We start from the raw sequence: 72,089 nt of genomic DNA, 5'->3' as shown, positions 1-72,089 counted from the left end.
CTCTCGCCCCCCAGTGGTTAAGTTCAGTTAAGTTAAGTTAAGTTTAGTGATAAGATTCTGCTTGTGTGTTCTGGTTTGTTGTCATGCGGCATTAGCTCCCACCACCACCCCAGCACCAGTAGGCTCTGCTATTGGTCTGTTCCCCATGGGGGGGGGTTATTATTATATATCTATCTCCCTGCTCTTAATGGTTTAATGATGGTTGTCTGAATTGTGCTGAGCAGGGAGAAAAAATATAGCAGAGCCTGAACGCCAAGATAAAATATGACATCCACACTTGTATTCTCATTCTATAATATTGTTTCAATATATTCGGTCTATAATATTGGTTCAATCTATTCGTGAGTTATCTGACAGAACTGAGGTTACGTTGAGGAATATCTGGTGGAGACCGTTTCGAGGTCGGCGGATTTGACCCCGGGGCGAGTGTGTTTTGGGGCGAGCGTTCTTGTATTCTTGCAGAGTGGTGAGGGATAGTGTGGGCAGGATGAGGGCCTAGATCTGCTCTTTTTGGCTTCAAATGAGTCCAGTGAGTCCAGTACATCTTCAAATGAGTCCAGTGACTCTGATTCTGGGCTGAGCATGAGTGAACCTTCCTGATCAAGTAGGGCACTCATTTAAGGGAAAACACAAAAAGTTAGAACATGGAGATAAGAGGTTTATGCCCGACAGCGACGATATGTCATAGATGACTGATGTCATAGACTAGCCACATGAAGATCCACATGGAAGCAACGCTGTTATTATACCACCCCCCCCCATCCTCCTTTACACCACGGCACAGAAGGGGTCTCAGGTGTCTAGAAGGGGGTGTTGTTGTGAATTTAAACAGTCTGGTGTGTTTGTAAATGTATGGGTTCATGCCGTGAGTGCATGAGAACTTTCATTTCACTTAAATACATGTGTCCATGTGGAGGATTGATAATTAACAACTAAATTGTCGGATGAAAGGCCGGCTGACACCCCAAAAATAATAACTTAAAGGGCAGTCGTCTGCTACAGTGTGTGTGGGGGGGAACCTAATCGTGCAAACCGCTGGACAGATCACCTAATGTAGGCCTAGTGTTTGTGCACACACTATTATTATTATTAATCTACTTTCTTTTTGTTTTTTCTGTTTTCTTTTTTGTTGTTGTTAGCATATCGTTGCTGTCGGGCAGAAACCTCTTATCTCCATATTCTAACTTTGTGTTTTTTCGTAAATTAACGTCCTACTTGATCACACTATAGCGTCACACAAAAGCATCAATAGTAGAAGATCTACAAGATCAAAACGCGGCGCGAAGCGACACGTTTTGCTCCCTCTACCATACGCCAGACAGCAAACCGCCCGCCTATGCACAGCCACACCAGAACAGGCTCCAAAACACCTCGGACAGAACCTTTCTCCACACTGCTGTCCAGGGTGTGGAACAGCCTACCAGGGACCAAGTGAGGGCCACTTCACTTCTGTCTCTCGGGTTGCAACAACAAGGGGGAACCAATATTAAATTTTTCCTATGGGGGTCCCCAGACCTCACTTTGAGAACCACAGCCCCTAGACCAGTGTTTCTCAAAGTGGGGTTTAGAGACCCCTCAGGGTTCTTTGGGGTGGATGATCCAAATGGACCCTTGCAGGTCTGTAACTCTGAGAGTGTGCTCATGGAACCAAATGGACCCTTACAGGACCATTTGAGAGATTTTGAAAAAGATGAAGCAGACAACCACATACTCTTCCTGATTGTGTCTTTCCAGTCACAACATGGCCTTCCCTGAATCGCCACTCTCAATATACCATTCTGCTATGGACTGGTGCAGAGGGTAACCGGAACACTCTTCCCAAAACACTCTCGCCCCCCAGCGGTTAAGTTCAGTTAAGTTAAGTTAAGTTTAGTGATAAGATTCTGCTTGTGTGTTCTGGTTTGTTGTCATGCGGCATTAGCTCCCACCACCACCCCAGCACCAGTAGGCTCTGCTATTGGTCTGTTCCCCATGGGGGGGGGGTTATTATTATATATCTATCTCCCTGCTCTTAATGGTTTAATGATGGTTGTCTGAATTGTGCTGAGCAGGGAGAAAAAATATAGCAGAGCCTGAACGCCAAGATAAAATATGACATCCACACTTGTATTCTCATTCTATAATATTGTTTCAATATATTCGGTCTATAATATTGGTTCAATCTATTCGTGAGTTATCTGACAGAACTGAGGTTACGTTGAGGAATATCTGGTGGAGACCGTTTCGAGGTCGGCGGATTTGACCCCGGGGCGAGTGTGTTTTGGGGCGAGCGTTCTTGTATTCTTGCAGAGTGGTGAGGGATAGTGTGGGCAGGATGAGGGCCTAGATCTGCTCTTTTTGGCTTTCGGCTCACCAGGCCACATCCGCACTAAATAGAAAAAATAGAAATTGCATTTATAAAATCACAGCCATAAAATGTCGATGTCTTATAGTAATACAGCAATACTTGCTATATACGTGTGTGTGTGTGTGTGTGTGTGTGTGTGTGTGTGTGTGTGTGTGTGTGTGTGTGTGTGTGTGTGTGTGTGTTCCTCACCTACTGACGGGCTGTGACAAGCCCTCTTGAAGTGTTCAGGAAGAGGAGGAAGTTCTTATGAACCTTAAAGACATGAACATTGTTATTCTGTTGTGGACATTCAACAACAAATGGCAGATCTACAAGCTCACAACATGTCGCAACGTGACATGCGATCAGCATTTTTTTCATTAAAGATATTTGGTGTAGAGGTAAAAAGGAGCAGACCCAGCATAGAGCCCTGGGGGACTCCGGTCAACTAAGTACGTTACATGGGGTTTAAGTGTTTCAACATACAAGCTGATGAGACGTCAGTGCAGACAAGACCATGAGAAGATAACAATGAAAGGACTAACCGTCTCACAAGACCAAGAGGAGACATGATCCTCCCTCATGAGGAGACCATAGACAGTAAAAGGTATGGACAACGTTACGCCCATAGACTCTACAGACCCTAAATGAAGCCTATTTAATCCGCCATCTTTCTATATCCTATGCACTCAGAAATGAATGCCATTGGTTGGGACCAGAGCGGGGGGGGGGGGGGGGATGCTATTGGTTGTGTAGCTTGTCAATCAAATTATCACAAGGTAGCCACGCCCCTCCTACAGCATACTGTACTTTATAATCAATTTAAAAACAAATGGGGCCATATTTACCAAAACGCATATCATGGTGATTGAAAGAAGACTTTAAACTAAACACTCTGCCCTGTGCAATTTGTGATTATAAAGCCTAAAAACCAAACAGAAAAAAAATTGTACTCATATGTTCCAATGCCAAAAACACAATTCAATCGTTAATCACAATTATTTGTGTGACAATTAATGGTCAACATAAATGTGTAATGGTGACGGTCCTAGAGGAGACGAGGACACTTTCACATGCCAGGTGTTCTACATCAGGACACTAATGTGAAGCTCTGGAGTATTTACTGTAGCGTTGAAACCTACATTAACCCATTAAAACCGGGAACGCATCTGTGCAACCACTTTAACCATTATTTTATACTTTGACTATTAAAAAAATTGTGAACATTGCGCAAATCTTTGAATATATATATATATATATATATATATATATATATATATATATATATATATATATATATATTTTTTTTTTTTACTCAAGTCTTTGCTTCCGGGGGGTCCCTGGAACAACATATCTTGAGATGGGGGTCCGCGGCCAAATACATATAATTGTGGGGGCCCTTGACATGAAAACGTTTGAGAACCACTGATTATAGCAACTTCAGTTTTTTTTCAAAAAAACTGTTAGGATTTAGGGACCAGTCGAAATTTACATAAGGGGGGGCATGGAGGAAATGTATGTGCCCTGATCTAAAATGCCATGACCCTCCCTTTGACAAAAAAATAAATCAATGACCCTCCCCAAGTGATTACAAAAAAAAGAGTAACCCTCCCCGCCTAGAAGTGTCACGATATATTGTGTCACGATATAGCCTATCGTGGTATTAAAATGTGATGATAGGTATTGTCATGATGTCATACTGTATCGTAATATTTTTTTAATTGTTTTTTTAATACAAAAAAAACACTTTCTTTTTTTTTGCCGGTGAAAGTTAGGAGTTTTTACTGTATGATATGAAATGTAAAGCTTATCATAATCATAGTAATTATTAATCATGTCCTCCATCATATTCAAGGTATTTTGGAGAGAAATGAAACAGACTCCAGTCAGTCACTTTCAGTTTAAAGCACTGCAGAGGGGAGGTGTTGTGTGTCAGCTGATGCTCGTTGACGCTCGTTAATGTGACATGCATCTGCACTCTCAAATAGGCCTACATCTAATCTAAGATTGTATTATACTGTATCTGGTATTATAGATTTTTTTTAGCTGTTGGAAATAACTAGGCTGCACTTGGTTGGTAAAGTCCAGATGACAAAAATATGAGGTTTGTGGAATTTATAGTTATGCAGTCTTATATTATATTATATTTGTTATATTAGTGTCTATCTGTCCTCTGAAACAATGGGTTTATTGTTAGTGAGAACTTCACTTCTCCATTAAGCTTGCACAAATGTATTTATTTGTGTGTACAAAGCACTTTGTAATTGTTTCTAACTTGCTTTATAACGTTATTTATAAGATGATGGCCAATGTTGATGATACATGAGAAAAGAACATTAATAATATATCATATCGATATCATGCCCAACATCATGTATCGTATTGTGAAATTCTTGACACCCCTAACCCTCCCCATCAAATACAACATGACATTTAAAACTGATATGTCCAATGTTTTGCTTTCCACATTGATTAGAACATTGCTGTAGTGTAGTCAGTCTTGCTAAATGCACAGTGTATCTGTAGTAGTGGTAGCAGAGTGGATAGTGTTCTCATCTTACATGTGGGAAACCCATTGAATCCTGGTCAGATTGAAGAAAGTTGAATATTTGGTAACCAGTAGTTTAAAACTTTTGTCACTCTGCCCTTTTAATTATCAACTACAGTGACTACAACTACACTGTTGCCTACATAAAACAAATTAGGCTATCAATTATGGCCTGATGCTTCTGGTTTTACTTGTGGAGCTAGGCATCTATACACAACTGTCCATATAGATCCACATTAATCACATGCACAGAATTACTTCAAATGATTATGAATATCCAGTTATACTATTTATAATGCATCTCTCCAATAACGCCTGTTGAAGTTTTGCTTAATTGTTCAACCACCATCGTTAAGACGCTGAATAGATTTGACTGGGTCGTTCACACTCGCTGTGCGTTGATGGCTTGTTAACGACCGTCATTGATTCTAAATAGACAAGGTGTTACTTGATTTGAATTCTTTGTATCCTTTGAAATGGAGAGGGGTCATTGACCACTGTTCTGCTGTACTAAAAAGGTATATAAAAAACGGACTATTTTATCAATTCAAAATTGCATGACCCTCCCTTGGATTCAAAGTAAAATTAGCTGACCCTCCCTTGGACCAAAATTAGAAAGGCATGACCCTCCCCTATTTTCCTCCATGCCCCCCCTTATGTAAATTTCGACTGGTCCCTTAGAAGACATTATTTTGTAGAATCCCCCAGAAGCAAAGATTTGAGTTACAATGTTCGGTTTAAAAATATATATATTCAAAGAATTGCACAAATTGTCATGATTTTTCCAAAAATAGCAGATCTACAAGATGTGAGCTTCTATATCTGCTATTTTTGAATAACCAAAGTATAAAATGATGGTTTATGTGGTTACATAGATGCGTTCCCGGTTTTAATAGGGTTAAAACACTTGAAATCAGATGCTCTGGTTGTGTCCTCTCTTCACTGATGTTCACATAGGTTTTTGTCACTGCTCACTCCTACAGTTATTCGTAGAGACAACCACGCGTCTCCTCCGATAAGCATGTCATCAAGGCTGCTTCTTTTCACCTGACAGGTGAGTTTCTACTTCTCTAGTAACACACATCTGAACCCATTCAATACGGGAACGCATCTGTGTAATTTTAGATTTGAGCTATAGAACCATTATTTTATACTTTGGCTATTCAAAAATAGCAGATATACAAGCTCATAGCGCGGCACCGAGTGCCGCGCTATGAGCTTGTAGATCTTCTATTTTTTGAAAAAACTTGAAAATGTGTGCAAATCTTTGAATATTTATATTTTTATTTATTTATTTATTTTGTTAAGTGAACATTTGTAACTTTGTAACTCAAGTTAAGATCATTGCCTGTTGCCCCTCACCTTCTGTTATTACTGTACAAAAGCATTATTCAACCTGATCTGTTGTATTGTTCCCCATGATTCTTTTTCACTATATTGTCCATGTCTAACAGAGACAGACTTTACAGTATGACCCGTATTGCCTCCAAGATTAGTGGACTTACCATACCCACACTTTCTGATGTGAACAATAAGGCCATCACACGTTTAGCACTTTCAATGTTAAATGACACTGATCATCCCTTACTTACAACATAGTCACTGCTCATGGCCATCTGGACGGAGATACAGAACTTTGAAATGGGAAAAAAAAGTTTGTTTTTGTAGGAGTTTTGTCCCTTCAGCCATTGCAGCATTAAACAAACTGCCTCGCTGATATAGGATGTTTTTGTGTATACTGGGGACTTCATGTATTGTGTCTTGGTGTTATGTTGTTCTGTGCTATATGGTGATGTGTTTTTCTGTTGGAACAGACTGTGAAGATCAATGTCCCTGAGGGCAAAATAGAGACAATCATTATCATTAACATAGTAGTAGAGCCCGACCGATGCCAGATTTGTGGGTCTGATGCCAATCCCGAATTTGGAGAGTGAGTCCTAAACCACCGATTACCTTTATGTCTTTGACCCAGATTTTCAAGAATCAAGAATCAACATTTTGTTAACTTAGATTTGATTCAAGTTTCTATTACAGAATGTATAAGCAGAAAAATAGATACAAATAAACAAAACTTTTTATTTAACCACTAGTTCTCCCCCAAAATGACTTTTTTTCCTATCGATTAGTCACCCCATGGACTTGAATTCATGGATATTTTTTAGTTTTTGTCACATTCCTAAGACAATAATTGGATGACCAGCAGCGGTTCCGGTAGGAGACACAAAGAGTCTCCTTGTGTCTCCTACCGGAAACCGCTGCCTACCGGTCTGCTGGTCATCAAATTATTGGCTTAGGAATGTGATATAAAATTTAAAAAAAATATCCATGAATTCAAGTCTCCATGGGGTGACTAATCGATAGAATTTGGGGTGAACTATCCCTTTAGGCCCTATTCAAAAATGTAATACGATCTCTGCGGAGTCTGGGGGTTAGGATCCACCGCGGTGCTTCCGGCTTTGTCAAGCTCAAGCGGAGCCTGTCAGCAGGGGAGTGATGGGCGGGAGGAGTAGGTAAGACGAAGGCTCTACGTCCTCCCGGTGGGGGCTCCTCCTCACTGGCAGGTGAGTCAGTATGATACAGCAGCAGTGACAACACACAGTAAGGTGTGGGGAGGAACCAATGAGGACTAAAAGTGGGGAGAAAAAAATAGTTCAAAGCAAAACATTAAATGAAAATGAAAAAAACAAATAGCCGATCTACAAGCTCACAATGCAACGGATCGGGTATTTTTTCTCCTATAATGACATGCCTAGAACAGGGACGACAGGCGTAAAGAGGTTAAACATCAGTACACATTGACTGCATGATATACCGCTGTTGTAAAAAAAAAAGTCAAACTAGAAAAAGTGCTCCTCGGAGCACAAGTCTCCGCCAGGTCAGGTAGATTATTGTGGCCTCCTGGTGGCGCTATAATAGGTCAATGTGAAAAGGGTGCCATTTCTTCCTCTGCCTAGTGGAAATGTGCGTGCAAAATTTCACGGAAATCGCACACTGCGTTCATGATTTGAGGAATTTTGTTCAAAACTGACCTATCCTGCAAACTTTGGAAGCCAATGTTAGCCAAGTAGGATGGAATATGAAAAATCAGACAGATCTGTGTTGATCACATGGCTATGGAGATACTGTGTACCGATTTGCGTGTTTTTTGGACAAAATCTGTAGGAGTAATATAAAAAAATGTGTTTAGCAACAGTCGGCCTCATGGTGGCGCTATGACAGGCTGATCTGAAAAATGTGGGGCAGAGGTTCTGCTGTGGCATCCAGGGAGTGTGTGTGCGCAGTTTCACAGCGACCGGGTCAACGGTGGCAGAGATTAGCTGGTCGCAGACAGAAGGACAGACACACACACGGACGGACAGGGGGCAAAACATACTCTCTCGCCATGCCTTTCGGCCTGGTGGAGACAATAATGGTATGGCTGATCTACCTCGCCTGGAAACCAGACTAATCTGCTATTGCAAAAAAATAAGTTGCCCTCGTCAGATTTGGTCTGGCACGGCTCAGTTGTGATTGGATTTCACTCCCGCCGAAGTAGTGAGGGACCAATCATATGGGCCGGGTTTATCACCAGTGGGACCTGTTGAATTTGCCCCTTGGAAATGCAGGTTCCACACAGAGATTCCAGACTAATATCTACACAGTGATATTAGTCTGGCCATGCCAGGCTATGAGATACCGGCCAAACCCACATATGGGCAGTGGTGGAAAAAGTACTCAAATGTTTTACTTAAGTAAAAGTATCAATACTGCAATGTAGAAGTACTCTGTTACAAGTAAAAGTCCGGAATTCTAAATTTACTTTAGTAAAAGTACAAAAGTATTGGTATCCAAATGTACTTAAAGTACCAAAAGTAAAAGTACAAAAATATTTGAAAATAGCAGATCTACAAGTTCACAACGCGTTGCGATGCGCTCTGAGCTTGTAGATCGGCTATTTTCAAATAGCCTAGGTATAAAATAGGTCAAAAGTGATTAATGTATGTTTTATAATAATTTGAATCTGCAAAGTAACTAGTAACTAAAGTTTTCAAATAATTCTAGTGGAGTAAAAGTAGGCCTACAATATTTACCTCTGAGATGTAGTGGAGTAGAAGTAAAAGTATAGACATTTGGAAATACTCCAGTAAAGTAAAAGTACCTAAAAATTGTGCAGCACTTGAGTAAATGTACTTAGTTACTTTACACCACTGCATATGGGTCTGGCTCTAGAACCTGGATGGATGAAACACAGTGGTTCAGTAATATCTGTTCCCAGCACACTCATCAGAAAAGGTACAGAAGCACATCACAGCAGAACAACTTAAAAAGCAGTAAAACAGCAAAACACTGAAGAATTGAGAGATCTTGACGTATTGAAAATACTCTGGAATGATTCTGTTAAAATAGAACCGTTTAATAATTAACCTTTAAAAGGGAAATGTCATCATCTTCATCAGCCAGAACAAACGAGAGTCTGAACAGGCTGTGAGTACAGTTTACAACATTTAATATTATAGACATTTTATATACATTTCTTTTCAGCCGTTTTTTGTTTTGCTTCTTTGAGACACAATCTTTCAAACCTGTCGTTTGTAAAACAAATAAAAGTACAAAACACCAAACTGATCAGAATGTTGTTGTTTTTTTCTCCTTGTTTTGGAAGACTAGAAAAAATACTTTGATGGTACTAATCGTGGTTCTTGATCGTGGTATTAATCATGCAATTAGACAAACAAAAATGTAGTTTGGTACACCACACATTTTAGCATGTTTGAAAATAAAATGGTTTTACAGAATAAAACAAAGGTTTTATGAATCCGTACGAGCCTTAAAATACGCCCCCTAGCAACACACACTGGCCCGTTACCTGGCAACTGTTGCCACGGTAACTATTTGGTTGTGACTGATGAGACAGGTTTTAATTCTGCAGTGAGACCAGTTTGTGAAACAGTTGGCCCTGTAGTGAGACAGGTTTTAGTCCTAAAGTGAGACAGGTTTTAGTCCTGCAGTGAAACAGTTCTATAGTGAGACAGTTTTTTATGTAGTGAGACAGGTTTTAGTCCCGCAGTGAGACAGTCAGTCCTGGAGCGAGACAGGTTGTAGTCCTGCAATGTGACAGTTAGTCCTGCAGTGAGACAGTTTGTGATTCTGCAGTGAGAAAGTTTGCAGTCCTGCAGTGTGTGAGACAGGTCACAATCCTGCAGTGTGTGAGACAGGTCACAGTCCTGCAGTGTGTGAGACAGGTCACAGTCCTGCAGTGTGTGAGACAGGTCGCAGTCCTGCAGTGTGTGAGACAGGTCACAGTCCTGCAGTGTGTGAGACAGGTCGCAGTCCTGCAGTGTGTGAGACAGGTCACAGTCCTGCAGTGTGTGAGACAGGTCGCAGTCCTGCAGTGTGTGAGACAGGTCACAATCCTGCAGTGCGAGTGAGACAGGTGTAGGCAGATGTGCGGGGGCGGGGCTATAGCAGAGAGGATTCTTAAAAAACACTTTATTTTACACTAATATGTTAAATATGCAAATAATGCTTGAAAAGGATGACAATGATTGGCCAAAACAGTTCATTTTCCGCTACATTGACGACGAGTAGGGGGCGGGACTTTAAAACGCAGGGCCACCCAACCACCCACCCACCCGGAGGATGGAACCGTGGCCGTGGTAACCGCGTCCTCCTCCCCGTCCCATAGGCTGTAGCGTTTCAGGAGCAGCAGTGTTTTTGTGAAGGGTCCTCGTGTTGTCCTCTACGCCAGTGGGTCTCAACGTCCGGCCCGGGGGTCCACCAGCGGTCCAAATGGACCCTTGCGGGTCTGTAACTCTGAGAGTGTACAAATGGAACCAAATGGACCCGTAAGACGGGTCCATTTGGTTCCATTTGCACACTCTCAGAGTTAAATGAAGTTTACAGAATAGATTAGGATACCAATATGGTTTAGTTCAGTGATTCTCAACTTTTTTAAACTTCAAGGACCCTCAGCTGGATATGCATTAGACCCGTGGTTCTCAACGTTTTCAGGATGTGACCCCCCCCCCCACCCTGACAAGCACTTTGAATTGTAGGAGTTGAGGCATTACATTTAGTTTGACTCGGTTCCACAGATAAATAGTAAAAATAGCAGCTCTACAAGCTCACAACGCCTCACAGTAGATATGTATTTCCAAATAGTTTCTCCTCCTCTTTCTTGTATTATTTGACAATTTGGCCCAATGTTTGACCAGTTTCTATAGTATAGTTTGTTGATTACTTTTGATGCAGTAATGGTCTTTTTCTTGACTTTTTCTTTTCTTTTCGAGGTGTTAAAAAGGTCTTAAACGTCCTAACATTGTCACTTTACCGTCATCTGGCGACCCCCCACCCCGGGGGTCCCGAGCCACAGGTTGAGAACCACTGCATTAGACCCCCACGCCACACTTTTTTAATCTCTGGGACCTCCAATCTACACTGTAAGAAATCCTCAGTGTTAATAGAAACCCATTCCTTTTGTACGCTCCCAGAGTTACAGACCCTGTGTTAAAGAGTCCATTAAGGACCCCCTGGTGGTCCCCCGGACCGGACGTTGAGAAACCAGCGCTCTTTTACACGTACACCATGGCGAGGGCGTAGGCCCCCGCGGAGGCGATGTAGGCTTTGGAGGGGTGAAAGGTCATCGTCGTAGTCGTTATTTCCTGAACGCACGTCTTGCTGTCCAGGTTCCACAGGCGCACCGAGCAGTCGTGGCCTGAAGGGGGCGACACAGAACAAAGAAGATACAACCTCTTATAGACACTTATCTCACAGATATTTTTGCTGAGCTCAACAAGCTGAACAGCTCCATGCAAGGAAGATTCAAACGTTTTACAGCTGTACGGATTTATTAAAAAGATGAAAAGGTGGATACAGCGAGTGGAGAGTGGTAATATAAGTAGGTCGGGAGTGGCTTATTGTCGGTAACAACCGATAACACGTGGGAGTCTGTCCCCGGTACAACGCGCTAGACCCCTGGGAGATGGATTGATGAGGCGGAGCGCCACACCTACCATCAGCTCCAAGCCGAGCCGTGCTACCAAGCCGTGCTACTCATACGCTGAGTTGGCGGTGCCCGGGATCGAACCCATGACCTTGTGGTCTGTAGGCGAGAGCTCTACCGACTGAGCTACCCGGACACAAAACCTGGCTATGTTTCCATCAATTGAGGATTATACTGACAGTACTGACATTAAATACATTATCAGTGGCCATTTGAGGAGGCTTGTGTCTCAATTTGAAAAGTACTTTGCTGAGTCTGACCAGTGGCGCTGTGACAGCAAGTGGATCCTGCTCCCATTCAGTGATGCAGCAGCAGAGGGTTCAAGCTTAACTTCCACAGAAGAGGATCAGCTCATTGACATGTCCACAGACTCTGTTAGGAGGCACACGTATGAAACACAGCCCCTTGCAAAGTTCTGGATGAGTTGTAAGGCAGAATTCCCAGAGCTTACAGCAAAAGCAATGAAGTGTCTGTTGTTACCTCCTTTTGCAACAACATACCTCTGTGAGAGTGGGTTTTCCACACTGACTTATCTGAAGAGTAAGTACAGGGCTAGGCTGGAGCCAGAGAATGACATGAGACAGACTGTGTGCAACTCACCATGCCCAGAAATCACACAAACTGTTAGTGTAACTTATAAATGTTATTGATGCTCAATTATTTCACCTTTTGCTTCAGTGATTGGAATAGCCTTGAATGATGTGGATAGAAAAAAAGAAATGGAAAAAAGAAAAAAAAAGTGAAATGTGTCTTCAGTGTTGCACATTTGTCTCACATCACACAATTGTGTGATTGACTGAAAGAGACTTATTTTGAGAGAGGACTTGGGCTGTCCTGCTTGGTCCAGGGAGAAGACACTTTTGTAAATAGTTGATGCATTTAAATGTGTCAGTATATCCAACAAAAATGTTGCTTGCCAAATGATATCCCTGCTCTTTACTGATAATCCATAATACTGATACTAATAATACTGATAAGCTTTCTGTCCAGCTCATGACTGTGATAGTGTGATTAGTGAGTAACAAGTAAGAAAAAAAACCTGTACTTGAGTAAAAGTACAAAAGTATTTGCATTAAAATATACATAAGTGCTGAAAGTAAAAGTACTCATTTAGCAAAATGTCCCATTTCAGAAGTTTCCAGATGTATGAAAATGCTTTGAAAATAGCAGATCTACAAGCTCACAACGCGTCGCTTTGGCTATTTCCAAATAGCCTAAGTATGCATAGGGCTGAAGTGGTTAGTGTATGTTTTGAAATGATAATCAAAATCTACAAAGTAACTTACATTTTCAAATAATTGTAGTGGAGTAAAAACAACAATATTTGCCTCTGATATGTAGTGGAGTAGAAGTAAAAGTATTGAAAATTGGAAATACTCTAGTCTAGTAGAGTAAAAGTACCTCAAACACAGTACACTACTGCTCTCTGCTGTTCTATTCTAGATCCTGTGGTCTGGTAGGACACCTACTGGCTGACAAGTGGTACTGCCTGGAAGGCCAAATTCAACATCTCCCCTGATTTAAGAAGGTTTATTCTTATTAGCTCTGTGGTACAAATTGAGATCTCAGGAGGGACAAAAGTTACAGATTGCACCTTTAACCTGAATCCAACTTATTATTAACAAAGATCATTTATAAACAAAGGGGGGGGGGGGGGGGGGTACGCACTATGAGCTTGTAGATCTGCTATTTTTGAATAGCCCAAAGTATAAAATAACGGTTATAGTTATAATGACACAGATGCGTTCCCGGATTGAACGGGTTAATGAATAGATCTCAGTGCTGATTGGTCACTTACTGCCTGACATCAGATAGATGCCGTTTGGGTCCACAGCCAGACTGGTCACTGCGTCCAAGTGCGCCACCATGGCATGGATCACTTTCCCTGCACGCACGCACGCGCGCGCGCGCGCACACACACACACACACACACACACACACACACACACACACACACACACACACACACACACACACACACACACACACACACACACACACACACACACACACACACACACACACACACACACACACACACACACACACACTCTTATAACCACATTCATTTTCGTAAATGTTCGCATTTCTTTCCGTTCCTTTCTTTCTGTCTTTCTTTCTGTTACGCCAATTGACCCTTTGTCAAGACCCGCCCGTGGTCTCGCCCCTCCGTCACAGCCATTATTAGTTGCTGTTGCTTGGTTGGACAGAAATCGTCTCTTTCCATCCATTACCACGTGTTTTTTTCAGTTGACATGTATTCAATTCTTATTTTAAACGTGGCCTCGGTAAAGAGGAACATCTCGGGTGCGAACACAAACAAAGCTGATTCAGACAATATAGAACATCACCAAACCCAGTACTGTTTTTTTTTAAAATAAAAGTGTTAACTTCCTGCTGATTTTACTATTTGAAGATCCGGATCTACGGATCCAGTCTGGGTTTTCTTCTTAATAAAAATAGCAAAATCAACAGGAAGTTAACATTTATATTAAAAAACACAAACAGTACTGGGTTTGGTGATGTTCTATATTGACTGAATCAACTTTGTTTGTGTTCGTTTACTTGCTAAAAGAGTTTGAGGGCTGTTTTACTGTACAATGTAAGTCAATGAGGAGCATATTTTGAATTATCAATTTCTAATCGATGGAGCAATTATTTTAGATTTCTTGTCCACCTTTGGAGTTTCATCATGACAAGGTAACTACACAACCCAAACCTCTACCAAAGTGGTCTTGCCCTTTAAGCAAACTCAGCATAAACAACCAGAAGGAGGCCGAACGAGGGCAGAACAAGGAGGATGGAGCCTGCTTTTTGGTCGGTCAGGGACCAATCAGAAGGCTGACAAAAGGGTCAATTGACCCTTTGAAACAAGATAGTATGTGATTAATGCAGTCAAAGTCTCACCTGATTTGTTATCAAAGAACTTGATGTGTCTGTCCTCGTGAGCTGTGATGGTGATGGGTAGTGTAGGGTGACTCACCACCCTGTTGATGTGGTTGATACCCGACACAACATGACACACAAAACATGGTTTATACCTGACACAACATGACACACACACAACATGGTTTATACCTGACACAACATGACACACACAACATGGTTTATACCTGACACAACATGACACACACACAACATGGTTTATACCTGACACAACATGACACACACGCAACATGGTTTATACCTGACACAACATGACACACACAACATGGTTTATACCTGACACAACATGACAGACACAACATGGTTTATACCTGACACAACATGACACACACAACATGGTTTATACCTGACACAACATGACACACACAACATGGTTTATACCTGACACAACATGACACACAACATGGTTTATACCTGACACAACATGACACACACAACATGGGTTTACCTGACACAACATGACACACACAACATGGTTTATACCTGACAGTTTAGTATCACTGCAACAGTTACTCACGGTGTAACTACTGTGTGTGTGTGTGTGTGTGTGTGTGTGTGTGTGTGTGTGTGTGTGTGTGTGTGTGTGTGTGTGTGTGTGTGTGTGTGTGTGTGTGTGTGTGTGTGTGTGTGTGTGTGTGTGTGTGTGCGCTTGTATTGCTATACTTGTGAGAGACAAATATTCCCAAGTAATACAGTAGAATTGGAGAAACAGACATTGTGAAGAGGACAATCTTCCCGGTCTTCAGAAGATAAATGTTTGTTTTAGGGGCCGTGTCCACAGAGAACGTCTTTTGGAGCTAAGGAGCTCTTTGAATATCATGTCCACAGCGCTCGCACAGAGCGTTTCAGGGTTAGAGGAGCACACTTGTTGCCGGATTTTTCCAAAATAGCAGATTTACAAGCTCAGAGCGCTATGAGCTTGTATATCTGCTATTTTTGAATAGCCCCAAAAAATGTGTGTGTGTGCGTATACCTTTGTTTTGTGTTTTTTTGGTCTGTGTTAATCTGTGATGTCATCAATAATGTCTCCCTCATCATCCTCGTCTTCATCGCTGTCGTCTGTGTTCTCTAGGAAGTTAAACGTCTCCAACAGGACACACACACACACACACACACACACACACACACACACACACACACACACACACACACACACACACACACACACACACACACACACACACACGAGATACTGCAGGGGGGCCGCCAAATCTTTGTGTGATAGGGACTTTATTTTTTATTTTTTTACATTAACCACTTGAACCCTATATTGATGTCATCAGGGATCTCCATATATGGGCATAAATGGGCCAAGGACTGACAGATACAGATATCTCCATTTATAGGCACAAAAGGGAGCATACCCATATATGGCCCTATTTTGATGACATCAGGGATCTCCATATATGGGCATATGGGGCAAGGACTGACAGATATAGAGATCTCCATATGGGCACAAAAGGCACTCTAGATGTGAGGGCCGAACTTGTACTTAGTTACTTTACACCACTGGTCACATGATATGTACATGAGTCAGAGTCATGTTGTTAAAACACAAGGAGAATAGGCTACATGAGAGCCTTTGTCTCTTATGGCCAATCTATTTCACAAGTAAGTGATACACCAGAGACTTTCTACCAATGATGATTAAACTGGTGAGATCATTTATTTGTTATTTTGGCTGCTCAGTTGTAGATTATGTGGATTATTTATTCTATGATCTATCCTGAGAGTTATTGGATTCAGTTTTGTTGGTTTGGATTAAATTCTTTCTCAGTGAAAAAATAAAAATATAAAAATAATGATCAAATGTCAATTAATCCATTTTTTTCTACAAATGTTAATTATGTTTGCACTGACGCACACCCTCTATTCTACCAACGCCTACATTGTGTTATGGACATAAACTTACTGTATGGCAATATTATTTTGGTACTTTACATTGCAATTTTATTTACATTCAATTATACAGTATATTAAACAGATGGGATATTAGATTGTCCTCTTCCGTGCCTCAGTCTTAGGGAATACATGGAAGGAAAAGGGACAGAGACCCAGGACATCATATTTTAAATCCTGGCCACAGGATATTGCATAAAGCTGCGTGCATTGATAAAGTGTGTTGGGTAAAATACATCTTTATGTGTGAGTTGAGCAGAATGATGATCCCTCTATACGTAATAAAACGGACATGAGTTGTAACTGTACTTGCACCACTTTATTTTTGTTGACACCAAATCTATTCGCCAAAAATCACTGATCTACAAGCTCACAACTAAGTTGCATTTACACCAATCTTTTTTTCCGTCTACAAGCTCACAACACGTCCGTGTTATATGATCTGCTATTTTGGGAAAAATCATGAACATTTTTGCAAATCTTTGAATATGTATATATATTTTAAAGCGAACATTTGTAACTAAAATCTTTGTTTCTGGGGTCCCTGGAGCTAAATATTTTGAGATGGCGATCTGCGGCCAAATACATATACATTTTGGGTGGTCCTTGACAAGTTTGAGAACCACTGATATATATATAGCAACATACTGTACGTTTAAAAAAAAAACTGTTAGGATTTAGAATTTGTAGAATCCCCAGAAGCAAAGATTTGAGTTACACATTTTCGCTTTAAAATATATATATATTCAAAGATTTGCAGCTTGTAGATCTGCTATTTTTGAGTAGCTAAATAAATCAAAAAATGACACAGATGCGTTCCTCCCGGTCTTTCATAAACATTCATAAACAAGTTAACTAGTTATCTAGTAAACATTCCACTAGCATGAAACCCTACATTTACAAACTAGTTCACTGGTTGTCTTGTAGACAGTTGTCTACTAGCTTGAAACCTCTACGTGTTTGTGTGTGTGTGTGTGTGTGTGTGTGTGTGTGTGTGTGTGTGTGTGTGTGTGTGTGTGTGTGTGTGTGTGTGTGTGTGTGTGTGTGTGTGTGTGTGTGTGTGTGTGTGTGTGTGTGTGTGTACCTCTTCAGCTCCTGCTCTTTCCTCTTGGCGTCGTTTCCGTTGATGAGCAGGGCGCCGTTGTGCTGAGAGGACGACAAACCCAACAGAGAACGAACTCTCTGACAACGAACGTCTAGGATAGAGAGACATACTGTAGAAACAGACAGGGACAGAGTGAGAGAGAGAGACATTAACGTCTAGGATAGTGTCTGTGTAGCCTACCTCCTGAAGATACCTGCAGAGAGAAAACACTTTAACCCTGGCGTGCCCATTTTGGGCATGTCATTATAGGCAAAAATGTTCCAACATTTGACAAGAAGACACCATCTTATGATGAAGTATAAAATAGAGCTTAAAGCTGCAATCTGTAAGATTTGTGTTCTGCTAGGGATTCAAACCCACATCCCCTGCATTAGTGCCAAAATGTCTACTGTTGAGCTGTGACTGAAACTCTCTTTGGACTCAATATATCATGCAGTACCTCTTGTCAACCAGTAGGTGTCCTACCAGACCATAGGATCTAAACGTGTCAGTGGAAGAGTAGGGAGACCACACTGCACATGAACCAGTTATATTGTGTTAAACAATTTAGACCAGAAGCCCATTCTAATAACACTTTATAAATCATAAGAGTTTCTGAAAAACGTTACATAATTGTCAACTTTCACTAAAGATATATTTATTTCTCAGCCTCTGCAGCAGATGGAAACATGAAATGTAAAACATCTTTGGCTTTTACTGAAAATTACTTTCATTTGCTCTAATGTTCATTAAAAAATAGATACAAAATCAATACAAAAAAGAAAGAAAGAGACATTTATGGAATTCACAATGATTTGGTTTTATTTCCTTTGATTATAATTTAGATTTTCAATGTATTTTTAATGAACAAAGGGGCAAATGAAAAGTAATTCAGTGATAGCCAAAGGTTTAAGCTCTCAAATGTTTCTTTTAGTTTGTTTGTATATATCTGCTACAGAGGATGATAAATAAATATATATAGCAACAAATGACCCAGACGTGTTCCCAGCATGAGTGTTATAACAACGTACAGTATAGTAATGTTTCATGAGTGGTTTAACAACGTACAGTATAGTAGTTTCATGAGTGGTTTAACAACGTACAGTATAGTAATGTTTCATGAGTGTTATAACAACGTACAGTATAGTAATGTTTCATGAGTGTTATAACAACGTACAGTATAGTAATGTTTCATGAGTGGTATAACAACGTACAGTATAGTAATGTTTCATGAGTGTTATAACAACGTACAGTATAGTAATGTTTCATGAGTGTTATAACAACGTACAGTATAGTAATGTTTCAAACACACACAAGGTTTTGGACTCCAGCTTTAACCCATTCAATCCAGGAACACATCTGTGTAATTTTTTGATTTATTTGGCTATTCAAGAATAGCAGATCTACAAGCTCCCAGCGCGGCACTCTATGAGCTTGTAGATCTGCTATTTTTGAAAAATCTTGAAAATGTATATATTTTTTTAAAGCGAATATTTGTAACTTAAATGTTTGTTTTGTTCCAGGGGGTCCCTGGAACAAAACATGTTGAGATGGGGGTCCCTGGCCAAATACATATCTAAACATGTTTTCTAAATCCTAACAGTATGTTGCTATATCAGTGGTGCTCCACAGCTCATCTAGAAGCTCACAACAAGACAGATTGTGAAACCTTTCCATAATGTTTGAACATTTGTATAATGTTCGCCTATTGACATGCCAAAACATCGGGAGCTACATAGTTGCTGATATCAATATCGTCCTAAAATGTAATATACTGATATATTGCTCATTGTTGTACTTCGCCCAGCAGATATGGAGTTTTTTGTCATTGGTCATGTTTTCAAAATCTCCGTGTGTGGTTGTAATCTGTGGGAAGTATGTGTCTCTGATGTCTTGGTATAATGGACAGACGGTTAGGAAGTGTAGCTCGGTTTCCACTTCATTTTGTGTGCATAGTCTGTCTTCTCACACACACACACACACACACACACACACACACACACACACACACACACACACACACACACACACACACACACACACACACACACACACACACACACACACACACACACACACACACACACACACAGAGGAAAATACAGAGAGACTCCTCATCCTTCTCTTCCTCTGGAGCTGACTGTTGCTTCCCCTTAGAGGTGGTCGGGGCTGATGTGGAGGACGTCTCAACGTGTTCCTGTCAGTGACAAGTATTAACCACTTAAACACTATATACTTAAAGAACTAATATGCAGTGCACTAGTGTATAGAGTATAGCCAATCACCCCCCCCCCCTTTTCTCCCCAATTTTAGTTGTGCCAATTAACCCATTTAGACCCGAGGCCACTTCTACAAATTCCTTCTAAATCAGTACAAGTTCGCAGCGCGGCACAAAGTGACACGCTGTGAACTTGCATATCTGCTATTTTTGAATAGCAAAAATGACAGATGCTTTCCCGGTTTATTAATTCCTCCCACTGCTTACCAATGTTGTTGTATTTGATTTTATTTTATTTTGGTAAAATAAATACAAGTAATCACAATTTAACTTAAACCCAGGATATACACATAAAAGCGTAATGAAACACTTATTTCCAATGTGTTCCTGCGACGTAAAATAAAAAATAAATAGTCCAATCAAATGTACCATACTGGCTCACCTGCTGGCTCACTGGATCTACTAGCTCACTGCTAGAACATCGGCCATTATTGGCAAATGTTCCCCCCAGAATAGCTTGAGGTTCAAGTGGTTAAATGAATGCACCTGGGTGTATGAACCCTGTCTGCAGAAGTATCTGCACTGACTGCAGCCAACTCCCTATACGTTGACCTTCGTTACAAGGAACCTTTTGCGTCGGTTGCGCCAAGGACAGCCTGTCACGTCCCATGTTGACGAAGACATAGAGTATGATAACTGTGTCCCCCTATCGGTATGCAAATAAAACGGTGCCGAGTTGACAGATGTGGGTGTGAGAGTGAGAGTGCTCGCTTGGGTGTTGAGTTGGTGACTCGCTCAGACACACCTGGCGGAGATAAAGTCCACTTCTGACGGAGTGCCTGCCTTGTTGTAACTTGTTTTTTTATTTTTGTTAAAATAAGTGTTAAATAGCTCTGTATTCTAATAGTAATCATTGCTATGGAGTGTTCAGTAACAGGGGTCTCCCCGTCTCTGCTCGTTAGTAAACAGAAAATGCATTTTGAGGTTGGGATACCAATTGTATACATCAGTAGAGAGAAATAGGATAAACAAGTGAAATTGGAGATGAAACAAAAAATAAAAACTTTTAAAAATAAAATAATAATACAATTTAAGCTGATATATGGATAGTCTCTCCTGAGAAAGTATTTTCTGTTTACTAAAGTGCTGGAGAGACGAGGAGACCGCTGTTACTGAACAAACCAAGCATAAAAGGAGAGACTCACCCCTTCCTGTTCTTTCGTTCGGGCGGCACTGCATGCCTCCTTCAACCGGTCGTTCACCTTCATCAGCCTCAGCGATTCTCTGTCCATCGTACGGAACAACTCCCTGCAGTCGAGGCAGCCATGGCAGTTGGTGGCTGGTGGTGAGACCGGTTCTGGCTCGACGGCCTGGATGTCCTCTGGCTCCTTGTCCAAGTCCAGCCTGCTGACCTATAGGGTTTGTCAGGATCACGTCATTTTAGTTGACGATTCATTGTTGTACAAATAATTGCGATTTTTACGATTGTATTGTGTTTTGGGCATTTTTGTGACATAGACCAGTAGTTTTTTTTTAAACTGAACCCTCATTACTCAGAGAGTATTCAGATGGAATCAAATGGACTCTTACAGGTGGTCCATTTGGTTTCATCTGTACACCCTCAGAGTTCACAGACCTGCAAGGGTTCCACTTGGTTCCTAACTATCAATCACTAAGCTGGGGACCCCCTGGAACAGTTTTCTTAAAAATGTTCAAAATGTTGCTATATATCGTTGGTGTCGGGCAGAAACCTCTTATCTCCATATTTTAACTTTTTGTGTTTTTCGTAAATGAATGCCAGACTTGATCATACTACAGCGTCACACAAAAGCATCAGAAGTAGCAGATAAACAAGCTTGAAACGCGGCACGAAGCGCCACGTTTTGAGCTTGTCGATCTGCTACTTTTGAATTTGAATCCTGAAAATGAAGAGTTAGCTGTTTACAGTTAACAGTTAGTTAGTAACATAGCTGCCATATTTGATACGGAACAAAATCAAGCGACGCATGTTGATATGAGCCTTTGATTAGACAGCGGTCAGTTATTGAGTTCAGCGGTCATTATTCAGAAATAACACACAGCTGAATTCAATGATTGACCAATCAGAATCAAGCATTCAACCAAGCCGTGTAATAAACCTTTGTATTCTAAGTTCTCACATCAACTGTATTTTCTCTGGCATTTTTCAATTTACCTTAGATTTAAATGAGGTCAAAGCTGACTGATCTTCCCAGGTCTTCTCCCACACATCGCTGCCTTCACTGTCACATTCAGAACAGTGTTAAGAGAGGAGGTGGACACTATAGGGTGACTGAGTCTTTACACTTCGGCTATAGGCTTTATCATAGAGAAAGGTTTTTAATCTAGTCTTAAATATACAGAGTGTGTCTGTTTCACGGACTGAGACTGGGAGAAGGTTCCACAGCTGAGGTGCCTGAAACTTAAATGCTCTGCCTCCTGTTCTAGCTTTTTGGGGATTTCCTGGAGCCGTAAGCATTTTTGCATACTGTGGACGCAATGGTGTTCTGGCTGGTTTATAGGGCTCGATGAGTTCTTTGAGGTATTCTGGTGCCTGTCCATTGAGAGCCTTGTATGTGAGGAGGAGAACCTTAAACTCTATTCTGTATTTAACCGGGAGCCAGTGCAAAGAGGCTAGTGAAGGAGTGATATGATCTCTTCTTCTGGTTCCTGTCAGTATGCGGATCTGCCATGTGAAGATCTTATTTCTGTATGTGTACATTACAGGCAGCACACTAGTAAAGTTATAGTGAACTACAGAAGAATAATGTTCTGTTTAAGGTTGTCTGTTCTGTTCTGAATAATGTTTTATTTTTGAGGATTTAATATATTCACCATACACACCAGTAAATGGCTTGGCCTAAGCCATTCATTGATTACATTTAAATTAATGTTATGTTGAATAAGTGGTGGTACAAATATCACGTTTAAGCACTTTCAAAAATAAAATAAAAACTGAGTTTATATTATGTATCTGATTGCCTGTATTTACTATTGAAAAAGTAGCCTTGTGCAACAAGACAATTGAGTTGCATCATATCATCAAATTGAATCGTTATTGTTAGCGGGTGAATCTTAATAAAATCAAATCATGAGTGAAGATTCACAGCTCTAGCAGGAGCATGACGCAAGACTGCATAAAGTGATTTTAAAAAATTACAGATATGAGTGAATTGACTAAAGATGATAGACAACAAACAGAAAGAGAAAAAATAAAGAAAGAGAAGCAGCATCAACTTACTGCAATCTGGGTGGACTTCCAGTACCTCATGTTTAACAGAAACGTCCGTGGCTGGGTCTGGAGAGTTCACCTTCAACTGCAGTCTGTACTCCACACACTGGTCTGGATTGAAGGAATTGAATAAGGACTTTTAGTAAGACTAAGAGTCTAAAAGCTCCACTAGCTGCTACACTGAAGCGGCTCAAAGTGGTTTGAATCGATTAACAATGCCATCCTTAGAGCCACATATGAAGGTGTCATTTCTGTTTCGAGTTTACATATCTGCTGCTGTATCAATAAAGCTATGGGAAACCAAACCAGAACCGGAGAAGGGTATGCCACCTTTGGGGAACGCAGGACTAGAGTTATGGACAGTATCAGGGCTAAACATTCATTTAAATACAATAAAACAGTTAAAGTTAAGATGATTATTAGACAGGATTACAACATTACACATTCAAAAACCTTCACACATACCCCTCTGCCCCCACAGATCTGAAATACAACTCAAACGTGTTAAATTATGTGTAAACAGGACTTCACAAGTTCAAGTTTTATGAACGGACCTGTTAGACAAAGTATTTTAAATGTAACTGTGCTGTTTTACATTTTTTGCCTAATAAAATATTCAATCAAAATTCAATCAATCAAGAAATGTTTGACTGTTGTTGTTGACCCTTTATTGAGCATGCAGGTGCACAGCACATCATTACATGGCGACCTAGACAGTAGTTTTTTAGATTCCTTGTTTGGGAGTAAAATGTGTTTAAAGTAATACTAGGTAACGTTTTCAACAAAACTAAAGTTAAATTGTATATCTTTTGTTAGTGGCAAAAGTTTCACAACATCCACTCCATGAATTTCACCCCCGGAAGCCTTTTATTTATATATTTATTATTTATCTATTGAACGGTGTCGGGGAGGACTTTCCCGGGAAAATGACGTCATCTGGCCGGAAAACGGAGGCGGAAATGCACTGGTTTCCTGTTTGGCCAGGAACTACCGCAACGGTTTCCTGTTTGGCCAGGAACTACCGCGCTAATAACAAAAAGGAACCTCACGCTGATTTTAAGAGAATGTAGGATTGGAAGATCGAAAAAGAACAGAAAAAGAAAGCACAGCTCATGGTAACTAATGCTCCACTGGCTAAGAGAAACGATCCGCAGATAGTATAAAACAATTAAAAGAACGCTTTTTGAAACGCTTCCGGCTTCCGGTGAAAACAAATGGAATTCTGGGTAATCGAGGACTACGGAAATTGTATGCAGTGACGGCAGTGACCAGCAGAGGTTGCTAACAATCGTTATTTGTGAATCTGCATTGTACAACTTTAAGTCAAAGTTGTAAATTAAATAGGGGAAAGGGCTTACTGAGATTCGGGTGGCCTTCAAGTTCCTCCGGTTTAACAGAAACGCCTGTGGCTGGGTCCGGAGTGTTCTTCACGTCCAACCACAGTCCATATATCTCACTCTGGTCTGGAATGAAGGAATTGAATAAGGACTTGAACAAGACATAGCATACAGTAGCTGCTACACCCAACTGACCAAAACTGCCATCCTTGGAGACTTATAATAGGCTGAGGCTCTGTGCATAACTGTACTGTAGTCCCAGGTGTCCTGAATGTGGCATACCTGTTTTCAGAAGGGAACATAGTAAAACTGTACCAGTATGCCACTGCATTAAAGGTAGGGTAAGTGATTTGCGTTGGTTAAAATAATTGTTAAATAGCTCTATATTCTGATAGTACTCATTGCTATAGAGTGTTTGTTCAGTATTAGGAGTCTCCTTGTCTCTCCAGCTCTTTATAAAACAGAAAATGCATTTTCGTTTCAGTTTCAGTTTCATTTCCAATTTTATCCAACCAGGACAGAGAACTCAATCAGGATACAGATTAAACAAGTGAAATTGGAAGTGATGACACTAAGAAATGAGCATGCAAAATTGGAACTGGAACACTATACAAATTAAGCTTAAAAATGGGTACTTTCTCCTGATTGGCTGAGATTTTGACACCTACCGAAAAATGTATTTTCTGTTTATTAAAGAGCTGGAGACTCAGGGAGACATCTGTTACTGAAAAAACACTCTATAGCAATGATTACTATCCGAATATAGTATTTTAACCTTTTAACAAAATACTTTTTGTTTTAACCAAAGAATATCACTTACCCTACCTTTAACTTTAGTCTCATGGCGTGAAGATAGTAAAACTATACCTAACATACTTATTCTGCATGTCAGTGAGTGTAGCTGCAAGCGACTCAGAGGGTATCCAGACTAGTCCATAACATCTAACTTGCAGTTCCTTCCATTGGCAGCTCTCTTTGTGAGATAGAAAAGTCTGATTGTATTCAACGACGATAAACCCACAAAGGTTGCACCTCTATGGAAAGCTTGTCTCGGCAAGATTGTTTCACAAATAATCCTCTGTTGTTTAGCAACTTTCTCTCAGACACACCTGAAGCGATGATTTCTTGGGTGGGTTGCACCTATATGGATTATTTCAGTGATTCTCATGTCAAGGACCGCCAAAATGATATGTATTTGGCTGCCGACCCCCATCTTAAAAGACTTTGTTCCAGGGACCCCTAGAAGCAAAGATTTGAGTAAAAAAATGTTTGCTTTAAAATATATACATATATATTCAATGACTTGCAAACAGTTTCACAATTTCACGATAGCACGAAGTGTCGCGCTATGAGCTTGTAGATCTGCTATTTTTCAAGAGCCAAAGTATAAAATAATGGTTTAAGTGGTTAAAATATAGCTCAAATCTAAAATGGCACAGATGCTTTCCCAGTCTCAATGGATTACGCTTTAACCTGGATATTAAATCAATCTGATGATCAGTGTTGGAAAGTAACTAAAGTAATATGTAACTTAAAGTAATATTATTACTTTTTCCCAGTAACTAGTAACGTAACTAATTACTTTCACGTTTTGAGTAATATTATTACCTTTACTTTTTTTCAAAAAGTAATTTATTACTTTTTTTCACGAGCCTTGGTGGTACTCTGGGTTTGAGTGTGTTTATTTGATCCTGTGTTGTTTTTGGTCAATTGATATAATAGTAGACTGGTTGGGATCCAGTTGCTATGCAGGCTGCTTGCTGATCCGGTCTAGAGCGGATACGGAAATGTTGCGCACTTGTCTATGTGTGAATTATCAGCTGCGGAAGGGCGGGCCTTAAAGGATCTACACCATGAATTAAAAAAAAAAATTTGATATTTAATATCATATGGTGTATGTCCCTCAAACCTTTTTCAAAAGGTTTGAGCCTAAATCATCACTCAGATATACTCATCCCAAGTCAATTGTCTCTGGCTTATACAGCACTTTCAGCTGCAATACCAAAACGTCCTCTTGGGCAGGGGGGGGCTACTGAGCAATTCTGTCTGGCCAGCATCAATGCAATGGCAATGCAAGTGATGTCACATGCATTGCCATTCTGAAATGGCCTGTTCAGACACGCCCATTCTGAAAATCTCTGAAATGAGAATGAATGACTGAATGTTAAAAAAATAAATAATTGGGGTACAAGAGACACTGGGGAGCCCAAAAAATACCCCCCCCCCCCTCCAAAAAAAAAATGAAATTCATGGTGTGGCTCCTTTAAACCGGATCAAACAGTGTTGCCATGTCTGCTTATTGATATGTGTTGCTATGGGAGCCTTTTTATTTTTGTATTTTATTAGAATACATTTTTTTAATAAACAACAGAAGTTGTTCATTTAGTCTGTAAGTTATGAATTCATACACAGTAAAAGTCTTAGTGTTAATATAATTGAAAGTGTACAAATAGAACCAAATGGACCCGTCATGTGTACAGAACACTTTTCAGAGTTAAATCAACAATGAGGATTTTACAATGTAGGCTGCAGAAAAGAGAAAAAAAACAACTGCTAATGTTGAAAATGCAAAGTCAGACTTTTGGGGAGAAAGGATGCAATTACTGGGGGCGAGAGAAAAAAAGTAACTAAGTAATAAGTAACTAGTTACTTTTGGCAGGGAGTAATAAGTAAAGTAACTACATTACTTTTTAAACAAGTAATATGTAATAAGTAACATATTACTCTGTTGTAGTAACTATTCCAACACTGCTGATGATAGTGTTGACACTGTCATGTCAGAAATATCATCGTATTATGTGATGCAATGGCACTGTGATTGTGTTGTTGCCTTATTAGCACAGGGTGTGATACTGTAATGACACAGAGACTTTGCAATAGTGCAGGCAGGTGGACAGAATGGGCTGTCTGTCTACACCAGGGGTCCCCAAACTGGGGGTCTGGACCACCAGGGGGGTCCCCAAATAAATTTATTTTTTTGGGGGGGGAGTCCCAAGATGATTAGCTTAATGTGCCACATTGATTTCTCACGCAACAGTAAGCAAACCAACATACAGCATAAGTGTATGCAGGGTGTCTGCACATTTCTAAATTTACAATTTAATGTCTTTTAAGACCTGTCTTAGTTTGACCCAGGCAGGTGTGACTGCTTAAATCAGTCATCAGTCATCACACTGTTTAAAGTTAGATACTGTTTAAATCATTTGGATACAATAGAGAGCTACTTTTAACAGAGGGGTCTGAGCCAGGTTTTGTTCACAGGAGAATCAAATAAATAAATAAAAAGTAACAGTGATTATAGGCACAAGACAGTAACATTGTAGCCCTCGAATGTCTGTGATCTTACATACATTTCATGTATTTGAAATACATAAAATGTATGTCAGATCACAGACATTCTAGGGCAAGTAACATTGTTGCTATTTATTTACACTGGCCAATTAATCCGATCAAAATCAATCAGTGCCAGAGGGTCCCAATCATCATAACCACCATACAATCCATATTATATACGTTGGATATGTTTGAGAAATGTTGAATAATTTAGATAAAAATTAAAAAAAATACAAATCTTCTCTTGTGGGGGTCCCTGGAACACCCACATTTTTAAACATACGTTATAATCATGCTAGTCCTGATATGACGAAACTTCAACCTGGTTTTTGCACTTTGCCCATTTACGGTCCGTACATATAAACGTTCAGATTTCAAATATAAAGTGCTGACCCCATGGCCACAGATGTTGCAATTCACTTCGGGTGGGCATACGTACCCGTATTTTCCGTATTGTTCAATAAAAAGCATTTTAATCCGATTGGGAGCCATTTTCTCATAGATGTGTAATGTATCAGAGTGCAATACACCTCCCCAACCAATAGGGTCGCATAGTTGAAAGCGTGGAGAAAATTCGGAGAAAATGGCCACCGGTCGGATTAAAATGCTTTTTATTGAACAATACGGAAGATATGGGTATTTCTGAAGGCCCGTCCATAATTGCAACATCCATGGCCATGAGGTAAGCACTTTATATTTGAAATCTGAACGTTTATGTAGATGTACGGACTGTAAAAGGAGAAAGTGCAAATACCAGGTTAGTTCAGCCATGACGCTCGTGACGGACGGTATCAAGAAGACTCACTCCAAAACCAACTCACCCCATTGCTAGGAAAACTCACTCCGGAAAACTCACCCCACAGGGTAGTAAAACTCACCCCCAAGATTTTCGGGGGTAGGAAAACTCACCCCAGGACCTGAGAAAACTCACTCCGGAAAACTCACCCCAATGGTTTTTAACTTTGTGAGCTTTCCATTTTCACAGAATGCTGGGGGTAAAACGTTTTCAGTCATCCGCGGACTTCTTTTTTTCGCCGATAAAGTATAGTTTTGGACCATGACGGAGGCGCGCCGACTCAGCAGACCTTGAGGCTGAGGAGTTGCGCCCGAGCGCCTCCAGGCGCGAGTGCCCGCAACGACCAGCCGATGGTCTGCTAGTCGAATCAGCGCCGTCCGAGTTATGTACCGATAGGGACAGAATAGTAAATATTTTTGGTGGGGACTGCGTTTGCCCCACTCACTGCGTTTGCCCCACTGACTGCGTTTGCCCCAACTGCCACTCAAAGTGACTACTGGCCAATCACAGTGCGTCTCCCCCGGGGTGAGTTTTCCTACCCCCGGGGTGAGTTTTCCTACCCCCGGGGTGAGTGTTCCGGAGTGAGTTTTCTCAGGTCCTGGGGTGAGTTTACCCACCCCCCGGGGTGAGTGTTCCTAGCTCCGGGGTGAGTTTTCCTTTTTGAGTTGGGGTGAGTTGGTTTTGGAGTTCATTTAACACTATAGGGTTTGTTATCATAGGATAAAGTTATGGTAAAGTTAACTCTCTCATGACAACAATAAACAACAGGCGTTAGGCTTCCGGTAGCAACTTTAAAAATAAAATACACAAAGATGAACAGTAATTGTTTTTAACCCATTAAGACCTGAGGCCGATTCTACAAATGTCTTCTAAATCAGTAGTTCTCACTTTCAAGATTTTTAAAAAAAATCAAAAATAGCAGATGTACAAGCTCGCAGCGCGACACGAAGTGGCGCGCTGTGAGCTTGTAGATCTGCTATTTTTTAATAGCCAACTTAAAAATAAAAAATGACAGAAGCTTTTCCCTGCGGTTCTAATGGGTATAATGCATACAACTGCAACAATATGCAATGCGTTGAGTTTGTTCATCAGCTATTTCAGAATAGTAGAAATAGTAATAGACCTTAATTGGTTAATGTATGTTTTGTAACAGTTTACACCTACAAAGCCTTATAGACCTAAACTATAATTGATGTTGATCCCTTGGTGATGCAGGTGAAAGCTCAGTTAATGTTATCGTTGCCTTTCAGGACTGTAATAGACAAGTTAAACTAGCCTATATTTAAGAAGTCGTCAAAATAACTAGTAAATATACTAGTTTGCCTATAACCTGACTCTTCTGAATGAAATAAATGGCAGTATTACCCATTATATTCTAACCAAAACCAGTGGTGTAAAGTAACTAAGTACATTTACTCAAGTACTGTACTTAAGTACAATTTTGAGGTACTTTTACTTTACTGGAGTATTTTCAATTTTCAATACTTTTACTCCACTACATCTCAGAGGCAAATATTTCACCCCACTGCAATTATTTGAAAACTTTAGTTACTTTGTAGATTTAGATTATTATTATTTAAAAAAAACATACAGTACATTAAACCACTTCAGCCCTATATACTTTGGCCCTATATACTTTGGCTATTTGAAAATAGCCGACCTACAAGCTCACAACGCGTCGCAAAGCGATCCCCATTTGATCAGCTATATAAGCAACTTGACATACAAAACTGTCACATGACAGTACTGTGTTGAAACAATTTGTCATCAGAGCATGCTGTGCAATTTACAAAAAACATATCCTCAAAGCTGCGTGTAGGAGTTAACATTTCTATACAAACTGCATGATTATAGTTAAATGTGTCTTGTCAACAGAGGTGCATAATGACAGGTATAACACCAAGACAGTTTGCCCAAGATTGCTTTTATTGCTACTCGTCATCAGTGTCAAACTCGGCTTGTGCAACCATCTGCATTATATTTAGTTTAAGCTGCGCCTTCTTTCTCGGAGCCATGCGTTTGCAGGCAGGGACCAAGCTTAAAAAGAAATATTCATCTTCATCCAACTTCTTGTGGGCAGCTTCAAGCAGTCCCTTATGGTGGCCATTCATCTCCTGTTGTTGTTGTTCTGTTCTGCGTTTAGGTCGTTTGGTAGAGGGTTGGACGGGGATCTGGTCACTGGGTGGGCCCACAGCCTGGGATGCAGAGGGTGGGACACTGGCAGGTCGGCCGTTGCATACGGCATTGATGTCTCGGACAGCAGTGTCCGTGTGTTTCCTGTAAATGTGTAACTTCATGTTTTTTGTAAGCATCTCTACATTGCAGTATTGACAAATGCTACTGTGTGTCCGTGATTTTGCCCGCTGCACTATGGGGGGAGGGTTGTCCAGGGCCAGGCCAGGGCTGCAGTCCTCCTGTCCGCTGCAGTCGTCCTCCTGGCCGCTGCAGTTGTCAGATGCGACCTCTTGTCCGCTGCGGTCGTCCTCCTGTCCGCTGCGGTCGTCAGATGCGTCGTCCTGTCCGCCAGGGATGGGATCACTCAGCTTTTTGTTTTTTCGAGGCCTCTCTTCTACCTGAGACAAAAACAGTCAAAAAGGTTTAACCTCTAACAAGGGTTTTCAATGCACACTTAAACAGGCAATGCCAAAAAAAAACTTTCAAAATGAAGCTACTAAAATGATAACGAATATCTGGGATATGTACATTTACACAATTGATTGTTGTGTAATGTCAAGGTGCAATATTTTTTTTATATGTATAGTACATTGGTTCGACCCTTAACCCTCGTTAACGCAACTTTTGTGTCAGCACAGTGTGTTTTAGACGTACTGCAGGAGCTGAGCTTGAACATCTAACATTAAAGAAAATGCACCATCTTGTCAAAATGGATTGGACACAGCCAAATGATCAACACAATAAGTGAATAGTGTGGAGAAAAAAAACACCCAGCTGTGCCAGAGGGGTTAATATGCACCTGGGAAACAGACAGTGTCCGGCACGTTTCCAAGTGCCTCTGTGCATCCTCCCTTCTGATTACTGTTTTACTGCAGAAAGCGCAGTGGAAATGGCCAGATGTTCCAGTCCTGCAGGCCTGATGGCATTTTGTTATGTAGAAATCTATAAAGAGACAAAAAGCATGATGTCCAACATTGTGTGGTTTCCCTATGAAAAAAGACTGGACAAGGTCTAGGGATTTAAGTGCTTATTGTGTCACAACAAGACCTAACCTGGAGTGTGTATATAGAGGTGAAAACAAAGGAAAGAAACAAAAAGGAGATGGACTGGCCTCTCAAAAACTGAGACATTGTTTGGAGGTGGGTCAGTCCAAGTTTTTAACCCATTAAGACCAGGAAAGCATCCGTGTCATTTTAGATGTCTTTGGCTATTCACAAATAGCATAAATACAATCTCACTCTACGAGCTTGTAGATCTGTAATTTTTTTAAATAGCCAAAGCATAAAATAATGCTTTTTAGCTCAAATCTAAATGACACAGATGCTTTCCCGGTCCTAATGGATTAGAAATAGAAAACCCTATACTCCTAACACTAGTTTGTGACGTTATTATGGGGTAAGCTTACTCAGCAGCAGTACAAACAAACAAACAAGTGATGATGGCACAGCGCAAAGCTAATAGAGGGTAACTAACCTTCATGTTGGAGTGCATTTTTTTTATGCACCTCCAAGTGCTGCAAGACCTTGAACTTTGCCTGAGACTTGTAGAGGCTGGCAGGGCAAAGGGGACAGTGGAACCGGGCACAGCACACCGTGCATCTTGTCACCGGCGGTGGGTTTGTTTTGAGGAAAACGCTGCTATGGATCTGAAGGAACAACATAGGAAATAGAAACAGTGATGTGTTAAAAAAAATATATATAGTTTTATTGTTAATTGCTCTAGGCTAGTGCACTGTCTCTCAAATGGGGATACAATGGAAATTTGCCTGCCGGTATTATATTCATTTATGTTTTCATTTATTTATGTATTTATTTATCACTACGCTTATGGAAACATACACTCTACATGCAAATAACAATATGTTTCATTAGAATCCAGAGCCAATACGGACACATTATACTCAGCAGCACACACACACACAATAGGCTGACATCAACACAGATACTGGGGATAGGCTGGCAGTAGCCATGGTTCACATGACGCTTGTATACAAGCGTCATGGTGCCGAGTCCCCCTGGTCTAAAGTTGTGTTCGATTTTTTCACATTGCCATCTCTCACATAAACATAAACGTTCAGATTTCAAATATAAAGTGCTTACCACCGAGCCACGGATGTTACAAGGCGATGCGGACCACGATGAGTACCCGTATCTCCCGTATTGTTCAATAAAAAGCATTTTAATCCCATCGCCGGCCATTTTCTTTTTTGTTTTATTTTTGTTTTGTAATGTATCAGAGTGCAATACACCTCCCAACCATTAGTGTCGCATGGTTGAAAGTATTGGAGACAATTTGGAGAAAATGGCCGGCGATGGGATTAAAATGCTTTTTATTGAACAATACGGGAGATACGGGTACTCATCGCGGTCCGCATCGCCTTGTAACATCCGTGGCTCGGTGGTAAGCACTTTATATTTGAAATCTGAACGTTTATGTTTATGTGAGAGATGGCAATGTGAAAAAATCGAACACAACTTTAGACCAGGGGGACTCGGCACCATGACTGTCATGGTATGACAGTCATGTTTCAGGGCTAGGCTGGCAGTTGTTCCCGCGTTACGATATGTATTTGGCCTCGGACCCCCATCTCAAAATATTTTGTTCCGGGGACCCCCCAGAAGCAAATATTTGAGAAAATAACTCATCTACAAGCTTGCGACACGTCGTGAGCTTGTAGATCTGCTATTTTCAAACATTTTTGTACTTTTACTTTTGGTACTTTCATATTTTGATGCTATTTTGAATTCCAGACTTTTACTTGTAACAGAGTACTTCTCCATTTGCAGTATTTATACTTTTACTTAAGTAAAACAATTGAGTACTTTTTCCACCACTGGAATAAAGTAATTCATTCATGCATGGATCACGACGCTCGTCCGTCACGAGCGTCATGGCCGAACTTCAACCTGGTGTTTGCACTTTCTCCATTTAAGGTCCTTGCACACTGGTGCGTCTTTTCGTTGCGTTTTATTTTTTTTCATTGTTTTTTCAATTTTTTTCATTGTTGTAAAAAAAACGCAACGAAAAGACGCACCAGTGTGCAAGGACCTTAAGTCCGTACATCTACATGAACGTTCAGATTTCAAATATAAAGTGCTGACCCCATGGTCACAGATGTTACAATTATGTTCGGGCCCTCGGAAGTGCCCGTATCGTCCGTATTGTTCAATAAAAAGCATTTTAATCCGACCGGCAGCCATTTTCTAGGAGTTTTCTCCATTAAGCTTTCAACTCCGCGACCCTATCGGTTAGTAGGTGTATTGCACTCAGCAACTATATGAGAAAATGGCCACCAATCGGATTAGAATGCTTTTTATTGAACAATACGGAAGATACATGTACTTCTGAGAGGCCCGAACATAATTGTAACATCTGTGGCCATGGGGTAAGCACTTTATAGTTGAAATATGAACGTTAATGTAGATGTACGGACTGTAAATGGAGAGGGCTCGTGTTCACCCAAGGGACACATGGTATCATGTAACGTTTCTAACGTTTCTAACAAACTATCCGTGTGGCTAAAATTGCAAACTTGAGAGTTACACATGTACATTTGAGAGTTAAACATGTGCATCTGAGAGTTGAAATGTACATTAGATAGTTTAAAGTCTATTTATTTAGATGGGGGGAAAAAAACACCCACCTCGTCTTCAGCCACCATGTTTGTTGTTTGTGCTCAACGTTGCCAGGTTTTGTGAGAGAAATAAGCAACAAGATCTAGGAAAACAAGACCAACAGAAGCAAGTTTACCACATGAGCACTTTAAACCTACATTGGCTATTTGAAAATAGCCTATCTAGCTTGTAGATCTGCTATTATTTACCAAAACTCTTGCAATAAGATAATAATAATATTTGGAATGTTTTAAACTGATTCTAACAACACAAAAACACTGTCCCTGGCACAAAACATTTTCATGAACATATTTGAGAACCACTGGTTTAAATAATAATTGGAAAAATTGGAAACAAGCCCAAATAAACAACTATCACTTTATAAACAAGCCTAAATAAACAACTACACTTTAGAAACAAGCCCAAAAAAATGTAACCCGCAACTACCAATATACGACTTTACGGTAAAAGAAGCCCGAAGTCGCTTATAATAAGCAGGCATGGCAACACTGCTCCCACCCCCTCTGTATTTATCTATGGTATTTATACGTGATTTTTGACCCTGTAGACTTGCCGTTGTACAAGGCTCAAGGTTGCCATGTCTTTTTTTAAATTATAAGTGACTTTAGGATTTGTCTTTCTGTAAAGTTGCTTGTAAATATTGGTTGTTCCGGCTTTTTCTTTCCCCGGATTTTTTTAGGGCTTGTTTCTAAAGTATAACTGCTTATTTAGGCTTGTTTATTTTTATTTTTTATTATTATTATTTAAACCAGTTGTTTTCAAATCATGGACCCCCAAATTAATATGTATTCGTATTTCGTCCTAAACCCCCCCCTGAAAATGTTTTGTTTTGTGTTTTGTGCCCCGTATCAGATTTGTGTTGTTAGAATGTTTAGAAAATGTTCCAAATATTCCACATGTTATTTCAAGATTTATTTGAAAATAGCAGAGCTTGTAGGTTTAAAGCGCTCATGTGGCCACTTCTTTTGGGCTTGTTTTCATAGACCTTGGTTGCTTATTTCTCTGCCAATATCTGGCAACGCTGCGTGAGCGGCTGCAGTCTGCTGCAATACCCATCTCCCAGCAGCAGGGGGCGGACAAGCATCACATGACCAACAACATAACGTCGACCCGGAAGTCATTCTCATTGTTTATGTTCGGCAGCTAAGTTCGTCGCATGTGGTGGAATCTTTCAGTGATTCTGTCAGTAAAAGAACAAACAGCTTGTTGTTTGTTTATAATTTTTAACTAAAGTAACAATGTGTGACATAGAGACGTTGAGGGTGTTCGTCAATGAACGACTGACCGCCGTCGCAGAGGACATATTAGCTGTGTTTGTCACAACTATAGAACAATACCAACATCAAATAGTTGAGCAACACAGACATGGAGTCACCTCTGACCTGGCAATTCTGTCAGAGATCATCAGTGGTGGAAAAAGTAAGTACAGGATCAAGTGTTAGTAGTGGTGGGAAAACTACTCACATTTTTTTTACTTAAATAAAAGTATCAATACCACAATGTAAAATGACTCTGTTATGTCCACTTTTCAAAATGTAATTGAGTAAAAGTACAAAAGTATTGGCATCAAAATATACTTTAAGCACCAAAAGTAAAAGTGGAGACTGTCCCATTTCACAAGTTCAATATAGCAGATCTACAAGCTCTCAATGCGTCGCATTGTGAGCTTGTACAGTAGATCTGCAAAGCAACTAGTAACTAAATCCGCAAAGTAACTAGTAACTAAAGTTGTCAAATAATTGTAGTGGAGTAAAAGTACAATATTTATTTATAGAAATGAAAAAATATTGAAAATTGGAATACTCCAGTAAAGTAAAAAATCCTTAAAATTGTACTTAAGTACTGTACTTGAGTAAATGTACTAGTTACTTTACACCACTACTTGTGCACAATGGGTCTGGCCTAGCCTTGGATCAAGACGGTCATCACAGTCTTATTTCAAGGCTAGGTCTGGCCTTGATAAAATCTAATTTAGCCCAATCTTGCCTGTGACCTGAAATGAATTTGACACCCCTGCGTTAGTCAAGTGTGTAACTGTAGGGTGCAGTATATAAGGCTGCCTGTGCTTTTATAGTTGTTTTCTATCTTAAATATTACCCCCAAACCATCAACACCACTGTCTGCTACTACAAAACATAAGGGGAGACTGTAGTCTGAATAAATATTAAGCATCACTGTTTCTCTCATTTCTCATTCTGCCTCCTAGACATCCTTCCAGCCTGTGAAGAGGAGGCATCACCTGAGCAACAGGAGGAGAGGAGGCCCAATCTGCTCCAAGAGGAACCACAGCCTCCACAGATTAAGGAGGAACGGGAGGAGCTATTTCCCAGACCAGAGGAGGCTGAGGGGTCAACGATGACATTACTAGCGTTGAAAAGTGAATATAATGAAAACAGAGAGACGGACCCTCTAACCAGCAACTCATCTGAACACATGAAAACACAAGCTTTCGTAGAGAACTATGGAGCATCACAACCAACTAACGATGTCCACCTCATCTCTTCAAACTGTTCTGAATCTGACACTGAAGACAGCGATGACTGGGAGGAGACCAGAGAAGATCAGTCACTGACATCACACAACGAGACACACACTGTGGAAGGACAAAGATTGTCTTTGAGAAACAAGCTGTCCCAGGACCTGATATCAGAGCCACAAACTCCATCCATGAGAGCTCATGCGATGGAAAGAACATTTAGTTGTACGGTTTGTGGTAAAACGTTCAACCTAAATGGAAATCTTAAGAGGCACACAAGGACTCATATGAAGGGGGGGCCCTTCGTTTGTACACTTTGTGGAAAGCGCTTTAGTCGAAGCTCACATCTGAAGAAACACACGGGCAGCAAAATGTGTCATAATATAGCATCAAAATCAAGATCAAGATCTACAAGATCAAGATCTACAAGCTCACAACGCGTCACGATGTAATGCTTTGTGGGCTTGTAGATCTGCTTTCTTCTTGAAAAACGGGACGAATTTGGAATATTCTTTAACCCATTAAGAACTGGGACGCATCTGTGGCACTTTTTGATTTGAGCTAAAAAAAACATTATTTTACACTTTGGCTATTCAAAAATATCAGATCTACAAGGCACCGAGTGCCGCACTACGAGCTTGTAGATCTGCTATTTTTGAAAAATCGAGAAAATGTGTGCAAATTAATATATTTATATTCTTTTAAAGCAAACATTTTTAACTCAAATCCTTGCTTCTGGGGTCCCTGGAACAAAATATTTTGAGATGGGGGTCTGCGGCAAAATACATATAATTTTGGGGGTCCTTGACATGAAAAGGTTTGAGCACCACTGATATAGAAACATATGTTTTTCAGAATACTGTTGGGATTTATAGGAGACATTTGTAGAATCGGCTTCAGGTCTTAATGGGTTCAACGTTTTAACAACACAAATCTTATGTGGGGGTCCGCAGCCAAATGCATATTAATTTGGGGGTCCTTGACAAAGTTTGAGAACCACTGACTTAGCTCATGGCTGCTCAGATGGTTATGATGTGCGCTCAGGGGGAGAAGCTAGGGGTTAAGTGTCTTGCTGAAGGACAATTTGACACTATAGACTGGGGCGTGATCCAGTGACCTTCTGATAACCAGAAGATGGCCTCTCTACCCACTGAGCTACTGCCACCACTCCCAATACACCTGTCACTACCCAGCGCAAATATGAACTCATCAAATATATGTGGTGTGCAGACATCTGAGGAAAATTAAAATACTATCTATTATATGTACTTTACCAGACCGCATACGTTTTGTTTTTTGTTTTTTACTATTGGAATGTGTTGAGGAGGAATTATGTTATGGGACTTTATGTGTAGTATTTATGTGTAATTCAGTTTTTTTATGTTTACGTTGTGTTTTGGCTATGACTGACATGAATGTTTTGATTACCCCGTCTGTCTTTTCTAATTAATTAAAGTTGTTTTTTTCAAATTGTTTTTCTGTGTTATGGTGTTTAGCAAGTTGTTAATACAGAGTAATTCCTCAAACAACCATTGTTAAGGCGTATTCCACATTCCACAGATGAGCAAAGCTTGGGTCTTTACAATACCATGGATTGTAAATATTTGCTAGTTACTGTAATTGACACCAATGAGACATTTATGCTGTCCCTGTGAGAATGTATTTGCTCCATTGAACGTATGATAGCTGAGAGACTTAATGGATTACTGTGAAAGAACATCACAGGAGGAGGACTTTAAAGTCTTCAATATTTAAAAAATAATAATATAAACGCGGGGGCTGAATAGTGCAGTGGAGGTACTTGGCCTCGTAGTAGTTGAAATGTACTCTTGGCACATCAGGTTTCCAGGTTAGGCAGCCTATACTGCACCAGTCAGAAACGTAATGTGAGCTACTTAGAATTAGATACCTCAGTAACAGCGTTCTAGGCTCTCATTAACTTAAATGCATTCCATCAACCTTCTGTATTTTCCACCCAGTGCTTTACGAATCAGCCAGCTGCATAATTATTGGGCAAAGAAAGGGGATGCTGTATGCCTTTGAGCAGAGATTTGTATGGCCTATTTTGTTTTAAATCCCCTTTTAGCAACAGTACTAAGAGTACAGATAGAATAAAACTAAGATAATAAAAAATAGACTTGAATTCTGACACTAGACACCATATGCACTGGGTCTCTGAATGAATGAGTTCACACACGTGCAGTCATAAAGGTAAGTATGAGTGAAAAGTCTATTAACAGTGAATACTCTAACCACAGCATCTTCATGTTACACCAAATAATGCAAAGAACCCTTGAAAACGTAGCCTGTTTAGAGAAATCAAGTACTGTATTATGTTCAAATGCAGCTGTGTCGACCTATGTCCAGCAGGTGGCGGACACGCATCAAATGACCAACAACAGGATACACGATCAGTCTTTACAACTTCTACGTGAGAGTGCTCAGATCCGGTTTAGAGCCCGCCTACGGTATCCGGCCTATTTCCACCCACACAAGGATATACGCACACTTTTAGTTTCCGTATCCGCTTTAGACCGGATCTGCAAACTGCAACGTAAATTGAGCCCAGTCCGTAAACTCACTTGCGCGCAACATCATCGACCCTGGAAGTTATTCTCGTTGCTTAAAACATGCAGTTATTCTGTCGGTAAAAGAATCAACAGAGACTTATTTTATTGTTTTAAAACTAAAGTAACAATGTGTGACATAGAGACGTTGAGGCTGTTCGTCAATGAACGACTGAGCGCCGTCGCAGAGGACATATTAGCTGTGTTTGTCACAACTATAGTACAATACCAACAACAAATAGATGAGACACACAGACAGCTGGAGCTCCTCACTCCTCGGGTTACCTCTGACCTGACAGGTCTGTTACAAATCATAACCATTCACCCTTTAATTCACACTGTCGTTGCAATATGTATGCCAAAACAATATGTCTGCTTTCTATGCGTTTAAATTGCATTTAAACGATCAGCATAGATACCATACAGTCGTTTACATTAATTACATTCTCTGTGGTTGTACATGATCATTAGTTTTTAGCTCCAATCGGAACCTCTCCCAGTCCCTCCGCTCCGCTGTATAGCTCCGAGATGAGGTTCCTCGTTTGTCTGTGGCGTTTGAGCGAAAATTATCCGCACATTTTCCACTTTACATGTTTCTTACCCCTTTCTGCACATCGTATCCAAAAATTAAGGGTTTTCTGAAATGCTCTCAGATGTTTGAAATGTTAACGTACAATAAAATCTATCCAACGAGTTGAAAAAAGCGTTTAAATCGCTTCTCTCCTCAGCCGGTTCCATAATATTATGCATTAGAAGATGCAATTCAACATTTGACCAGTAGGGAAACCTGTAATGTTATCTCTACGGGCGCAACTTCTGGGTATGTCTTAAAAACATTTAGGAGAGGAGGGAATGGGGCTACATTAGTTTATGACATGCAGCACAAACAAAACAGAAGATTTTCATCAGAATAATAATTTGATTGAATACTTTATTTTGAAGTTTGCAGAAAAAAAGTACAGTTCAAACTATAGTTCAACTATAGGATTAAAAAAAGCCAGTGGCTTGTTTCAATTGGGGTATTTTTGTACTCAATTCATAGTGACATTAAATGGCAGGCAGATATACACTACTGTGCAGAACATCATATAAACATGAAAAATGAGATACATGTACATTAAAAAGGTGGTGGGCTCGGTTATGACTTTTTACAGGGGCCAGTTTTGAATTGCAGCCACCTGAAGATACTCTGGTAGGCAGTGTTGGAAAAAGTACGCAAATGTTTTACTTGAGTAAAAGTATCAACTCTATGTAGCGCTGCCACACATGTGTAAAAGAGGATTTAGTTTTATAATGGCATTTAAAAGTTTATGCCTATGAATTAAAATATTCCTTAATTTAACGCCATCCTTTAAGGGTAAGGTCCTATCTTTTGTGATGTTTATGTTTTCATTTTGTTATTGTTTGGGGGGGTTAAACGTTTATGCTTTCATTTTGATGTATGGTGATTGATTGATTGACATTGATTGACGGGTCTGTCTACCCAGCCAGCACGCCCACGTGGGTCCCATATGGGTTCAAGGTGGGCTAAACCATATGGGCCCCATGTCGGCATGTCAGCGGGATCCACTTGGGTCCCATCTGGGATGCCCATGTGGGCCTTACGTGGGTACTACCTGGGCCCCACATGGGCCCCATGTGGGCTTTTAGGTGGGTTCTACCTGGGCCCCACGTGGGCCCCAGGTGGGCTTTAGGTGGGTACTACCTGGGCCCCACATGGGCCCATGTGGGCTTTAGGTGGGTTCTACCTGGGCCCCACATGGGCCCCATGTGGGCTTTAGGTGGGTACTACCTGGGCCCCACATGGGCCCCATGTGGGCTTTAGGTGGGTTCTACCTGGGCCCCACATGGGCCCCATGTGGGCTTTAGGTGGGTTCTACCTGGGCCCCACATGGGCCCCATGTGGGCTTTAGGTGGGTACTACCTGGGCCCCACATGGGCCCCATGTGGGCTTTAGGTGGGTTCTACCTGGGCCCCACATGGGCCCCATGTGGGCTTTAGGTGGGTACTACCTGGGCCCCACATGGGCCCCATGTGGGCTTTAGGTGGGTTCCACCGGGGCCCTAGGTGGGTCCCATATGGTTTCAAGGTGGGCTAAACCATATGGGCCCCATGTCGGCATGTCAGCGGGATCCACTTGGGTCCCATCTGGGATGCCCATGTGGGACTTACGTGGGTACTACCTGGGCCCCACATGGGCCCCATGTGGGCTTTTAGGTGGGTTCTGCCTGGGCCCCACATGGGCCCCATGTGGGCTTTAGGTGGGTTCTACCTGGGCCCCAGGTGGGCCCCAACTAGGCAAGTCTATATAGGACCGAGGTGGGTCCCAACTGGGATGCCCATGTGGGCTTTAGGTGAGTTCTACCTGGGCCCCAGGTGGGCCCCAACTAGGCAAGTCTATATGGGACAGAGGTGGGTCCTAACTGGGTTTGTTTGTGCAATGGTTCCTTTGATTTCCAACGTGGGTCCTAATAAGATTTAAATATAAATAAAATAGATTAAGCAGCAAACATGAACCGTGTTAATTCTTGTAAACACACCTAAAATAAAAATTGGGTATAACATTTTACACGTCTTCAGTTTTACCAGGATGAAAATAGACAATATATATTTTGACAAATTTATTAAAAACAATATTACAAGATAATGAAAATACAATGAAAATACAAATGGAAATAAATATAGCAGTAGTGTAAAGGTGCAGTAAGAGAAGGCACACACATTAAACGTGCAAGTGTACATACAGTATATACATAAAATCACAAAAATGCAACATAATATTCTGACAATGCTCCACAGAGACTATTAACAGAACAAAATATAAGAATAAAAATGGTCCAAAAAAATGTATTAATAGTGTATAAGAGGTGCATCAAAAACTTCCATTGTCCATGTAACAGGGCAGAGGGATTCTGAGATCCAGTTTCATGTTGCAGATGAATCTGGGCCCTATGTGTACGTGGGTGTCTCTTGAGCCTTTCTGTTTAAATCCCCAGTGACAGAACCAACCAAGTATTGTGCTGCTAAGGGGAGAGAAAGAGAGACAGAGACTTTGTCTACTGGGGTGGTGCATCATCCAGTTGTGGAAGCTGTCTCTGAGCTCAAACTCTGTTTCCACCTCTATCACGAGCCCCAGTGAACCACTTGGAGAGAGCCTTCTCTGCATCCTTGTGTTCTTCAGTCCTCCTAATAGAAATGACAAGAAGCCAACTGTTAGAAATTATAGAATTATGAAACTTTCCATTACTGTATATGCTGTGGCATGCCTTCTACTGGTATACATCAAATGTGTTGCCAAATTACATTTAAAGTTAGACAGATAAAGGAAAATTAATCACACACACACACACACACACACACACACACACACACACACACACACACACACACACACACACACACACACACACACACACACACACACACACACACACACACACACACACACACACAATGATTCACCAAGACAAGCAGGAAGAATGCCCAAACTGAGCAGCATAAAACAGCATGAAGATAAAGTTTAGCTTGAGAACAGAGTAATGCACAATCTACTACTTAAAGAGATCAGTACTGCATTTAAATATTTACTTACTTAGTTATGAAAGCAGAAATCCATCACAAGGCAATCCTCCTCTCTGCTTTGCTCCTTGAGTCCTTTGTCAGTTTAAATTTGAATTTAGTGGACAAACAGAGGGGCCTTTAGGACCCAAAGCAAACAGGACCTTTAGCTGTCCTTAGAAATGCCTGAGCAAATAAACAATAAATAAATAACAATAAAATACTAACTGAAAACTAAATACATTGGCCTTGCCTGTCTTAAGTAAAGTGTGTAATACTGCATTAAAGCAAACATCACCAGCCTTTATAAACATAACCTGTGCTGATGTAAACATTCGACTTTCTAAATGAACACCCGAGCTCTCTCTCTCTCTCTCTCTCTCTCTCACACACACACACACACACACACACACACACACACACACACACACACACACACACACACACACACACACACACACACACACACACACACACACACACACACACACACAGCTCTGTTTAACACAATGCTGTACCCCCTCCAACTGTACTTCTTGTTTTCATTATGTTTTAAGGGAAGATATGTGTGTCCCCACTGCTGCCTAAGCCAAGAAACAAGGCTTTACAAAAAATATAACTAACTGAAACAGGATTGTGTATTTTCAAAGTTAACTAAAACAATCTATCTGAAAAAGAGCTTGTAGGTCAGCTATTTAAAAAAAAAAGTTTTCTGACTAATCCATATTACAATAAAAAATTAAAACTAAACTTTAAAGAAATAAATAAACTAAACCACCCACCCCTCCAAACCCAGACTAGTCTGGCATGCCTTGAAGTGATAATTTGAATACCCATTGTTCCATTGTTGCTATCTGTGTGTGACCCCCACAGGGTCACACTCAGATAGGGCCATTAACAGGCAGTCAGGGGGAGGGGATTTAGTCTGGACTTGAACAGGAGAATACAAATGTAGTTTGACTTGAAGCAGCAAATGTAACTGAAAGAAAGCAGAAAGCTCTGAATCCACAAGCTTATGAACAAATTGTATTATCATTGCTCCCTATCACAAACGACACATTTATACTTGTTAAAATCTAAGAAAAAGTGAGTTGGGCTTTAACCACTTAAACCCTTAGTAAACTTGTACTTGGTCTGCTCTTTTTCCCCCCTCTACACCAAACCTCTTTGCCAAAAATAGCCGATCTACAAGCTTGAGCTTGTAGATTGGTTTATTAGCCAGGGATCCTTTTAATGGTTACCAGTTAAACGGTTAACAGTTAAACAGTTAACCTGCCATGGCCATCTCTAATAAATAAAAACAAATACTTAAATACTTAAAAATACAATGTAATGTCCAATCTGTATGGTAGAGTATGTTCATACAATATAACTTATACTATATATATAATTGGGGTGGTTGCATTTAGTCTCCCTGCTCTTCTATTGAGACATTTCGATTGTGTCAAAGGTCATGTCTCACCTAGACACAGGATCTGACACAAATTCTGACCTGATGGTCAAGATTGAAATCATCCCCTGAGCAGGCAGGCTCTATCTTAATGGTAAAATATGTCAGCACTTGTGCAGGAAACTGGGTTAAAATCTGGGGTAGAAGAGGAAGATATAGTACAACTTAAAATGGGGTTGAATAGTTTGTCCGTCTTTGTGAGCTTGTAGATTGGCTGTTTTTGGCATTAGTGTTTAGTTTGGCAGTGGTAAAACAAAAAACAAAAACAAATCTGTTTACACATTATTCGATTTATAGTGAGTGAGTGAGTGCGCGTGTGTGTGTGTGTGTGTGTGTGTTCCAACCCATGCCCAGTTAGCCCATTATGTACATGTCAGTTAGCCAGCATGTACACCACGTGGGAATCACATGGGCTTCCCCGCTTCCAACCCATGCCGGTTAGCCCACATGCAGACCACGCGGGAACCACGTGGGCTTGCCCGCTTCCAACCCATGCCGGTTAGCCCACATGCAGCCCACGCGTGAACCACGTGGGCTTGCCCGCTTCCAACCCATGCCGGTTAGCCCACATGCAGCCCACGCGGGAACCACGTGGGCTTGCCCGCTTCCAACCCATGCCGGTTAGCCCACATGCAGCCCACGCGGGAACCACGTAGGCTTGCCCGCTTCCAACCCATGCCGGTTAGCCCACATGCAGCCCACGCGGGAACCACGTGGGCTTGCCCGCTTCCAACCCACGCCCAGTTAGCCCACATGCAGCCCACGCGGGAACCACGTGGGCTTGCCCGCTTCCAACCCACGCCCAGTTAGCCCACATGCAGCCCACGCGGGAACCACGTGGGCTTGCCCGCTTCCAACCCATGCCGGTTAGCCCACATGCAGCCCACGCGGGAACCACGTGGGATTGCCCGCTTCCAACCCATGCCGGTTAGCCCACATGCAGCCCACGCGGGAACCACGTGGGCTTGCCCTCTTCCAACCCATGCCGGTTAGCCCACATGCAGCCCACGCGGGAACCACGTGGGCTTGCCCGCTTCCAACCCATGCCGGTTAGCCCACATGCAGCCCACGCGGGAACCACGTGGGCTTGCCCGCTTCCAACCCACGCCCAGTTAGCCCACATGCAGCCCACGCGGGAACCACGTGGGCTTGCCCGCTTACAACCCACGCCCAGTTAGCCCACATGCAGCCCACGCGGGAACCACGTGGGCTTGCCCACTTCCAACCCACGCCCAGTTAGCCCACATGCAGCCCACCTGGGACCCTCATAATTTGCCCAGTTCAAGCCCATGCCCACTTGGTACCCAAGTAGCCCGCATTGGGCCCATATGGGTCCCACGTGGGCGTGCTGGCTGGGTAGGAATGACTGACGCTGCCGGGCTCGCGGCCCCGAAACGAGACAACAAACCGACAGGGAGTCCACGGGAGACCTGGTCCAGTTTGATTCTTTATTTGTCTAGTTCTAAGCTATAGGTGGAACATAGCAAAGGCCACATTAACTGTCAATACTCACCGTTAAAGGGAAGAGACGCTGGGGACATTCTTCTGACTGGTGAGACCGTTTATATTTTGTTTATATCCAGCGTGGATACTTTTCTTTTCTCCGTGGAGATCCGAGCTTTTCACTTGGATTATACCGCTTCTGGAGTGGATTAAGTTTCTTTTGGATTTCTTTTGGATTAACTTTTTCGTGCTGTTTTGGGAGCGTTTGGAGACGCTACAGGGAACTATATTGGAACAATAGGAGCGTGCGCGGGAGCGTGCGCGAGACGCGGACTTTACCGTCGGGCTTCACGATCTGCTACAGTTGGCAATTCATGTATTATTTTCCTGTCATTGATTTAGATAAAAGGGTTAACTTTGACACAAACTTTTGTGCTTTATTTCTGGCTGTGTTTATTTGCTGTTTATTTATTGAAGTGCACTGCTTTCAGCCTAATCAATTGTATCTGAAGAGATCATTCACAACCCGTGATTAAAAAAATAGTAATAGTCAAATATATAATATCTGACCGTTACAACTGCAATGTAGAAGTACTCCGTTACAAATAAAACTCCGGAATTCAAAATTTACTTGAGTAAAAGTACAAAAGTATTGGCATAAAAATGTACTTAAAGTACCAAAAGTAAAAGTACTAAAATATTTGAAAATAGCAGATCTACAAGCTCACAACGCGTTGTGAGCTTGTAGATCGGCTATTTTCAAATAGCCTAGGTATAAAATAGGGCTAAAGTGGCTAATGTATGTTTTATAATGTAATAATTTATATCTGCAAAGTAACTAGTTACTAAAGTTTTCAAACAATTGTAGTGTAGTAAAAGTACAATATTTGCCTCTGAGATGTAGTGGAGTAGAAGTAAAAGTATTGGAAATTGGAAATACTCAAGTAAAGTACAAATACCTCAAAATTGTACTTGAGTACAGTACAGTTTTACACTCCGTCGCTACTTTTGGTAGGGCATTCCACATTTTTGTTGCATAGCAGGAGAACGAATTCAACCCCTTGTTTGTTAATACACCTGCAGTTATGTTATTGACTGCATGCATGGGAGAAGGCGATCTCAGGATGAACATGACCGCAATAAGATGTTTTTTTGTTATAGCAGCTAGTAGTAAGATACAAAAAAGGATATGACATTATGACATATTACTGTTTATAGTACATACTGGTCTATAAACAGTTTGTTAATCTTGGGGAAGTGTATTATTTTACAGTAATCCCCTGACACAGTAATGCCATTTTTAATATGTGTGTGCGTGTGTGTGTGTGTGAGTGTGTGTGCGCGCGCGTGCGTGCGTGCGTGCACGTTACAGATCTAACAATTAACCCGATGGACTGACAGCCAGACGTTTATTCATTCTGCCTTCACCCTGTCCTCTAATTATGTTCTCACATGTCTACAGAGCCACGCTGTTTATTGTATGGAAATATTAAGCATCACGCTGTTTCTCTCATTTCTCATTCTGCTTAGACTTCCTCCCAGTTTGTGAAGAGGAGGCATCACCTGAGCAACAGGAGGAGAGGAGGCCCGATCTGCTCCACAGAGAGGAACCACAGCCTCCACAGATTAAGGAGGAACGGGAGGAGCTATTTCCCAGACCAGAGGAGGATGAGGGGTCAACGTTGTCATTACTAGCGGTGAAAAGTGAATATAATGAAAACAGAGAGACGGAGCCTCTAGCCAGCAACTCAACTGAACACGTGAAAACACAAGCTGACGTAGAGAACCGTGGAGCATCACAACCAGCTGGTGATGTCCAGCTCATCTCTTCACGCTGTTCTGAATCTGACACTGAAGACAGCGATAACTGGAAGGAGACCAGAGTAGATCAGTCACTGAAATCGCACAACAAGACACGCACTGTGGAAGGACAAAGATTTTCTTTGAGAAACAAGCTGTCCCAGGACCTGATATCAGAGCGACAAACTCAAACCGTGAGAGCTCACACAATGGAAAGAACATTTAGTTGTACGGTTTGTGGTAAAACTTTTAACCGAAATGGAAATCTTGAGGTGCACACAAGGACTCATACGGGAGAGAAGCCCTTCAGTTGTGCATTGTGTGGTAAACGCTTTAGTCAACGTACACATCTTAAGAGGCACACACATACTCATATCAGTTGTATACTTTGTGGCAAGCGCTTCAGTCAATGCTCACATCTTAAGAAACACATGGGGATGCATACAGGAGAGAAATCCTTAGTTTTATAGTTCATGATCAAGGTTTTGGGTTAAATCAGCAATCTGAAAACACCAGAGGGTTCACACAGGTGAGAAAGCTGTTGAACTGTTTCTCAAGGAAACCACCTATCATACGGCACTGACAACAAATCATAGATGATAAAACAGAGGAATCACAGAAACGGACAATCTCAACATGATCAAATAACTCAATACATTCAATTTACCTGTTTTTCCCATTATGTTCTGTATAGAAATAATGCTTTAACTTGGAGGTAACACATCTGCATTAAATGTGGACAACTTTGTCAGCTAATATTTTACTTCCCCTTGTGGAAATTAATTTGATTTTATTATTACCTTATTAGTAAAAAAAAAGGGAACTTCAGATTTTAACTTCACCCAGCTTATGGCTGCTCAGATGGTTATGATGATCGCTCGCTCGGGGGGAGAAGTTAGGGGTTAAGTGTCTTGCTCAGGGACAATTTGACACCACAGACTGGGGCCAGGAGGTGAACCAGCGATTTTCTGACCTCTCTATCCACTGAGCTAGAGCTAAACCTAACTCCCAAAGGAACAGTTAACCAAATGATGCTACTCCAATTCACCTGTCACCAGTGGTGTAAAGTAACCAAGTACATTTACTCAAGTACTGTACTTAAGTACAATTTTGAGGTATTTTTTTTACTTTTCTGGAGTATTTCCAATTTTCGGTACTTTTACTTCTACTCCATCTCAAAGGCAAATATTGTATTTTTACTCCACTACAATTATTTGAAAACTTTAGTTACTAGTTACTTTGTAGATTTTGATTATTATTACAAAACATACATTAATCACTTCAGCCCTATATACATTTCAGCCATTTGAAAATAGCCGATCTACAAGCTCACAATGCTGCGCGATGCGACACATTGTTCCGGAAACGGTTCCAAATGTGATGTAACCTATTCCGGTTCCTCAATGTTGGATCTGGTTCCTGAAGTCAATAAACACATGGAGTGTGCAGACATCTGGGGACATTTTAAATATGATCTATATTTGCACTATACTCTCTGTAGACTCTACTTTTTGTCCCTAGTTGGGTCTTTTGTGGTTTTGGCCATTGCTGTTTTCTGCCATGTTTATTTTTTATTTTTTGTATTCTGTAGCACTTTGAGATGTGTGAAAAGGTAAAGTGTTTTACAAATTAAAATGTATTATGAACACAGCATTTGATCCTTGATGGGAAATTCCACTCTGGGTATTTATTCTATTTGTGTAAAGTTGCTTACCTATAGAGTGAAATGAGCTACCAGCCAGCTCTCTACATCTTGTCAGCCCTGATATATAATATATAGCCCCAGTAATCAATCACGGAAATCATAGTTTTTGTTCTGCTGTTTGATTTGAATGGTGAAATAATTATTCCAAAAATGAACAGAAAAACATACAATTTAGGCATTTAGCAGACGCTCTTAAACCAGAGCGATTTACAGTAAGCAAGGAAAACAAGGTAATACATCAAATGCATAGACATAGTCATCTAGGATCAGAATGGGTAAACCATTATCAGTCTAAACAGTATAATATAAAAAATTATAATACACACTATAGGATAGGATGCCAGGTGCCATCTGTCTACTGTACATAACCAGGTGGTCAGTCAGTTAACCAAGAGACTAATGGTGGATTCATGCTTAATCCGGTATTGGTACCAAATGGTAGAAAACATTTCCCTTTACATTGCTCCTCCATGTGTCACACCAGCATCATTGTTGGTCTAACTATACCTAATAAGTATAGATTAGATTGAAGTTTAGGCATGCGTTTGGTGGGGTTTAATTAATCAATTTTACTTATAAGGATCCCTGGCTAATAAGCCAAATATGCAGTAATACATTATAATTGCCCTCTATAACTCAAATGTGTAACTAAAAACACCTTGAATATTTTAGTTATTTTAGAATAGTTCATCTTTTACTCGTGGGGGAGAACGCCTGTCACAAGTTGATGATGTCATTTGTCCATGTATGGTCCAGCCTTATGGAATGTTAATAGTATGCCCTAATAAAACACTACTTCCTAAGGTTAATATGAACATCAAAACAATATTTTAAATGTGTTATTAGCATTATGCATTCCATATATTCCATAGGGCTGGACCACACATGGACAAATGACATCATCAACCTGCGAGGGTGTTGTCCCCCTTCAGTAAAAGATGAACTATTTCTAAAATAAATTAAATATGTAAGGCGTTTTTGATTTTTGATTTTATTTATAGAGGGCAATTATAATGTATTACGGCATTTTGGCTTATTGGCCAAGGAACCTTTTAAGTTTAAGCACTGCTAGTATGGTTAGACTCTCGCGTGGCCAGATGGTCAGAGACAATACTACATCTGGGGAAATCTAAATTCAATATATTGTATGGGCTAGGTAGGTTGGGGATGCTGTATGCTTTTGAGTAGAGATGGCTGCCTTTTCTGGCCCATTTTTAAAATCCACTGCAACAGTAGTAAGAGTAAAAATAAAATACAAATAAGATTAAACAATAGACTTAAATAACGACACTAGACACTAGACACCAAATCTGCACTGGGTCTCTGAATGAATGAGTTCACATAATGTGCAGTCATCAATAAATCAATGTAAAGTGTAAATGTACAATCTATTAACAGTAAATAAATACATCATTGAATATACATCACACCTTAATGGCAGCATCCCAAAGTTACACCAAATAATGCAACGAACCCTTGAAAATGTAGCCTATTTAATGATTTTCTGCAAAAAAAAATCAAACAATACAGACAGCTTCCATATACCATACCAACAAAGTACTGTAGGCTATGACGTTCAAATGCAGCAGTGTTGACCTATGTCCAGCAGGGGGCGAAGCCGGCGGACAAGTATCAATGCACCAACACGCTCAGTCTTTACAACTTCTACGTGACTTCTACTCACATCCGGTCTAGAGCCCGCCTACTGTATCCGGCCATTTCCAAACACATACTCATGCATAAACACTCCTTGTTTCCTTATCCGCTCTAGACCGGATCTGCAAACCACAACGTGAATTGAGCCCAGTCTGTAACTCACGTGCGCGCATCATAATCGACCGACCCGGACGTTATTCTCATTGTTTACGTATGTAACAAAAAATAATAATAATAAAAAACATGCAGTGATTCTGTCGGTAAAAGAATCAACAGAGACTTATTATTATTTTTGAACTAAAGTAACAATGTGTGACATAGAGACGTTGAGGCTGTTCGTCAATGAACGACTGAGCGCCGTCGCAGAGGACATATTAGCTGTGTTTGTCACAACTATAGTACAATACCAACAACAAATAGATGAGACACACAGACAGCTGGAGCTCCTCACTCCTCAGGTCACCTCTGACCTGACAGGTCTGTTACAAATCATAACCATTCACCCTTCAATTCAGGGGTCTTCAACAGGGGGTCCGGGTCGGGACCCCTAGGGGGTCCTCAGAGTTACTACAGGGGGTTCACCAAATGTTTGGGTGGTATGATTTTTTTTTTTTTACATTAACCACTTGACCTCTAGCATCCCTTTTCTGAGGAGAACTTTAGCCAAAAATAGCAGATCAACAAGCTCACAGCGCCTCGCAGCGTGAGCTTGTAGATCGGCTATTTTTGGCAAAGAGGTATAGGTGTAGAGGGAAATCTGAAACACAATTTTATACAATATAGTGGGGGTCCCTGTTTCATCTCTCTCTCAGCTAGGGGGTCCCTGGCCTGAAAACGTTGAAGACCCCTGCTTTAATTCACACTGTCATTGTAATGCCAACACAATATGTGTAGATGTCTAGGTCACCAGAGATTTCGACCCAGGACAATTCGCCCAGCCGCGAATTTGAGTCAGCTCGACCCAAATTTACCGGGTCGAATTATCTGTGTAACCCCTAGATCAGTGATGTCAAACTGGTGTTTCGCGGGCCGTTTGTGGCCCGCGACGTCGTCAAATCTGGCCCGCGAGGTGATTTGAAAAAACGGCATTTAATACTACCTCTAATGGAAAAAAAACGAGAGAGAAAAAAAAAAGGCAGAAAAAAACGCCAGCGCCCAGCAGCTCCTTACTGAGGCTGCCTGGGGGTTGAATACTGGACAAACTTGTTATGTGAGAACAATGACCAAGCCGTGAAGCCACAGCCAAGGTCATTAACATACAGAGGACCATCACCATTCAACTCTACCTGAGAGAACGCTTTTTCAACAGCATCACAAATCCGGTAAAACACCGTTGTATGGAGAAGTATATGTCAGTTGCGTCTCTCGATCATCTGGAGGAGTAGAGAGTGGCTGCATTCCTCCCCACAGCCCGCTCCCCCCACTTTGTAACCAGTGTTGCTGTTCTAATCTAGGGCCTAGAGGGTAGTAGAGTACAAGGTGACGGTGGTGAGGTCCTGAAGGTACAAGGTGACGGTGAGGTCCTGAGTATATTTAAGAGTAAATATTGTAAGCATGCTCCCCCAGTTGCATACTTTTTTTTTAAATATTTTTTTTTGTAAACCTTCTTTTCTAAATGAAATAATAATGTATGCCTTACAGCTCCGCGGAGCTGCCGGCGGCGCCAGCTTTGGGAGTGTGCTGCGTTTGTGTAACGCAGTCCCCACCAATATTATTTACGATTCTGTGCCTATCGGTACATAACTCGGACGGCGCTTAGTCGAATAGCAGACCATCGGCCGGTCGTCGCGGGCACTCGCGCCTGGAGGCGCTCGGGCGCGACAAAACTATACTTTATCTCAATGGCTGTGCTTGAAAGCCTTTGGGCTTGTTTCACCCTGACAGACAAATAATAATTGTTTGGTAAATCAATGTACATATTATTATTATTACGTCTCTGTCTCTCTCTCTCTCTCTCTGTCTCTCTCTCTCGGTCCGGGTCGAAATGTCAGGTCCAAGCGGGTCGAAAGCGGGTCGAATGGTCCGGGTCGAATCGTCCTGGGTCGAAATCTCTGGTGACCGATCTTTCTATGCGTTTAATTGCGTTTACATTATAGGACCAGCATACTACAGTCATTGACATATTGACATTGTGTGTGCTTTATCAGCTGTGGTTATACATGATAATTAGTTCATGACATGCACAAACAAAACACATGTTTTATCAGAATAATGATAAATAATAATAATACTCCTGCATGTTATGTTATGTTATTGACTGCATGGCATGGGAGTAGGCAATCTCAGGATGAACTTGACCGCAATAAGTGCCAGATCAAAATAACCTAAACTGTACCTGGGGCAGAGGAGGAGAGCTTGCTGTCCGTCCGGAGAACCATGTTGTATTGCCCTTTTAATTCAGGCTAGAACTGGGTTGGGAGTAGCTGTAGAATACAACTCTCGTAGACGTATTTCTGACGTTTTCAATCTACAAAAGTTGTAGGGTTCACGCCCCATGGAGACAGGGACTTTCTGCACTATACCCCGTAGTCACTCCAAACATGTACACATTGAAAATAAAGGTGCTTACCCCCAAGCCCCAAATGTTAACTGTCTCTACGCGGCAGTAGTTTAATGTAATAATCCATATCTTTCAATAAAGAAGTGTTTTAATGCCGTCTGTGGCCGAACGCCATTTTTTCACCCTCGTTTACTTCCTGTTTACATTTAGTGTAATTCCGGGTATCACCGGATGCGCCCCGTCACTACCCGTCACTACCGCCCATTGGGAACTTCCGACAGAATCGGCCACAAACGGCATTAAAACACTTCTTTATTGAAAGATATGGATTATTACATTAAACTACTACCGCGTAGAGACAGTTAACATTTGGGGCTTGGGGGTAAGCACCTTTATTTTCAATTTGTACATGTTTGGAGTGTCTACGGGGCATAGTGCAGAAAGTCCCTGTCTCCATGGGGCGTGAACCCTACAACTCTCGTAGATTGAAAACGTCAGAAATACGTCTACGAGAGTTGTATTCTACAGCTAGGTTGGGAGGGTGCCGGAAAACAACAAAGAGGCTGCCCTGTCTGTCTAGGCTGAGTCTCTCCCATAGAGTTAAAATATTAATTATATTATATATTATATATTTTTTGTATTAGAAAACGGTCGTATCGCCGTAGTCTACTAAACAGATGTTATGCTGTGTGTGTGTTTTGCCAAGTCCCGGAAAAGACGCGCTGTGATTGGCCAGTACAGTCACTCACTTTGATTGGCAGTTGTGCCGAACGCTCACCCCAAAACATGATTTACCATGGGGCCAGGCAAGTCAGTTGGAAAATGAAATGAAAAAGTTTAATCTGTAACACAATTTTATTCAATATGTAGTGGGGACCCCCCCACTACATAAGGGGTAAGGGGTCCTTGGGCTGAAAAACGTTGAAGACCCCTCTCCACTCTCGACTAGGGCATTGGTTCTCAACCAGATTTTTTTTTTGGGGGGGGGGGTAAAGTGACAATGACAGTAAAGTGACAATTTAATGACTTTTAGTTTAATACCTAATACCTAAAAAAAGAAAATAAATGAAATGAAAAAAAAGTCCATTACTGCGTCAAAAGTAATCAACAAACCATAGTATAAAAACTGGTCAAACATTGGCCAAATTGTCAAATAATATAAGAAAGAGGCCAAAAAAGGGAAAATAGCTGATCTACAATCTCACGGCATTGTGAACATGGGGTCCCCAGTTCAAATATAATTATTTTTGGGGGGGTCTCAGCCTGAAAAGGTTGAGAACCAGTGGACTAGGGAACTAATTGAGGTAATCAAGTATAAAAAAAGAATAATAGATAACCTAATTTAATTGAAATCCCCCCCCCCCAGCCCCCTCCCCTTTTCTTCTACATCAGATATCCAAGAATAGACGATCTACAAGGGGATGTTTGTTTGTTATAGCAGCTAGTAGCAAGATGCAAAAAAGGATATGACATATGTTACATAAACATGGCCATCTGTCTATAAGTTCTGCCCCCTCATGTGCAGTGTGTGTGTGTGTGTGTGTGTGTGTGTGTGTGTGTGTGTGTGTGTGTGTGTGTGTGTGTGTGTGTGTGTGTGTGTGTGTGTGTGTGTGTGTGTGTGTGTGTGTGTGTGTGTGTGTGTGTGCGCGCGCGCAGTTTTCCCTTTATCTGACTGCGCTGGCAGTGTTTATGTCCTTTGTACTGTTTATGTGGACATAAATAAATATTTCAAATGTGTGTGTGTGTGTGCGCGAGAGAGAGAGAGAGAGAGAGAGAGAGAGAGAGTTGGGGAGCTACCGATTCGACACAATTCACGTTACTGGGTTCAGGATAGGATTAACATTTTTATGATAGGTCTTTTTGTTGTTGTTATAAAATGAGTTTCCGAACAAATTATGATTTTTTTGGTATTATTATACGCAATGGACTGACAGCCAGACGTTTATTCATTCTCCCTTCATCCTGTCTTCTCATAATGTCCTCATGTGTCTGCAGAGGCACGCTGTTTATTGTATGCACATATTAATCATCACACGTAGGGATGATCGTGGGACGATATGAAAATGACGATTATTGTGGAAAAAATAATTGCAACCGAACCAACGATATTATCGCAATAATCAAAGTATACTTACAACTTAAAATGCCACTTTTGTTAACCACTTGAACCCCCAGCATCCCTATTCTGCGGGGAACGCTCGATTTGTGTAGAGTGAAATAAGAGCGTACCAAATGAGTTCTTTACAGGTCTGTTTTATCAAGTATAGAGGGTTTAAGTGGGGCTGAATTTGCAGCTCAACAAAAGCTTATTCATCCTAGTGTATGACGAAGGACAATTTCATGATACATTTAAATCTCCGCGATATGATTATTGTGAGCGTTCTTTTATCACCATAAATGATAATAACAATTATCGTCCCATCCCTAATCACACTGTTTCTCTCATTTCTGATTCTGCCTAGACTTCCTTCCAGCCTGTGAAGAGGAGGCATCACCTGAGCAACAGGAGGAGAGGAGGCCCGATCTGCTCCAAGAGGAACCACAGCCTCCACAGATTAAGGAGGAACAGCAGGAGCTATTTCCCAGACCAGAGGAGGCTGAGGGGTCAACGATGACATTACTAGCGGTGAAAAGTGAATATAATGAAAACAGAGAGACAGAGCATCTAATCAGCGCTTCAAATGAACACATGAAAACACAAGCTGATGTAGAGAACTATGGAGCATCACAACCAGCTAACGATGTCCAGCTCATCTCTTCAAACTGTTCTGAATCTGACACTGAAGACAGTGTTGACTGGGAGGAGACCAGAGAAGATCGGTCACTGACATCACACAACGAGACACACTCCGTGGAAGGACAAAGATTGTATTTGAGAAACAAGCTGTCCCAGGACCTGATTTCGGCGCAAGAAACTCCGTCCGCGAGAACACACTCAGGGGGGAAAACATTTGGTTGTACGGTTTGTGGTAAAACTTTTAACCGAAATGGAAATCTTAAGATGCACATAAGGACTCATACGGGAGAGAAGCCCTTCAGTTGTACGGTGTGTGGTAAACGCTTCAGTCGAAGCACACACCTGAAGAAACACATGAGGATTCATACGGGGGAGAAGTCCTTTAGTTGTGTGGTTTGTGATAAAGGTTTTGGTGACACTAGTGATCTGAGAAAACACATGCGGACGCATACAGGTGAAAAACCCTTTTATTGTGCAGTTTGTGGCAAGAGTTTTAATCGAAAAGAACACCTGAAGAGACACATGAGGATTCATACAGGTGAGAACAAATGCTTTTCTCAAGGAGGCCACCTGAGCTGACATGTCATACATACTGTGGCATTGACAAGTCATAGTAGAGGAATCACACAATGTGATAGTCTCAACATGATCAAATAAGTCATTACAATGTATTATTTGTGTGGGAAGAAACCTTTATCTGCTAATATGTACTTGCAATACAATACATTAATACATGTGGTGTGCAGAGTAGACATACTGGGGAAAATAAAATGTGACCTATAAACACAATCTACACTCTGACCCTGGAAGGGAAATTCCACTCTGGGTGTTTATTTTATTTGTATAAGGTTACCTACAGATTCATAGTGAATCTGTAGGTATATTAAAATGTTGATTTTAATTAGGAAGACAATCTGGAAGGTATGCTTCTGTCACTGAGTCACATTCTTTGTTATTGCAGGGGGGGGGGGCAGGTTTTGTAATGATTTTTGATACCACAGATTCTAAAGACTTGCTATAAATAATACCTATGAGAATGTATCTGCACCATTTAAAGGGATATTTCACTTTCAAATAAAATAAACATTAAAACAAATATTTTAAAAAAATGAAAGAAGTTATGGCAAAATCACGGCCCCCTCACACATTAGTAGGACACTCTAATGCGTGAGGGGGCCGTGATTTTTTCATTACTTTTTTCATTTATTTTTAATATATTTTTTAAATGTTTATTTTATTTGAAAGTGGAGTATCCCTTTAACTTATAGTAGTTGTGAGACTTTTGCATGCTTGATAAATAAAATAAATGTCCTTACAAGTAACACCCATGTCTGTTGTGATATTAATAACTATTTATACAGCACATCTATTTCCTGTTAATTTAGCTGACGAGTCATCCGTCCCTATTCCGAGAAAGAGAAGACGGCACGTCAGACACATCTGTCCGCTCAGTTTGGAAGCTTTAGATTCATTCATATTGTTAGTTAACCCATTAAGACGCATCTGTGTAACCACTTTAACCATTATTTTATACTTTGGCTATTAAAAAATAGCAGATATGCCGCGCTATGAGCTTGTAGATCTGCTATTTGTTTTTAAATCGTGAATATTTGTGCAAATCTTTAGATATATATATATTTTTAAAGCGAACATTTTTAACTAAAATCTTTGCTTCTGGGGGGTCCCTGGAACGACATCTTTTGAGATGGGGGTCCGCGGCTAAATACAGATAATTTGTGGGGTCCTTGACATTCAAAAGTTTGAGCACCACTGATATATAGCAGCAACATACGTTTTTTTCAAACTGTTAGGATTTAGAAGACATGTAGAATCCCCCAGAAGCAAAGATTGTTTGCTTTAAAAAATATACATCCAAAGATTTGCACACATTTTCACGATAAAACAAAAAAATAGCAGAACTACAAGCTCATAGCGTGGCACTCGGTGCCGCGCTATGAGCTTGTACATCTGCTATTTTTCAATAGCCAAAGTATAAGATAATGGTTAAAATCTAAAATGACAGATGCTTTCCCGGTCTTAATGGGTTAAATGGGTTAAATAAAAGTCACACAGGTGATGTCAACGTTCCTCGTGTGAAATCTGGGTCTAAAACTGAATAACAGAAACAAACGTATTTTGCCACCGTGCTGCAACACACCATGTGTGTTGATAGATTTTGTGGATGAAGAATAACGGTGTATTATTTAACCACATGAACCCTAGCATCCCTATTCCGGGCATGTGGTCATTATTCCGACGCCCCGTTGGTCCAACTGGCCCCATTATAACTAACCCCATCCATCTGAGAAATATTGCACGAATTAGAGCCTATCTGTCGTTGGACGATGCAAAAACGTTGATCCACGCTTTTGTGTTCTCTCGACTTGATTACTGTAATGCACTTTTTTCTGGCCTGCCAAAGAAAACAACCGACAGACTACAACTAGTTCGAAATGCGGCAGCCAGAGTTTTAACTAAAACTAGGATGAGAGAACATATTACTCCAGTTTTAGCATCACTACATTGGCTCCCGGTTGTTTTTAGGATTGATTTGAAAATGATTTTACTTGTTTATAAAGCTCTCAATGGTCTGGCACCTTCCTACCTCTATGACCTCCTCCCTAAATACGTTCCAAACCGCCCCCTCAGGTCTTCTAGTGCAGGCCTACTCGAAGTGCCTGAAATGTCATACAAAAAACACGGTGAAGCAGCATTCTGCTTCTACGGTCCGACGGCTTGGAATAAACTCCCATTACACATAAGACGGGCACCCTCTGTGGACAGTTTTAAAGCACAGCTCAAGACACATTTCTTCACTCTTGCTTTTAGTTGATTTTTTCTCTTCTAAATCTCTGTGTTGTTATTCATGTCTTTACTGTTTTGCTCACTGCCTCACTGCCTGTTATGTATTGTTTTAGCCATTAATTTTATGCCAGTGTTTTTTGCCACTGTTTTATTGTGTATTTTATACATTTTTTTTGTTTGTTTTTGTTTTGTTCTGTAAAGCACTTTGCGCTGCATTTATGTCATGAAAGGTGCTATATGAATACAGTTTATTATTATTATTATTATTATTATTATTAACCCTAGCCTCACACTAACATGACGGTCCCTAATACTGGGATGTCTGAATTATGAGCGGACCCCGTCATAGTAGGCGATCATTCGGTGAATATTCTGAAAAAATAGACAATCTACAAGCTTACAACACGTTGAAATGCGGCGCATTGTGAGCTTGTAGATAGGCTGTTTTTTATGAAGAGATTTGGTGTAGAGTGAGAAAAGGGAGGATAGAGCTTTTTCATTTGAATTATGATATTGCTTCCATACAACCTGCACATTAACAAGATTGATCACTTTCCTGTGCATCTCATCTCTTGTAGTGCTATTTATAGTTTCAAGCACACTTATTCATGCCAGAAATGCCCGCGCATCCAATGTCTTATATTGTCAGATATCATGCAGTCTGTTCTGTATAGTTAAGTCCAGTAGTTTTGACATAAGCTAAAAAAAATAAGCTCTATTGCAGCTCTATACATAATAAACCCATTGCTCTGGCCAACATTTACAGTGCTCTTTTTAAATGACCATGAAACCACCAAGTCTTTAAAAAAAAAGAAGATCACAGCCAAACGCCCAAATGAAGGTAGATTCACACGCTTGTCAAGGTGTGAAGATCAGAAGATAGCTGCCTCATTTCTTGGAAACCATTCTGTTGAACTTAGCAATGGGGTGGGGGGGGGCGGGGGGTATATAACACAGATGACTGTAAAAACATGCTGTGGTTTACATGATTTCAGGTAAACACTACCAAAATAACTGTTAAAACACTAATACCACTAATAATACCAATAATCATTTATGTTATGTTGGGCTGCAGAGAACAAACACAGATGAGGAGACAGGAATTAGAGCGTGTGACAATAATATTACTATGTTGCATATGTTTACATGCGTTCACCTGAAAATGGTATAGATCTACAAGGTCACAACGCGTCTGCGACATATTGTGAGCTTGTAGATTGCCTATTTTTGGCGAAGAGGTTTTGGTGTACAGGGGGAAAAAAAAGAGCAGACCAAGTATCGAGCCAAAGGTCAAGTTTACAAAGTATTGAAGGTGTAAGTCGTTAAATGTCACATTTAACATGAATCCAATATGTAGTGGGGGGTCCCTGCTTCATCTCTCGCTCAGCTAAGGTGTCCTTGGCCTGAAAAACTTTGAAGACCCCTGCTCTAGGTTTTATAGAACTCTATGGCTGCATTGCAGCTGATGCGGTCACGTCAACACTCACTGCAAACATAGATAAGAAAACAAGCGCTAAGAGACGCAGCATGACAGGAAACACTCTGGTAAAATATAAACATGCAACCACAATGTTGAAAAGTGGTTCTCAAAAATTGTTTATGTCAAGGACCCCCAAACTGGTCATTGACGTGGCTGCAATCCCCCGTTAGTTTGAAAAGATGTTGGGCCAGGCACCCCCATAAGAGAAAATGTGTCAACATTTGTAAAAAAAATAAAAAATAGGCGACACACACATTGTGAGCTTGTAGTACTGTATATGATTTTAAACTGTGACCTCCTGGTTCCCACTCAAGGTCCCCTGGAAGCACCCGGTTAGACAACATCAAAGTGTAAAACAAGCGTAACTCTATGAAGATCAGCACTAATAAGGATAAGGATAATTCCTTTTAACAGGTCGTTCATGAAAGTCCTTGCGGTCTTGTTTCCAATGAGAACCTGTGAGCAATTGGGGTTAAGAGTCTTGCTCAGGGACAAATTTCATATCATCGGCACATATGCTGGGATAGCCTGGAATCGAACCTGGGGCAACCAGGGCCAGCTGGTTCCCTAGGCGGGCTCACTAACCACTCAGCTATGACCGCCCCAATAATATGACATGTAACAACATGAATACATTAGGGTTAGACTTTATTACACAAGTGAGTGAACAAGTAACGGTACAGTGTGTGATACAAACCCTGTTTGAAACGCTGAGGAAGGCCGACGTGCCGAAACACGTCCGTTTGTCTGCTGCGGCTGTTCATCTGTAAAGAATAAACCAAGAACATAACTGAAGAAAGTGCGGATATTCCTTTATTATATGTATTCTCAATAATCTGCACCCAGTTATTCCAAGAGACTACTCCTCAAGACTCCCCTTGAGTAGAGCACGCCTTCTCCTGACGGTATTATCCGGTAGGAGAGTTGCCTTCATGATACAAACCTCATCACATCCCTACATGTTTGTCAACTTGAAGAATCTAGGAGTCCTGTTCAAGTGTGTGAGACAGTGTGTGACGGACGCTCATCACATTGACTTATCAATACGGAACCCGGCAGCAGTTCCGTATAGAGACACAAAGAGTCTCCTTTGTGTCTCTATACGGAACTGCTGCCGGTCATCAAATTATTGGCTCAGGAATGCGACATGATTGATGGACAGTATAGATCCGCTATTTTCCATGAGTAACGTGGTATTACATTGAAGTATAACCTAGAAAAGTGTGCTCCTCGGAGCGCTGCTCTTCACCAGGCTGGGTTGACTACCCAGGGATGTGTCAGTTGTGGGGTGCAGCCGTCAGCACAAGAGGAAGCTGCGGGGGAAAACAGAGTTTGTACAGACGGTGCAACTTTTCCTCGCGTTTGTGGCGTCCGTATGGGCACAAGTGAAAGACGTTTTTGGAGGTGTGCAATATATAGAGGCACCTCAACATGTGATTCCAATTTTCTATTTTTTGGTTCTTTATCTACCCAGGGTAGTAGCAGAGCACAAGTGCTCATTTACAGCAACGCCCTGCACATAGAAAAACACAGACAGACACACATTAAAACCTAGGAGCTGACCAATAGAACCACAGTCTTTTACTGTTGGCCATTGAGCAGCTCCAGTTGGTGGTTCAGTGCATTGCTCAAGGGCACCTCAGCGGTGTTGGGGGAGGGGTGAGTGGAGACCATTCACTTCCCCACCCAGCTTTTTTTTCCTGCCGGTCAGGGGAATCGAACCGGCAACCTTCCGGCAGTGCGCTCCTCTAACCTTTAGGCCACCGCTGCCCGACGGTGATTGGGATGATTGGATATTGTGTTCATGATATACGGCGCACACACGCACACGCACGCACACACGCACACACACAGAGGAAAACATATTAATCTTCGCCTCCCAGCCTGACGGACTTAATTCATCATAGGACTTGTATTGAGGACATTAGAGAGGCTACTTTGGAAAACACCTGTAGCAACAACTTGACAACTGAGGATGTGTGGATTTGTTTGCCGACAGCTTGAGTGAAGAAGAGAACACAGCACTGAATTATGCAGGGCAGCGGTGTGTATATTTATGTGTGCGTGTGTGCGCATGTGCTTGAGAAAGAGAAAGAGAGCGAGAGGCTGCAATGTGTACTGAATACATTATATCCTGCAAAATCCAAAACATTTTAATTAAGTGTTTGGTTATTTTGTGAATCATGAATGCATTTACTTTCTTCTGTGACTCTTAACACAGGATTTGAGAATTCCATGCAGACTTAAAACCAGTGGTCGACCGATTAATCGGCACCGATATTCTGTTTTTGGTCTTTTCGTGATATCCTTTTAGCATTATTGTATAACTGCACCTCTGTACTTTTTGCAAACTGGTAATAAAGTATTCATTCAATCAATCAATCAATCAATCAATCAATCAATCAATCAATGCCCCTGCCCTGTGTGCCCTAGCTGCCCTTGTCATGTAAGCTGTCATATCTAGTGTGCCACTGTTTTGCCCCTGTTGTGACTCTGCCCCTGCTCACCCCCTCCCCTCTCTGCGTGGCCCTGGTCGAGAGACTGGCTCCACCTGGGCAACCCAGCTGAAGACTGTTGTCTAATTGGACTTGGAAGTGTATTTAAAGGGATAGTTCACCCCTAAACTGACTCGATTAGTCACCCCATGGAGACTTGAATTCATGGATATGTTTTAGTTTTTGTCACAGTCCTAGGCCAATAATGTGATGACCGGCAGCGGTTCCGGTAAATCCTCAAACACTTGACCTTTATTTTGAAGGTCCTCCTGGTCCGGTTGGATGAATGTGAATGGAAGCAAACTATGAAACAAGCCGTCTGTTACACTTGACTTTCAGTGCAGATGGATAATGGAACAACGGAAAACAGCTTCAGTGTTCTGTTTTCTTGATTCGGTTTTTGAAGGGAAAATAGGAAAATGAAAATGACACCAAACGAAAAAAGGAGCAGTTTTTCGACTTTGTACAACTTTGTTTAAATGTCCTCTGACCTCTTTCCTGTCAATATGGTATTTAGACACCATGTCTTTTGTTGAGATTGTGAATTTTTAACTTCCCATGACCCCCATCTTCCACTGTCCAGTGACTCTGCAAAGTCCAGGTCATCTAAATACCAATTATTATTTTGTGAAACATACAGCTTTTTTATTGATTAATTTACAAATCAATAAAAAGTATTTCATTATTTTTTTTAAATGGCAGGGCAGCCCCTGGCTTTGACCCTAAACTGATGAAATTCCAGGCCTGGACTGAGGAATTCTTTCTTTATTACGCACTTTTGTATATTTGCTCTTTGTTTTGATATCTGATAGTTTTGCTCTTATATAAAATGTAACTGCAGTTCGTGGGTAGACTGGCAGGTGCACAGACCTAAACTGATACTAATATTACTGTTATGTAGAACCCAGGAACACACACAAACGAGGAGACAGGAATAGAGTGCAGAAGTGACAGTAATCAGCATTAATGTAGGTCTAAAAGTTGTTTTGGAAAGTGCTGACCTGAAAACATGTAAACCACAGGATGTTTTCACAGTCATCGCTCTGCTGTTTGTGTGTGTTTTTTTTTTCAGTCTCTAAGTTTAGTTGAAAACAGTTTCCTAGAAGTGAGCTATATTCAGCGTAGCGATAGTTCATGTACACACGGAAGGCAGGAGGTTTATGCCACGTTCACTCTCCCCGGACGTTTTTACATGTGAGGCTGTGACCACTTTTGCATCTTATGAGCGGTGGAGTTCTTTTTTGCGCCGGCATACTGGTTCTTATCAGTGTGACGTCGTCTGTTAAGGCATTCACTGTTCATTCTACATGCTTATCTGTCTCAGCTGGTTGTACAGCTGTTGGTTTTCAAATTCCCTCCACCTCCCCAGCCTCCTCCCTGTGGCATTTAGGATTGTACTGTGGTTCTATGGATTGTACTATGATATGTGATAGTTTAATTATGCTTTCAATGTTATGTTTATGTAAAACTGTATTTTATTCTCTGCTCTGGGGGGTTTGTGATCTCAGATTCTGTGTCATGCTTGCGCAGGTAATCTGTAATATCACTTTAGCAGAGTCACACCGCCAAACTGAATGCAATATCATTGCAGTAAATGGTTAATATTGCAGTAAATGATTATATGTAGTACATGGTAAATGGTTAATAAATGGTAATGTTTTATCCTGGGCTGAAGTGTCTAAATTAACTTCTAATCTTCACACCTTGAGGTAATAAAAATAAAATAAATTTGTATCTGTTTTCAAAAATTGACAAACAAAGTGTGTCAAAATTGTCACTGGTGTCCAGTGGAGTCCATTTGTTAAAGCAGTCCTGGTTGAGTCAGTGTCAGTAGCCTGCTGTGGTTTTCCTGTTTCTCTGGTGTTATGTGGCCTGTATAGGGTACAGACTTAAGTGCCCTTCACACTTGCACTGTAACATGGAAGTTTTCCAGTCTTCAAACGGTGCGGCTGTATTTATGAACGCACATGTCCGACTCAGTACGACTTTAGGCTACCACCAGCTCCCTTGAGTTAAGTTGTATTAGCGTTTGAGTTGGAAATATTCAACGATTCAATCTTCTGCCAACACAAACAACGCTTCTTTCCTGTGTCCATTTGCACCCTTATCATAAACATTTAAGCATGTGAAATACACAAACTCAATAATGATTTTACACAGTCCTTATAGCAGTTTGTTGTACTACATGGGTGCGTACTGCATATCACACACTTCAATTCCTAAGCATATATTACACATTTTATTTTCACATCTGTCATGTTCTGTGGAAGGAAATGGATAAAAGACCACAGGCCCTATTTTCACCGGTGCCTTACCCCATTATCCCTAAACTTCTTTGCCATGTTTTACTATTTTTAAAAACATTTACAAATAGTTCAACTGGCCGATCTACATCGACACGTTTTGAGCTTGCCTTGTAGATTGGCTATTTGAACTATTTGAAAATGTTTTAAAAAATAGTAAAAAATGGCAAAGAAGTTTAGGGATAATGGGTAAGGCACCGGTGAAAATAGGGCCCCACATTATCCTCACATCTCCCTCACGTGGGAGAAGCTAATGTTTGCTTCTACCCAGACACTGCCCCTCACCTAATCAGAGTGTTATTTGTTATACAAAGTATATAAACGCATCTGAAACAGACATTCTCCTGTTGCGCGCTACAAAGCCAACACCAGACAATGTCCCGACCTGATTCCCTGGAAATTTTTACAGACTCATAATGAGAAAAGGGCTATGGTGAAATAGAATAAAGCTGAGAATGTGTCTTTTCATTCTACTGTTTGTTTGTGTGAGTGTGTGTGAGTGAGTGAGTGAGTGAGTGAGTGAGTGAGTGAGTGAGTGAGTGAGTGAGTGAGTGAGTGAGTGAGTGAGTGTGTGTGTGTGTGTGTGTGTGTGTGTGTGTGTGTGTGTGTGTGTGTGTGTGTGTGTGTATGTGTATGTGTATGTGTGTGTGTGTGTGTGTGTGCTTGTGTGCGTGCATGCGTGCGTGCGAAATGCTGATTAATTAAAAATCATTATGAGAAGTTTGTTTACTATATGTTGTGTTGGATTTTACATTTCAGATTCACAAGAAGACGTGTTAACCACTTCCTGTCAGAATGTCTGTAAGAACACTGTGACGTTACACAGATACTACCTCTTGATGAAAAGATAAGGATAAACCTATTTAGCTAATTTGCTAAATTAAAGAGGCATTTTATGGTCTCTCTCTCTCTCTCTCTCTCTCTCTCTCTCTCTCTCTCTCTCTCTCTCTCTCACTCTCGCTCCAATGCCACATCTGCTCATAGTATCCATCCACTCACTGTATTATGGGGACAACTGACACCTGTGTGTAATTGAGACAGCTGTATGAAGTCAGCAGGAAAATCAGCCTGAGCGAGCGTCTGACTTGTCTCGTGGCTTTTGTCAAAGCTTGCCTGTTGGGCTGGAGCTTTTGGCTTTAACCAGTTACCAGTGCAGCCTCCAGGTGCTACAACCTGCGTGCACTGATCAATGGCCTACTTTGACTGCATCTGGGGTTTGTGTGTGGGTTAGCTAGCCATGTATGGCAGGTAGTTAGGTAAACCTCCCCCAATTCATGGCATGATTAATCTTTGCATTGTAGCATACAGGTTGAAGTAAACTGGTGTTGTTCTTGTAGTGACCTACCGCAGTGTACCAGTGACTGACAACACTGCTACTTTGCCTGGGTTGAAACTACTGGTCAGCCATTAAGAGTGCTGTTTGACTGGAGGTTAAATGGATCTAGTGTTGACTGGATTGACTCACTCCAGCAACCATAACGTGGCCTTCAGTACTTTTATGTTTCTTTGGATTCCAATTCCAACATTTTGGTCAGGGGACTCTCACTATGTTGATGGTTACTATCTGTAAATCAGCGTGTAAACTTTAGTTTGTTTCCTTTGTTAGGACCATAGTTGGGGATTGAGGCTGGGCACGTGCCCTCCAGGGGTGGTGGCGACCCCGTCGCCGTGTGCCGGGATAAACCGCCCTCTGCTTTTGTGTGTGTGTGCGTGTGGTTGCCCTGGCTCGTGGACGTTCCCTCTGCCCCGGGTCGGGTGGCCCTGTCCTTGCTGGTGAGCCCCGAAATATAGTCTGTTGAGATCATGTTTTGTCCAGTATTACATTTGTGTATGCTACAGTACATGTTGACGTGCAGCTAATGCTCATAATAGTGAAATGCCAACTGAAATATATGATGCTTTATCACGCCTCTGCCTCTATCATTAAATGTACAACGAACCGTGTGAGGAGTTGCATCATGTACTCGAGTGGTTTATTCAAGGTACCAGATGATTCAAACTATTTCCTAGGGAGCAATCCCCGAGGTGGCGTAGTTGGCTACCCTGATTCATATCCATGCTGCCCAGTTACACTTCCAAACAACCTGCACATTAACAAGACTGATCATTCCTGTGCATCACTTTGTCCTTTTAATTGTAATCTCCTGTTAGGAGCAGCACGGTCCTTAGCAGGTCTTTTAGTGTTATTTATACGTTTTAAGCACATTTATTCTTGCGTGGGTGCACATCCCGCGTGCGCGCTTAAAATTTTGCAGGTTTTGGGCGGATTCGGTCACTTTTTGGGGGGCTTTTTGTCACTTTATTTCGGTTTTAGGGTTAGGGTAGGGTTAGGTTAGGGTTATGTTGTTTAATTCTTATTTTTGCCTGATTTTACCGATTTATTATCTGACGGCACGGGCCCGCGAGGGTCGCGGGCCGGGAGGCGGCCGCCTCCCGGCCCGCGAGGGTCGCGGGCCGGGAGGCGGCCGCCTCCCTGGCCTCCCCGGACGCTCCGCCACTGCATGTAACTTTACATTTTGTATTGTCTTATTTTAGAACCACATGCAACTACAAAATAAAAACTAAAAGACTTATGCCAGATATCATGCAGTCTCTATAGTGAAGTGTAGGAGCTATTGAACCAGGGGACATAGACAAGTGAAGTGTCACTTACTTAGTGATATATGGAAAATCTGATTCACACATTCCAGAGAAAATGTGTACCAATTTGTGTGAGTTTTGGACAAAATCTGTTGGAGTAGTTAGTAGCAAATACACAGACAGGGAAAAACTAAACATAATCTTTGCCTCAATAATGGGACTTAGAGAGGCTACTTAGGAAAAAAACACCCGTGGCAACAACTTGACAACTGAGCCAAACAAAGTGTGGATTTCTTTGCCGACAGTATGAGAGAAGAAGAGAACACGGCACTCTGAGAGGGAGGATGCAGGGCGGCTGTGTGTGTGTGTCTGTCTGTCCGTCTGTCTGTCTGTGAGAGAGAGACACAGACAGAGAGGCTACTGTGTGCAAATCTGCATTAATCCTCAAATATACTGTCCACATATCCTGCAAAATCCAAAACATCTTAATTAAAGGGAAAAATCACGGCCCTCATGCAATAGAAGGGCATTCTAATGTGTGAGGGGGCCGTGATTTTTCCATTACTTTTTTCATTTATTTGTATGTTTTTTTAATGTAATTTTTTTTTTTTAAGTGAAATATCCATTGAAGTAGTTGGTTATTTTATGTCAAGAATGCATTTTCTTTGAGTAACCCTCAACACTGGATTTGAGAATCCCAAGCTTACATCTGTGCTGTATCTGCACATAAAACAACTTTTACTGGGCCAGTGGGACAAGCTCCATGGAGAGCCTCCTGACAAGCTGATGGCCCAGCACCTCATTAGAGGTGAGCTTCCCTCCCTCCAGGCCTTATACACAGAGCAGTGAGTGGCCAAGGCTAAGCAGATCATCAGAGACATTTATCACCTATTCTATTGGTAACCGGAATGCTCGCCCCAAAACACACTCGCCCCAGTGGTTCTTGTATTCTTGTAGCCCTATTCGTTTTACTGAGGTAATGTCAGGAATACGTTTAGGGTTAAGCATGGTTTTACTGAGGTTAAGTTTAGGAATAAGGTTAGGCTTACGCTTAGGTATAGACAGATGTCATGCTTAGAAATAAGGTAGGTTTAGGCATTACGTTTAGGAATACCTGGTGGCGACCCTTCCGATGTTGCCGGATTTGACCCAGGGAGAGCGTGTTTTGGGGCGAGCTTCTTATATTCATTCTATTTGCACAAGAGACTGAGCATTGGCAGGAATTTCATGAAGGCCATGTCTGCCGTCCCCCTTAAGTTTGGTCTATTGCCCAAAAAACAGGTTCAGTGTTCTGTTTTCTTGATTCGTTTTTTGAAGGGAAAATAGGAAAACAAAAAAAGGGGTCGTTTTTCAACTATCCGAACAGGCGTGGTCCCGTGAAATATTCGCGCATGTGCTTGTTTGTGCACACGCGCGCGGGCGGCAAGAGCTGGATTGTGGTGAGCTTTTGTTTTCCCCGCACCGCGCAGGAGGACAAAACAACAATGATCCGAGTGGTAACGCGCGCGTGGACCGCTTGCCGTCTGTCACGACCTTAATACAGTATGTAAAAATCGTATTTTACTGCCACTGTGGGACAAGCACCAAGCCAAGCTTCCTTACCGCCTGGTAGGGGGAGCACTACAGAGGGTGGTGCTGTTGGCCCATCACCTCATTAGAGGTGAGCTTCCCTACCTCCAGGACTTATACACAGAGCAGTGAGTGGCCACGGCTAAGCAGATCATCAGAGACATTTACCACCTATTCTATTTGCAGATTTTGCACAAGAGACTGAGGCAGGGCAGGAATTTCATGAAGGCCATGTCTGCCCCTTCAGTTTGGTCTCATGCCCTTAGAGAACTATAACCCCTGAGACCACATTTTGCTTGATGGCCACACTGCCCCAGTACTCCAGGTGATCTGACAGTTTTCTCCTCTGACCTCTTTCTGTCAATATGGTATTTAACCAGTGTCTTTGGTTGAGGTTATGACTTTGAAACTTCCCATGACTCCTCATCTTCCACTGTCCAGTGACTCTGATTAGTCCAGGACTGAGAATGTACTGTATATGAGCTTTTGACTCGGGAGTTCCTACACATATTGGTAATTGAATTGGTCATCTAAATACCAAATAATATACAGCTTTTCTTATTGATTAATTCACAAATAAATACAAAAATAAATAAATACATAAATAAATAAACAAACAAATAATTCTTAACCAAATTAATTATTTAATTGATTTTCTAGATGGCAGGGCAGCCCCTGGCTTTGCCCCTACTGATGAAATTCCAGGCCTGGACTGAGGAATTCTGTCTTTATTACGCACCTTAGTATATTTTATATTTGTTCTGATAGTTTTACTCTTATTTAAAATGTAACTGCAGTTCGTGGGTAGATTAGCAGGTGCACAGATCTACACTGATACTAATATTATTGAGAGACTGGAATAGAGTGCAGATGTGACAGTAATCAGCATTAATGTAGGTCTAAAAGTTGTTTTGGAAAGTGTTGACCTGAAAACATGTAAACCACAGGATGTTTTGACAGTCACCTCTCTGCTGTGTTTGTGTGTTTTTTTCAGTCCCTAAGTTTAGTTGAAAACAGTTTCCTAGAAGTGCGTTATCTTCTAATCTTCACACCTTGAGAAAATAAAATTCCATTTGATCTGTTTTCAAGAATTGACAAACAAAGTGTGTCAAAATTGTCACTGGTGTCCAGTGGAGTCCATTTGTTAAAGCAGTCCAGGTTGAGTCAGTGTCAGTAGCCTGCTGTGGTTTTCCTGTTTCTCTGGTGTTATGTGGCCTGTATAGGGTACAGACTTAAGTGCCTTTCACACGTGCACTGTAACATGGAAGTTTTCCAGTCTTTAAACGGTGCGGCTGTATATATGAACGCACATGTCCAACTCAGTAGGACCTTAACGTGACATACAATGGACTTAAGGCTACCAGCTCCCTTGAGTTAAGTTGTATAAGCGTTTGAGTTGGAAATATTCAACGTTCAATCTTCTGTGACAACTGCCAACACAAACAACGCTTCTCTCCTGTGTGTCCCTTTGCACCCTTATCATAAACATTTAAGCATGTGAAATACACAAATTCAATAATGGTTTTACACAGTCCTTATAGAAGTTTGTTTTACTACATGGGTACGTACTGCATATCACACTCTTCAATTGCTAAGCATATATTACCCATTTTATGCTCACATCTGTCATGTTCTGTGGCGGGAAATGGATAAAAGACCACATTTGATCCTTGCATCTCCCTCATGTGGTAGTATAGCTAATGTTTGCTTCTACCCAGACACTGCCCCTCGCCATCGGACTGAGTGTTATTTGTTATACAATATGTAAACGCATCTGAAACAGACATTCTCCTGTTGCGTGCTACAAAGCCAACACCAGACAACGTCCCGACCTGATTCCCTGGACTTTTGAGTTCATAATGAGAAAAGTGCTATGGTAAAATAGAATAAAAGCTGAAAACCTGTCTTTTCACTCTACTTTATGCCCACTTGTTCAAGTTTGTCTGAGTACAGTATATAGTGTGTGTGGGAAATGCTGATGAATTACATCGTGTTGGATTTTACATTTCAGATTCACAAGAAGACGTGTTAATAACCACTTCCTGTCAGAATGTCAGTAAGAACACTGTGACGTTACACACAAACTACATCTTGATGAAAAGATAAGGATAAACACTCCTATTTAGCTGACGTGTCACAACTAAAGAGGCAGAAGGCAGCGTGTCTTGTTCAGTGAAGGTCCAGTTAAGAATAGTGTGATGTCCATTTATCTGTTTTGACAGCTAGAAACAGTTATGGATACATATCAAATAGTCATACTGTTCACTTTGTTCTGGAGCTCAGGTAGGATATATTTTTTTAATTCATACTTTTTGATACAAAACATGTGTGTTTATGTATGTATGTATGTATGTATGTATGTATGTATGTATGTGTGTGTGTGTGTGTGTGTGTGTGTGTGTGTGTGTGTGTGTGTGTGTGTGTGTGTGTGTGTGT

General features: G+C 41.2%; 3 protein-coding genes across 3 annotated transcripts; 2 read left to right on the top strand and 1 right to left on the bottom strand.

Annotated features, from left to right (window-relative positions):
* Positions 1-29,846: 29,846 nt before the first annotated feature.
* LOC308074401 (uncharacterized protein) lies at positions 29,847-34,570 on the bottom strand. Its single transcript, XM_080413842.1, has 4 exons — positions 34,538-34,570; positions 32,368-32,539; positions 31,694-31,836; positions 29,847-31,292 (listed from the first exon to the last, which is right to left on the bottom strand). Exons 1-4 carry the CDS (start codon positions 34,553-34,555, stop codon positions 30,651-30,653), a joined length of 975 nt encoding a protein of 324 aa, XP_080269968.1. The 5' UTR covers positions 34,556-34,570; the 3' UTR covers positions 29,847-30,650.
* A 1,108-nt stretch (positions 34,571-35,678) lies between these two features.
* Positions 35,679-38,387, top strand: LOC308074309 (uncharacterized protein). The gene is made up of 2 exons (XM_080413710.1): positions 35,679-35,948; positions 36,736-38,387. Exons 1-2 carry the CDS (start codon positions 35,768-35,770, stop codon positions 37,455-37,457), a joined length of 903 nt encoding a protein of 300 aa, XP_080269836.1. The 5' UTR covers positions 35,679-35,767; the 3' UTR covers positions 37,458-38,387.
* A 13,032-nt stretch (positions 38,388-51,419) lies between these two features.
* Positions 51,420-57,384, top strand: LOC308074968 (uncharacterized protein). Its single transcript, XM_080414536.1, has 2 exons — positions 51,420-51,661; positions 56,147-57,384. Exons 1-2 carry the CDS (start codon positions 51,493-51,495, stop codon positions 56,998-57,000), a joined length of 1,023 nt encoding a protein of 340 aa, XP_080270662.1. The 5' UTR covers positions 51,420-51,492; the 3' UTR covers positions 57,001-57,384.
* The last annotated feature ends 14,705 nt before the right edge of the window (positions 57,385-72,089 follow it).

This window comes from Gymnoscopelus braueri (genome assembly GCF_963280865.1).
Source record: "Gymnoscopelus braueri genome assembly, chromosome: 19".
Lineage (NCBI taxonomy): Eukaryota > Metazoa > Chordata > Actinopteri > Myctophiformes > Myctophidae > Gymnoscopelus > Gymnoscopelus braueri.
This window is presented reverse-complemented; position numbering and strand designations above follow the sequence as displayed.

Bases quoted from the DNA above. Each gene is read 5' to 3' on its own strand.
- LOC308074401 (XM_080413842.1), bottom strand. The intron at 31,837-32,367 runs GTTAGTTACCCT...GTCTCTTTATAG, and splicing joins AAATGCACTCCAACATGAAG to ATTTCTACATAACAAAATGC. The intron at 31,293-31,693 runs GTGCATATTAAC...TTTTTGTCTCAG, and splicing joins GGACACTGTCTGTTTCCCAG to GTAGAAGAGAGGCCTCGAAA.
- LOC308074309 (XM_080413710.1), top strand. From the start codon at position 35,768: ATGTGTGACATAGAGACGTTGAGGGTGTTCGTCAATGAACGACTGACC. The intron at 35,949-36,735 runs GTAAGTACAGGA...TCTGCCTCCTAG, and splicing joins GATCATCAGTGGTGGAAAAA to ACATCCTTCCAGCCTGTGAA.
- LOC308074968 (XM_080414536.1), top strand. From the start codon at position 51,493: ATGTGTGACATAGAGACGTTGAGGCTGTTCGTCAATGAACGACTGAGC. The intron at 51,662-56,146 runs GTCTGTTACAAA...GATTCTGCCTAG, and splicing joins GGTCACCTCTGACCTGACAG to ACTTCCTTCCAGCCTGTGAA.